At 39.0% G+C, this 64607-nt stretch overlaps 1 protein-coding gene and 1 pseudogene across 4 annotated transcripts; one reads left to right on the forward strand and one right to left on the reverse strand.

Moving 5' to 3' along the window:
* Window positions 1–5629: 5629 nt before the first annotated feature.
* Window positions 5630–58335, reverse strand: LOC143883631 (ABC transporter A family protein). Of its 4 annotated transcripts, none has more exons than XR_013252450.1 (3): window positions 58058–58330; window positions 31031–31181; window positions 30386–30954 (listed from the first exon to the last, which is right to left on the reverse strand). XR_013252450.1 is itself a non-coding variant. In XM_077386977.1 (2 exons), the coding sequence occupies exons 1-2, from the start codon at window positions 58178–58180 to the stop codon at window positions 5983–5985; spliced, it is 216 nt and encodes a 71-aa protein (XP_077243092.1). In that variant the 5' UTR covers window positions 58181–58314; the 3' UTR covers window positions 5630–5982. The 4 variants fall into 4 exon arrangements, 1 of the variants encoding a protein (XP_077243092.1); XR_013252449.1 differs by lacking the exon at window positions 30386–30954 and adding an exon at window positions 32338–32481 and having other exon boundaries at window positions 31044–31181; window positions 58058–58335; XR_013252448.1 differs by lacking the exon at window positions 30386–30954 and adding an exon at window positions 32105–32481 and having other exon boundaries at window positions 31046–31181; window positions 58058–58335.
* LOC143885583 (NADPH-dependent aldo-keto reductase, chloroplastic-like) lies at window positions 20975–23528 on the forward strand (annotated as a pseudogene).
* Window positions 58336–64607: the final 6272 nt, after the last annotated feature.

A 64607-nucleotide genomic window follows, 5' to 3' on the forward strand; every position in this document is an offset into this window, starting at 1 on the left:
CCATTCCTTTACCCACTTTATAACGTATTTCTTTTTCGAATTGTTCTTGGGTCGAACAAATCGATTTCCAGTTGCTTGATCCTTTTCCAGTTACCGGTGTTCTCACAGTAGCAGAATTCACAACTAATCTACTACTTTGTTGTTCTCTCAGTCAACATCACATGAAATTATTTTATTATTATTTAGAACAAGAAATCATAAATTGGGAATCACTACCAAGACATGATGAATATTCGATGATGGCTATTTAATTGTTGCTAAAAGTTAAGATATTAAATCACTGGCTTATGATGGTAACGAAGTGATCAATAAATCACTTGAAGTAATGATTGACGTGTCCTATAAAATCATGAATGAAGAACTAGAGAAATTGGATCTGACAGCATATTAGGTGAACTCATGTAGATAGAAAGGATGAGTAAATGAAGAAATATTACATCGCTTTTTTCTTCATTTTATTAGATCCTACATTGAAGACTACGGTGGATAATTATGAATTCATGCATGTTTAGGATCAAGACATTATCATGATCTTCCAGAGTTTCAATTGATGGTCGTTCTTGGATATTTCAAAACTCGAGGATTAGTTTTCTTGAACCACGGGAGAATAATCCAAGGAAAAACCACAAAGAACATGCAGCGTGAAACAAGTCCATTCTTCTTGAACTTCTATTTTCGTCATCTTATTTGTAACTTAATTTTTAGGCATCAAATCTTGTTCGGCCGTGATTTGAAAAAGTTCTGGATAAGATCACACAATTTGGATGTGATTTGAAGAAGTAATGATAATTTACCGACCTGGTACATGACTATTACGAGATTTCTATTTTAGGGGAATCTTAGCTAAGTTTTTACCTTTTATTTAAGGTACTTTAGATGGACAAATAAGATTAGTTGCTTAGATCTTAAGTTAACTTTTAGGGTTTATTTTTCTTATGAATAGATGTTATGAAAGCATTATAATGGACTTTTTTGAATTATTGAATGACAATTGACCTTTAAGCTTTTGAGTTATTTGACAACTTTTGGGTTGCTAGGATTAGCTCCTACAAAAGTATTTTCGAGTTTTGCTATGAAGAACTTGACTTTAAAAGGATCAAAGTAAATATCACCCCCTTCGACGTTGATCGAAGTATTTTATTCCTTATGAGTCGTGTTCGAAGGGCCATTTTCTTCTTTGTTAATCTATTTTGCCACAAATGCATCCCTCTTAGAGAGAGAGAGAGAGAGAGAGAGAGAGAGAGAGAGGAAGTGCTTCCGTATGAAGTAACTTCACCCTAAAACAATTAAGTGCATCCTCTATGAAATAGTGGGTCCAGCCTTTGATTGATGTGAGCCATTCACTCCATCTCATGTGGCGAAACCATGTTAATCATCCAATCCCAACCCTCGATAGTGTGATTTTTTTTTTGTGCAACATGGATGATAGCAATGCAACCATTAAAAATAAACATTATTGGGATGTTTTTGCATAAGATAGACAAAGCAAGGCCTAACAAATGGATGGTTTGGATCAAGGAAGGGTGGGACCCACTATACCATTGTTTGTGCCCTACTTAACTATTTCTCTTGACCCGCTGGATAAATGCAATGGTTTTTTAACGATAATGAATAATGAATAAAAAGAAAAAAGCACAAGACCGACCAAAGAGGTCAGCACATGGAAAAATAGATAAAAAGAGAAAAGAAAATAATGGAAAAACAGATTAAACGAGAAAGAAAACATATAGTACATGATAGAAAGAAACCCCTTAAGGGGGAGAAAGTCAAAAAGCCCTAGCTCCACTCCTCCTGCCAATCTATCTGCCTCCAAGTTTGCTAATCTATTAACATGTTGAAAAGATGGATCAAACCCCCAACCCGATTCATGATCTCATCAATCAAGTTAGAGAACCTCCATGGATGAGATCTACTCCCCTTCAACCAACTTATTACATTAAGGGTGCGTTTGGATTGTTGGAATGAAGAATTGGTATGGCGATTACATTCCAATCCGATTCCAATTCCCTCTTCAAACAGAATGGCAACTCCGATTCTATTGTTTGGGTAAAAATTGAAATTCACAAGGGAATGACATCAACATCTTCGTCTCCATCCAACAAACGCTAATCGAATCATGATTCGTGATATATGAAGTCCCCCTGTTTCAAGCTTGAATCCCCCCACCATGATAAATCAATGCTCTACCTCCTCGATTTCAACATGGACAAGGACTCTCAAATAGAATCTTCAAATAAGAAAAGGGAAAAACAGATCAAATACCAAAAAAAAAAAAAAAACAGATCAAATACAAAAAAAACCCACATTCAAGGTGAAAAGAAACTTCAAAGAAGAAGAGGCAAAAAGCAGATCAAATACAAAAAAACTCACATGCATGGAGTAAAGAAACTTCAAATAGTAGGAGGAGGAGAAAATAGATCTTCTCCGATACAAGAGCAACCCACATGCAAGGAGAAAAGAATGGGTATTTGGCCCCAGATTCAATGGGGTTAAGAGGGCGTCCACCAGAGAGAGAGAGAGAGAGTCGAGCCTTTTTTTTGTTCTTAATTTTTTTTTTTTAGAGAAGCTCCTCGAAGGAATCAGAATACCACCTACTTGGGTGGGTAACGGATGCCGCCATATATTCCAAGATTTTTTCCACCCGGAGTCTCCATTCCGTTACCAAGTACATAGCCAAACACATGAATTAGCGAAAAAGGAATCATGTTCCGATTCTTGTTTCCGAAACCCGCGATCCACACGCGCCCTAAGGGAATCCCCCTCCACTATAAACTTTGCCATGATAGAAGGCTCAATCAACCGAATGCCTCGAAGGATCACCAGGATTTCTGTTTCATTAGAGTTGGCAATCCCTAGAGGACCTGAGAAGGCCTATTTAGTAACACCCTCGCCATCTCTTAGAATACCACCCATACCGGCAGAACCAGGGTTCCGATGACTAGATCCCTCAAAGTTTAGCTTTAAAAAGCCTTGAGGGGGAGGGACGCACCTTTGGGCTGCTTGGTGCGAATGCTCCCCTCTTGAACAAAACAAATCTCTACCCATGCCATAAGTCAACAAAAGCCGACACAAATCTAAAGTTAGGGAGAACCATGACCCATGATATGGTCAAGACTATGATCTTAGTGAAAATGAAGTGTGGGCTTTTGACCAAACCTTTAAAAACTCTTGCATTTCTCGGTTTCCACAATATCCAGATCATGGCTAGCATAGACTCATTCTAAAGAATTTCTCGACCAATTATCTAGAAGGATTTCCAAGTTAAGAGGGAAAACCTAAGACATGCCAAATCTTTGAAGGATTCCACTCCATACATACCGAGCCGTCTTACAATGTAAAAAAGATCCACTGAAGCATGAGTACTCTCCGAAGACCCACGCACCCGTATCTAGTGCGTATTAGGTGAAACTGTGCCCGGGTACTCCCTGGGTGCGTACCTGGCTAAGAAGCACGGGTACTCTCTGTAGGCCCACGTACCCGTGTCGGGTGCGTACCGGGTACGCACCCGGGTTTGTGTACGCATCGGGTGCGCACCTAGTTCAAATTAAATCGAAAATTACAAATTTACAATAGCGGGGTTGTCCCAATTAACAAAAGAGGGGTTGAATATATCAAAATATCTATAATATATATCCCATAATTAAAAACCTAACAACTTAGAAGTAATATTAGATTTTGGTGAAGTAATATAAAATTTTGGTGATGTTATTGTTATTTTATTGTTCTCCAATTAAATTGCTTGAATTCTTTAACAAAATATTTATTTTTGTATTTTTATAAATATATAATAAAAATATATTATATTCAGCGTATCCCCAACGTACCCGTATCCTTTCTTTCTTTTTAATCACGTATCCACGTACCCGCACCCGTATATGTGCTTCATTGGTACCAGGTATGCACCCAAACAACAAACAATTCAAAACTATTTGGGGTTCCCATTTGGGCTCAAAATTACATTTAGGCCATGTTCATTTGACATTGTGACAGCCGATTGAGAGCCCAAAACTGATTATTGGAATCAAAATTGTGTTTAATTTTGAGTCAAATAATCTATTTGGGGCTCACATTTGGGCTCAAAATTACATTTACGCCCTATTCATTTGAGATTGTGACAATGACAACCGATTGAGAGCTCAAAACTGATTATTGGAGTCGAAATTATGTTTAATTTTGAGTCCAATAATCTGTTTGGGGCTCACATTTGGTTGGGAGTTGGGATAAATCCCAAACGAACAGGGCCTTCAATTTTTTAATTTTTATAAATATATACTAAAATATAAAAATATATTATATTCAGCGTACCCCCAAAAATCCTAGGAGCCGGGGTGCTCCACACTTTGGCTACCTATAGAGATATCATGTAAGGTGTTAGATGTTGGTAGAATGATTTGATATTGAATACCCCAGAAGTGCACCAGATCCAAACCCTCTTGTCTGAACAAGTTCTCTTGATCTACTGTGACTCCAGTACCACCAATAACTGAGCTACCGGATCTAGCTCCCTATTGAAAAGGTTTCTTCTTAAATTCAGATTCAAGGAAATGCCATTTTACCTTCTCTCCAAGCACTCCTGAAGCCAAGCCTCCTTCGACATTACCGCATATAGGTCGGGGAACATATGTTTTAGCGAAGCTTCGCCACACCACTTGCCTGTCTGGAATTTAATTCTCTCCTAAATAAACTCTGAACCGAATTCCTTCAATGAATTTGGGTCTCTGGTTTAAGATATCTCTCCGTATTGTTACACCTTGATGTCAAAAAATTTCAACCTCTCTCCGTATTGTTACACCTTGATGTCAAAAAATTCCAACCTCTCTCCGTATTGTTACACCTTGATGTCAAAAAATTTCAACCGACCGCCACTTCCCTAGCAATACTCCATATTTATCTTTGATAATCCTTACCCACAGACTTTGCCCCTCTTCCCCAAATCTCCATAACCATTTGCCCACAAGAGCTTTGTTCACCTCTTTCAGCCTCCTAATTCCCAAGCCCCCGACTTTATTGGCTTACATACCTCCTTCCATTTGACAAGATGCATTTTCCGCTTCTCGACCGTACCTCTCTCTCTCTCTCACACACACACACACACAAAAATAAGAATCTCCTTTGTATCTGTTGAATTCTTCTCCATAAATGTAGTGGTTATCATAAATGATTCACAGTTATGGACATCCGGCTACGGATTATTTCACACCCCACCATTTTAATTTTAATACCATTAAATATTAAAAAAATATTACCCACCATCAAATGCCTCCCAAGAGTTCCTATAAAGATCATGATCAACAATTACAGTCCTGATGCAACTGAACATTCAACATGTTAGTCAGTAGATAAATCGTTCCAATATCAACCTTGTATTTCTTTTTCCTTCATCTACCTAAGTACTGCTAAATCTTTGATAGTTACAATGCTGAATATAATCCATAGACAGGACACTTGTGCACAGTTGAAAATGAAATTTTTGGGGAATAATGGACTTGCCCTCTCAAATTATTTTGAAAGATGGGTACCCAATTTGGTAATGTTGATTATACTGCTTGGTGCTTCAAATCCAAGAGTTTCAACTTGCAGAAATTTGAAATTGGTGATGGAAACGCCAACCAATTTTAATTACGCTACAGCCACATAATAGTTCATTGCATACACAAAACTGAGTTTTCAAAGTGCAGACTTCAAGGAACAACGTACTTATACAGATTGAGATAGGCAAGCAAAATGTCAGTTTCCTGATTTCTTGTTGGCAACCTATTCTAGAGAAGCATTAGAATTATAACTATAAAAAATAAGAGCAAAGCATCAGATCATGTTACAATTTTTAGCCAACACATTTTTATCCAAGTTTTAGTGTGATGAACTGAATCATAACAGAGAGATCTGTATAGTTGTAGTTATTGCTAAACTAAACATGCACCTGATGAGAACAACATTATGGAGATGAAGAAACATCGTCAGAAGAAGGCATAATCTCACTCTCTATTCTGAGGCTTCCAACTGTACGGAAGGCTCTACTTTCAATTTTTCCAGTGCAGTGATGCGTCCATCAAGTGAATCATAGAGGTCTTTCACCTGGAGACATAAAAGTATGAAGTTCAGACATTGTAACTGATATGCTAACAAAATCAACCATCATTCAAATTATTCATGTTTAACTGAAAAAATGATACACATTAAAGCAGGCATTGTGGGCTGCTTTGATAACATCAACCATCAAGGCCTTCTTCAAGTTTGAATCCTTATATATAAGATGATAAGTTCTCTAATCTTATTCATGCTTTCCTTACTACTGATATTGGAGAAAAAGAAAGAGCTACTCAGCCCGCACTTTACTCATCTCTTTTATTTTTCCTTATAGACTCGCTCACTAAAAGCCCTTGCAGATCTGTGCTCCTCTTATTCTTATTGTGAACAGCCGATCTTGTGCCATCCTCAGCCGATCTTGGACCCCCTATGGTTTGTGAGCTCTGCTCATATAAGCTTTATCTAAGCAGCTGCTCAGAAACCATTTCCTCATATATATATATATATATATATATATATATATATATATATATATATATATATATATATATAGTAGTAGTAGTAAAAAACCCCGTGCGATGCATGGACCGACAAAGAACTGTACGGACCACGTCATAGGTTGATCCAAGCCGTCCATGTGATGGAACACAACATCAATAGGTTGTGCCCGTAAAATCATTTCCATAGGCTGATCCTAGCCCTCCAATCTATAGAGGTTTCCATAATTAAAAAAGCATAAAGGAGGGGGGTAGGATTGAAATTATGTGGCTTTAATGGGTGCCTTTGTTAAAAAGCATAAAGGAGGGGGTAGGATTGAAAATATGTGGGGTGAATGGGTGCCATTGTTAAAAAAAGTGATTTGTAATTCTCATAGAATTTTGGCAGAAATTCAAATAATTCTCTCCTTTTCTCTTCTGCTATATATATATATATATATAGAGAGAGAGAGAGAGAGAGAGAGAGAGAACTGTTAAGCGCACCATTTTTTTGGTTCCCGCTGGGTCCCGCTAAAGCGGACCAAAAAATGGTGCTATTAAGCGCACCAACACTTTTCTCACATATATATATATATATATATATATATATATATGAGGAAACAGTTTCTACACACAAGTAGAAACCGTTTTTCAAAAAATAGTGTGCTTAAGCGCACCAACACTTTTCTCATATATAAATATATATAAATATGAGAAAACAGTTTCTACACACAAGTAGAAACCGTTTTTCCTCTCTCTCTCTCTCTCTCTCTCTCTCTCTCTCTATATATATATATATATATATATATATATATATATATATATATATATATATATATGAGAAAACAGTTTCTACACACAAGTAGAAACCATTTTTCCTCTCTCTCTCTCTCTCTCTCTATATATATATATATATATATATATATATATATATATATATATATGGGACAAGTGAGCGTACTCAGTCGAGTAGATAAGCTTATCTACTCGGTCAGCTAAAAACAGTGGGCACCCACATTTTTTGGGTGATCCAAACCATTCATTTGAAAGGTCCTTACCTAGATAGGGTGTCCACAAAAAATCAGCTCCATACGATCATACTAACCCATCCAACAGTGGAGAGGAAAATGGGCTATATATATATATATATATACAGAGAGAGAGAGAGAGAGAGAGAGGAAAGTGTTTTTGAGCTTGAGCTCCGAAACTCTTGTGAGACCACATTTTTTGGGTGATCCAAAGCATTAATTCCAATGGTCCTTTCATAGATAGGATGTGTACAAAAAATCAGGTGGTTAGGATCATCCTAACCCTTCCATTTGTAGAGGGAAAAAATGGGCAGATCCGTGGAGAAACAGTATCTGTCCATTTTTTCCTCCACTTTTGGATGGGATAGGATGATCCTAACGACCAGATTTTTGGTACACACCCTATCCATGTAAGGGCCTTTCAAATGAATGCTTTGGATCACCCCAAAAATGTGCGCCCACATGAGTTTTTGAGCTCGACCTCAGATATTATATCTGAGCTCGAGCTCAGCAACAAATCCTAACGACCAGATTTTTGGTACACACCCTATCCATGTAAGGGCCTTTCAAATGAATGCTTTGGATCACCCATACAATCATCCTAACCATTCGATCTATAAAAGCCTACTTTCTAGCCGTCCATTCTAAAAATCCACAAATCAACACATACCATGATCCTATGGAAAGGATTTCTTAGGGACACCCTACCTATGTTAGGTCCTATAGAATGAACAGATTGGATGAGTCAGCAACATGGGAGATGGCATATATAGAGGACTGCACAGGCTGCGCGATACCTCAGTGTGTGTGTGTGTGTGTGTGTGTGTGTGTGAGAGAGAGAGAGAGAGAGAGAGAGAGAGAGAGAGAGAAAAGTGTAGCTAACTTAGCTACACCGACGCCTTAAAATACAGTGGGCCCCACATTGTTTCGGTGATGCAAACCATTCATTTGATGGGCCCTCACATAGATAGGGTGTGCCCAAAAAATCAGCTCCATAGGATCATCCCAACCCTACGATTTGATGAGGCAAAAATGGACGTGTAAAAACCTTTACAAATTTGTCCATTTTTGCCTCCACAGTTTGAAGGGTTTGGATCATCCAATGGAGCTGATTTTTTGGGCACACCTTATCAATGTGAGGGCCCATCAAATGAATGGTTTGGATCACCCAAACAATGTGGGCCCACTGTATTTTAAGCCGTCGGTGTAGCTAAGTTAGCTACATGTATGTGTAGCTTCACTTAACTATATATATATATATATATATATATATATATATATATATATATATAAGAGAACATTTCCTACACACTTGTGTAGGTAAGTTACCTACACACTACCTTAATATACAGTGGGGGCCCACATTGTTTGGGTGATCCAAACAATTCATTTGATTTGAATGGTCCTCACATAGATAGGGTGTCCACAAAAAATCAGATCCATAGGATCATCCTAACCATTCAAACTATGGAGGCAAAAAATGGACTAATTTGTGAAGGTTTATACACGTCCATTTTACCTCCACAAATCGTAGGGTTGGGATGATCCTATGGATCTGATTTTTTATGGACACCCTCTCTATGTGAGGACCATTCAAATGAATTGTTTGGATCACCCAAACAATGTGGGACCCCACTGAATTTTAAGGTAGTGTGTAGGTAACTTACCTACACAAGTGTGTGTAGGAAATGTTCTCTCTATATATATATATATGAGGAAAATGATTGTGAGCTTGAAGCTCATATAGCTTATATGAGCTTGAGGGCCTAAACACATGTGGGCCCACATTGTTAGGATGATCCAAAGCATTCATTTGAAAGGCCCTTACATAGATAGGATGTGTACAAAAAATCAGCTTCATAGGATCATCCTAACCCATCCAAATGTGGAGGGCAAAATGGACAGACATCGTTTGCCACAAATCTGCCCATTCTTTCCCTCCGCTTTTGGAAGGGTTAGGATTATCCAATGGATCTGATTTTTGGCACACACCCTATCTATGATGGGGCCTTGCAAATGAATGGTTTGGATCATCACAAAAAATGTGGGACCCATGTGTTTGGGCCCTCAAGCTCATATAAGCTATATGAGCTTCAAGCTCACAATCATTTTCCTCTCTCTCTCTCTCTCTCTCTCTCTCTATATATATATATATATATATATATATATATATATTAGGAAAAGCCTAAGCTAGAGCTTAGAAACCACTACTCCCATAGTTGGTTGAGTCATCCAACCCATTTAGTTTATAGGTTATGCTTAGGGTTATGGTTATGATTACGATTATGGGTTATGGTTAGGGTTATGATTTGTGGAGGTTTAGAATGAATGGCTAGTAATTATGGTCCTATAGATCGGATGGTTAGGATTATGGTATGGAGCTGGTTTGTTAGGAACACCCTATCTATGTGAGGTAGTATAAAATGAATGGGTTGGATGAGTCAAACTACTATGGGAGATGGTGTATTCTAAGGTCTAGCTCAACCTGAGCTACAGCTCAGAAACCTCGCCATTCATATATATATCTATATATATATATATATATATATATATTTATGGGGCCGAGGTTTCTGAGGTATCACGCAGGCTGAGCAAGCCTCTATATAACACACCATCTCCATGTTGAGTGACTCATCCTACCTCTTCAAACAATCATCCTAACCATTCGATCTGTAGAAGCCCACTTTGTAGATGTCCATTCTAAAACTCCACAAATCAACACATACCATGATCCTAGGGAGATGATTTCTTAGGGACATCCTACCTATGGTAGGTCCTATAGAATGAACAGGATGGATGAGTCAGACACCATGGGAGATCGTGTATATAGAGGGCTGCTCAGGCTGCGTGATACCTCAGAAACCTTTTCCCTTTCTATATATATATAGGGAAGTGATATATGCACCCCTTTTGATTACTAGGGATACCCAGCAGCAGTGTACGTGGCAATCAGCCCCATTAAATCCCTCTGACGTGAAGTACATCAGGCCTTCTGCAGTCATTGATACACTGCTGCTGTGTGTCCCAAGTGATGAAAAGGGGCGCATTTATCATTTCCCATATATATATATATATATATATATATAGAGGAATATGTTCGTGCGCTCAAGCTCTAATAAGGAATGGTGCGCTTGAGTGCACCAATCACATGGGTCCCACAATTTCTGTGAGGATCCAAACCATTCATTTGCAAGGGCCTATCATAGATAGGGTGTGTACCAAAAATCAGCTCCATTGAATCATCCTAACCCCTCCAAAAGTGGAGGGCAAAAATGGGCAGATTTGTGGTCTGTCCATTTTGACCTCCACAAATGGATGGGTTAGGATGATCCTATGGAGCTGATTTTTTGTACACACCCTATCTATGTAAGGCCCTTTCTAGTGAATGCTTTGGATCATCCTAACAATGTAGGCCTCATTGGTTTGAGAGCTCCAGCTCACGAATATGTTCCAACGCTCAAGCTCACAATCCTTTTCCTCATATATATATATATATATATATATATATATATATATATATATATATAGGGAAAGGTGTGCGTACTCGGTCGAGTAGATAAGCTTATCTACTCGGTCGGGTTAAAAACAGTGGGGGCCCACATTTTTGGGGTGATCCAAACCATTCATTTGAAAGGCCCTTACCTAGATAGGGTGTCCACAAAAAATCAGCCCCATAGGATCATCCTAACCCATGCAACAGTGGAGGGAAAAATGGGGAAAAATGGACAAACACAGCTTGTCCACAAATCTGCCCATTTTTCCCTCCGCTGTTGGATGGGTTAGGATGATCCTATGGGGCTGATTTTTTGTGGACACCCTATCTAGGTAAGGGCCTTTCAAATGAATGGTTTGGATCACCCCAAAAATGTGGGCCCCCACTGTTTTTAACCCGACCGAGTAGATAAGCTTATCTACTCGACCGAGTACACACACCTTTCCCATATATATATATATATATATATGTGTGTGTGTGTGTGTGTGTGTGTGTGTGTGTGTGAGAAAAGGGTTCCTAAGGTTAACCTCATATAGCTTATTAGGATGATCCAAAGCATAAGGGGCCCACATTGTTAGGATGATCCAAAGCATTCATTGGCCCCATCATAGATAGGGTGTGTACAAAAAATCAGCTCCATTGGATCATCCTAACCCATCCAAAAGTGGAGGGCAAAATGGATAGACACTTTTTGCCCACAAATCTGCCCATTTTTTCCTCCACTTTTGTAGGGGTTAGGATGATCCAATGGAGCTGACTTTTGGTACACACTTATCTATGATGGGGCCTTGTAAATGAATGGTTTGGATATCCAAACAATGTGGGCGCCTTATATTTTGCGAGCGCCACCTCATATAAGCTTATATGAGGTTAACCTCAGGAACTCTATTCTCTCTCTCTCTCTCTCTCTCTCTCTCTCTATATATATATATATATATATATATATATATATATATATATATAGAGGAATAAGAGTGTGCGGTCGAGGGCCTAAACACATGGGTCCCACACTTTTTGTAGTGATCAAAACCATTCATTTGCAAGGCCCCATCATAGATAGGGTGTGCACAAAAAATCAGCTCCATTGGATCATCCTAACCCCTCCAAAAGTGGAGGGCAAAAATGGGAAAATTTGTGGCAAACGGCGTCTGTCCATTTTGCCCTCCACTTTTGGATGGGTTAGGATGATCCTATGGAGCTGATTTTTTGTACACACCCTATCTATGATGGGGTCTTGCAAATGAATGCTTTGGGCCATCCTAACAATGTGGGCTCACATGAGTTTTTGGCCCTCGACCACACCTAAGCTTGGTGCGGTCGAGCGCACACTCTTATTCCTCATAAATATATATATATATATATATATATATATATATATATATGAGTAAACAGTTCCTTATATGAGGTGGCGCTCACAAAACATAAGGGGCCCACTTTGTTTGGATGATCCAAAGCATTCATTTGATAGGCCCTCACATAGATAGGGTGCCCACAAAAAATCAGGTCCAGAGGATCATTCGAACCCTTCCATTTGTGGAGGTTTAGATTTATGGAGGTTTATACCCATCCATTTTCACCTCCACAAATGGAAGGGTTAGGATGATCCTATGAAGTTGATTTTTTGTGGGCACCCTATCTAGGTGAGGGCCTATCAAATGAATGCTTTGGATCATCCAAACAAAGTGGGCCTCCTATGTTTTGTGAGCGCCACCTCATATAAGGTAGCGCTAGCGCCACCTTAGCTAGTATATATATATATACTAGTAAAAAACCCCGTGCGATGCACAGGCCGACAAAGAACTGTACGGACCACGTCATAGGTTGATCCAAACCGTCCATGTGATGGAACACAACATAAATAGGTTGTGCCCCAAAAATCATTTCCATAGGCTGATCCTAGCCGTCCAATCTATAGAGGTTTCCATAATTCCTCTTAAATCAGATGGTTAAGATCACTCTATAGATTTATAGATTTTTTATTAAAAAACCATAAAGGAGGGGGGTAAGATTGAAATTATGTGGCTTTAATGGGTGCATTTGTTAAAAAGCATAAAGGAGGGGGTAGGATTGAAAATATGTGAGTTGAATGGGTACATTTGTTGAAAAAAGTCAAAAAAAGTGATGTGTAATTCTCATAGAATTTTCCAAAAATTCAAAAAATTCTCTTCTTTTCTCTTCTCCTATATAGTATATAGATATCTACTACTATATAGCATAAAAGAAAATGAGAGAATTTTGTCCATTTAACACATCAATGTGGATGATTTTTACCGTTTTTTGCCCTCCCCACATATCTGTACATACTAGCTATGTGAGGGTAAAAAAGGTATGAATGTTCGAAATTATTTGCAAAATCTGTGGCATTAACACATGGCTGGTAATTTTGATCTTGATTTGCTAGCCACCTTCTCCAAACGCTACGTCTCGCCCATCCTTTGCAATTGTATGTATTCAGAGATTTGTCTTATTAGATGTGATGAAAAACTGCACCGAAATACTATTTCTTGAAAGGTTGCTAGCAATAATACGTAAAGAAAGAAGCTAGCAATAATAATCATTACATAGTAAAGTTTATGAGAGAAATTACGGATAACGGGTACCTCGGGCACCTGGATATGACAATTACGGAAAAAAACTACAAAGAAGAGGTATCAAAATATGATAATTACGAAAAAACTACTTTTCCTTATTATTTTTTGAGGATATTACGAATTCTGCACCCCTTTAAAAATATTTACAAATTCTGGGCACCTTCAGAGGAACAACAGATTATGGAAACCTCTATCGATAGGACGGCTAGGATCAACCTATGGAAATGATTTACGAGCACAACCTATTGATGTTGTATTCCATCACATGGACGGTTTGGATCAACCTATGATGTGGTCCGTACAGTTCTTTGTCGGCCCGTGCATCGCACGGGGTTTTTACTAGTATATATATGAGCAATGATAGATGCAAGGGAGCCCTTGCATGAAGAGCTGGAAAAGGGCCCTTGATTGGTTCCACATCATCAAGTGTAACCGTTTCAAATCAGTTGAAAAAGTAAATTCAGTTACACTTAATGACGTGGAACCAATCAAGGGCCCTTTCAGGCTCTTTATGCAAGGGCTCCCTTCATCTATCATCCCTCATATATATATATATATATATATATATATATAAATAAATATATATATATAGAGAGAGAGAGAGAGAGAAAAGTGTAGCTACACATACGTGTAGCTAACTTAGCTACACTGACGGCTTAAAATACAGTGGGCCCCACATTGTTTGGGTGACGCAAACCATTTTTTGGATGGGCCCTCACATAGATAGGGTGTGCCCAAAAAATTAGCTGCATAGGATCATCCCAACCCTACGATTTGTGGAGGCAAAAATGGACGTGTAAAAACCTTCAAAAATCTGTCCATTTTTGCCTCCAAAGTTTGAAGGGTTGGGATGATCCTATGGAGCTGATTTTTTGGGCACACCCTATCAATGTGAGGGCCTATCAAATGAATGGTTTGGATCACCCAGACGATGTGGGCCCACTGTATTTTATGCCGTCGGTGTAGCTAACTTAGCTACACGTCGGTGTAGCTAAGTTCGAAATTTCGGACCGAAATTACTGAAATTCCAAAATTTGGAATTTCGCTAAATTTCCAATTTCGGTTTCGGTCCCCACCAAAATCCGAAATTTCGGATTTCGGTCGAAATTAAAACCATGCTCATAACACAGCTATAACTTATGTTCCCAGAAAACCTGAAAATCAGCTCATAGTTTAGCACCCGCAGATCAAGTATTCTGATGCAATTTTTTCGTGAGGGCATCTGTCCCCAATAGAAGCAGTTTGTTTAAAAGATGGCATTTCTAATGTGGAAATATATGATACAACTGAGTTTCCCGCAATGATGTATGCACTTATAATAAAAGCGTACATGAAAATGCGCATATCATTTGGAAACATCACAATGTGTGACCAATTGCCGAAGTCTTCTATGATTGATTTTATCCACTTTGTGACCATTTGATGTATGGGTTGTTTTCTTTTTTGTAAGAAGTTTAACCTTTAAAGGTCCCATGGTTTTTCTTACTAAAGAAATTAATTGATGAAATTGTTTTGATTGATATTTTGAGGGAGTTAGAAATGGAGTTCGGGTTAGAGAGGGGAAGAAGAAGAGGAATGGAGAGATGGAGAGTCTCCACTAGGGAGCTCCTCATGTATATATGATGCATATATAGGCCCCAAACATGGCAACCGTGTACAAAGAGTCTCCACTAGAGAGCTCCTCATGTATATGATGTATATATAGGCCCCAAATAAGGCAACAGTGTACAAAGACTACAATACTCTTTTGCGCAGGTTCGAATCCTGCTGTCGACGTTTCTTTTTTATCGTTTAAAAAAAAAGACTACAATACTCTCTAAACTACAAGTAATACCCAAACTACCCTTACATGTTATTCAACACTCCGACTCAAGCTGGAGTGTATATACTATGGAACTCCAACTTGCTACAAAGAAACTACAATAAACAACTAAAAAACCAAAAAGTACAATAAGCTCATACACATATCCAGCTTGGTAACACTCCTCAAGCTGGTGTGGTGAATACATAATAAAAAACGTAACAATAAAAGACAACGGCCACCATGAGTACAATCATCGAGATCAGCGGCCACCAAAAAAGAAAAACTCCCTCTGAATGAGAGCCCGGTGAATAAATATGCAAACCACGAAAGATCAAACTAGGGCACCTCGTCAGGGAAATAACAACGATCCATCGGCAAAACGAGCACACCAAAGGTGCGTACACGAGCAACAACAAAGCACCACGAGCGGGAACACCAGCTAAGCAGCACCACGCCAATAGAAGAAGATAACCAACGATGTGGAAACCATCAGAGACAAGGCTGACGGGGAAATCATCGCCTGGAGAGAAAAATCAATGATGGGGAAACCATCGTCTGGAGAAAAGGTTGACGGCATGAACATCGTTGCCTAGAGATAACCATCCCACGATGGGGAAACTATCGTCTTGAGAGAAAGTCGACAGGGAAACCGTCGCCTAAAGAGAAGCAACCAACGATAGGAAAACCATCATCTGGAAACAAGGTCGACGGCATGAACATCATCGCCTGAAGAGAACCAACCAACGATGGGAAAACCATCGTCTGGGGACAAGGTCGACAGGGAAACCGTCGCCTAAAGAAAACCAACCAACGATGGGGAAACCATCGTCTGATGACAAGGTCGATGGCATGAACATTGTTGCCTGAAGGAAACACCGACCAACGACGGTGGAAAGCACGTCGCCAGGGGCAGAGAACCGATCAACGATGGGGATACCGTCGTCTGGTGAGACAAAGTCTATGGGGACACCGTCGTCTGGTGAGACAAAGTCTATGGGGACACCGTCGCCTAGAGAGAACAATGTAAAGAAGAATTGATAATGCCATGAGGCAACTAACAATGCGAAGGAGAACTAATAACCAAGAATGGTGAAATACATCAAAGAAGTACTAATTACCAAGAATGGTGAAATACATCAAAGAGAAGAAATGACAGTGCAAAGAGGAGACAACATGAAGAAGGATGCAGCATAGAATCACTACCAACACTCCCCCTTGGGCGAGACTACATGAGCCTAGAGACAACAAGAGAAGCAAACAAGACAACACTCCCTCTCAAGTTGAAGGTAAATTACCTTCAACTTGCAATGAAAAAAAGACAATCAAGGCACCACAACTCTCTCGGACATTTCATCGAACACTTGGTGGGCACCTTGGATAGGAAGACAAAGGCCATGGAAGACAAAACAATATAGAAAAGAGAAAATAAAGGGATAGGGTGGAGTTTAGATGCCAAAAAGGGATTTTGTGAAGAAGTTTTCTTCTCAAATGGGATGGTAGTGAGAAAATACGGAGAAAGAAGAGTTAGGAGGACGAGAATTGAGATTTGGGATTTGGGATTTAAGAAAGAGAAAGGGAGGAATAGATTGTGGAGAGACCCAACAATGGGCGTATGAGAAAATAGAGAGAGATCTTTTCTTTTCTTTTTCTTTTTTTTTTTACTTGGATTTTCTGATTTATGGCTTTGAGTTTCGTCGTAGAGAGATCAAAGGAAAATGCGCATATGCACTGGGGAGAGATTTCCAATAAAGGAAATGCCAAAAAATGGGTTGTCTGAAAAAGATGGGTTGCGTGATTGAAAGTAAGATGGAAATCTTGAAAAAGAACCCAAAAAAAGGGCTTGTGCCAGTGCGCTGAGAGAGAGAGAGAGAGAGAGAGATTAAGGAGTGATTTGCGAGAGATTTGAGGGGGATTGAAAAAATATTTTCGAAAGAGAGGCGGTTGTTATTTACAGCAAACCCATTTCAAAACAGATAAAAGAGAGAGACGTTGAAGAAAGAATATCTAGGGGAGATTGAGAGAGAGATTTTAGGGATTTTGTAAAAGGAGAAAAACCAGTGCAAACGGCTCGGGGAAAAAAAGAGAAAAAGAAAACGAGGGATGAGAGAGAGAGAGTGGCGTGGGAGTCTTGAGATGGCTCTTCTTCTTTTCTTCTTCCTTTTCCATGGATCTTTGCTCTGATATCATGTTAGAAATGGACTTAGGGTTAGAGAGAGGAAAGAAGAGGAATGGAGAGTCTTCACTAGTGAGCTCCTCATGTATATGATGTATATATAGGCCCAGAATAGGGCAACAATGTACAAAGACTACAATACCCTCTAAACTACAACTAACACCTAAACTACCCTTACATGTTATTCAACAAAGGGTATAGGAATTGGGAAAATTTTGCAAACGGATTATGTAACGTTGGATTCTTATATATATATATATATATATATATATATAGAGAGAGAGAGAGAGAGAGAAGGGTTGCTGCCTCGAGCGCTTAGCTTAGCTGCGCTCGAGCACAGAAACAGGGGGGTGGGGTCATTGGGAGGTGATCCTAACCACTCATTTGGAAGGCCCCATCATGGATGGGGGGCCTACCCAAAATCAACTCCATTGGATCACCAATGGGTGTCCATTTGTGGGGCCAAAAATGGACAGATACTGTTTGTCCACTAATATGTCCATTTTTAGCCCCACAAATGGACACCTTAAGGTAGACCTGGCAAATGCGACCCGTGCCCGCGGGTCAACCTGGCCCACCCGCAAATTTGCTGGCACGGGTTGGCTTTTTAGTGACCCATCAAAAACTAACCCGCGGGTCACCCAACCTGCAAAAACACGGGTCGGGTCGGGTCAACCCACGGGTTTTTAGCTTTTTTTTTAACATTTTTTATTTTAAAAGAAAAAATGTGATCAAGGGCTCAGATCATAGCTAGGGTTTTAAAAGAGTAAAACATAAAAGAGAGGCCATTCTATTTTCTCATTCTCTCTTTTGTTTAGACTGCTTTAGGGTTTGAAGGGGGGCTCTCTCATTTTCATTGGACGGATCCGAGCATCTTCTCCGATCGGTTCCCTCCCGCCAGCGCTCCTTTTCCCCTTTCCGACCACCTTCTCCATCATCTTACCGCTTTGAAACCCACCACCACTACAATCAAACCCATTTCTTTTTTCCCCATAACCATCATCAGCTCAACACCATTTCTATCAAACCCATTCCAAAAATCATCTTCTTCTCCACCAGATCCGCTCGAGTAGCATTCCAGGTCTGATTTCTAGAAATTCCTCTCTCTTCTTTAATTTCATTTTTTGGATTTCTCATATGATCTATCTTTTATAATTTACTTTTGTTCGTATGAGAATCTCTATTTTCTAGTGAAATTTCCAGAAATCCTCCGTTATTTATAGATCTGCCAATCAATTTAAGAAAGAAATTCGTGAAGATCAGTTGTAATCTAGAATCTGAATTCCTAAATTTTGATCTTTATGGCGGTTTATGTGCTTTTTTCTAGGGCAGAATATCTAGATCTCTTAGGTGTTATATTTTTCTTTCGTTTTTTTCATATTACGAGTTAGAGTTCTGAAAATAATTAAATTGGATTTGTTAGAGATCGTGATGAATTTTATGTGAGCTCGAATAGTTTAACTTTTTTAACGCATGATATTCAAATTTCTAGTAAATTCAGAACACCAAATCACTAATTTTGAAGGCACTGAACTCAAATTCTTATAAATTCAAACACAAAAATGTGGAAGATGAGTCATTCTTTGCCAATGGACTTTAAGTGCACACAATTCACCTTTTAGATGAAACGTTGTTTCATCTCATAGATGAAGTTGAATTCTGAATTACCTGTTGAAGCATAACTGATCGAATAACACCAACTCTAAAAGCTTAAGTTTTTGGAGTTATTGGTTGTTTTCACAGTACCTAAGTTTCATTTCTCATTTTCTTTCTTTTTGTTTTAGGATCTGAGGAGACTTGAGTTTTTGAGAAGAAACGAACGTAACTATTTCAAAAATTCTACTTGAGTTGGTAGCCTTATCTTTCCTTCAAGCATTCAAGGTATGATCCTTCACTCCTTATGTTGCGATGATAATCTAGTCTTCTGGAAACTCTTTTTAAGCATGTATTTTGAATGTTATTTAAAAGGCCTTATGGAGTCTATGAACACCAACTCTCCTATGAATGAGGAAAGTGATGGCGAAGGTCCTTCTCAAGATCTAAGTATTGCTACTACCGGTAAAAATTCTAAACGCAAAACTAGAATTTGGGATGACTTTGAAATCTATGAAGATGAGAATGGAAAAGAGAGAGCAAAGTGCAAGGTATGCCCAAAAAGTTTTGCCATAGGTAGTAATACTCATGGGACTTCAAATTTTAAAAAACCATGTTGAAATGGTTGGAAAATGTATAGGGCGCACCAATAAGGATGTAAATCAGATGCATATAGGCTATGCTACATCCTTACGTGCCAAAAAAATTTCTCAAGAAACTTATCGTGAGAAGGTAGCAATTTCTATTATGAAACATAATTATCCATTTTCATTAGTTGAACATGAAGGTACAAGGGATCTTCACAACTATTTGAATCAAGATGTAAAACCCTATTGTAGGAACACCGCTAAATCTGATTGCTTGAAAATATATAAGAGAGAGAAAGAAAGGCTTAAGCTTGATTTGGGAAGAGTTACAAGTAGGATATGTCTCACTTCAGATGTATGGTCATCCATCACAACCGAGGGGTACATTTATCTTACCGCACATTATATAGATGAGAATTGGATATTGCATAGTAAAATTCTCAATTTTGTCACTTTCCCCCTCCACACAACGGTGTACTTTTGGCAGATAAAGTGTTTCAATTCTTGAAGGATTGGAGAATTGAGAAGAAAATTGTTCTCTTACTTTAGACAATGCATCTAGCAATGATAGCATGCAAGAAATCTTGAAAAACCAACTTAGTGTGCAAGATGCTTTGTTATGTAAGGGTAATTATTTTCATGTTAGATGTTCTGCACATATCTTGAACTTAATTGTTCAAGATGGTTTGAAGATCGCTAATGTAGCTATACACAAGATTAGAGAAAGTGTCAAGTATGTCAAAAGTTTTGAGGGTAGGATAATAAAGTTTGCTAAGTATTGTGAACAAGTTGATGTGAGACACTCAATGGGTTTGAGCATGGATGTACCGACTAGGTGGAATGCCACTTTTTTTATGCTTGAAAGTGCCATCAAATATCGTCTTGCATTTCAACGTTATGCTTTGATAGAACCAGGATACAATTATTGTCCATCAATTGATGAATGGAAAAGGGGGGAGGAAATTTGTAAAATGTTGAAGCCGTTTTATGACATTACGATGCTTTTTTCGGGTTCCGATTACCCAACGGCAAACTTATATTTTCAATGTCTGAAAATTCAAATCCGTTTACTTGAAGAGAAGGAAAGTGCAGATGATGTAATTAGTAGCATGGCAAATCAAATGATCCCAAAGTTTGAGAAATATTGGGAGTCTTACAGTGTTGTGCTAGCTATGGCTGCCGTTCTAGATCCTTAATACAAGATGAATATGGTGGAATTTTGCTATAAGAAGATTCATGACAACACACACAAGGAAAAGGTGGCATGTGTCCGAGTGGCTCTGAGTTCACTTTTTGAAGAATATGTTTCCCAATTCTCCGTGGATACCTCGAATCATGCTTCAGCTATGACTAGTGGCGACATTTGTATTGATGATGGCTTTAGTGTAAGTTACACTTTTTTAATATTCTTATTATATTTAATCTTTTAAGAAGTTGAATATCTAATTATCTATTCCCCTTAAATATATTTGATATTTCTCTCATGTAGGAATTTGATTACTATGAGAGTGAATTTTGTACCACTAAGAAGTCAGAATTAGACCTCTACTTGGAGGAGACAAAGTTTGATCATAAACAACATTTGAATGTTTTAGAGTATTGGAAAGACAACGCTGGTAGATATCCTATTCTCTCTAGGATAGTACGTGATCTCATGAGTGTACCAATAACTACCGTTGCTTCGGAATCGGCTTTTAGCATTGGAGCTAAAGTTCTCACCAAATATCGAAGCTCGCTAAGACCAGAAAATGCCGAAGCCGTAATTTGCACTAGCAATTGGATGTTTGGTTATGAAGTTCAATGTAAGTTTTAATATTTAGTTTACCTACCATAGTCCATAGCACTACTAATATTTTTTGAAATATTTACGACTGCTAATAATTACTAGATGAAGATCTTATGGTATTTAATTACTTACATTTGTTAAATGTAGGTGAAGATCCTACTGATGAACAACTCGTAGTACCATTATCCAAGATTTCTCTTTCGGAATCAAGAGGATCAACTACCACCGATGTCATTTGATTTGGTATAGTTTCTATGCATTGATTTGGTATAGTTTTTATTCGTTGTTTCCCAATAGCTTTTATTCATCAATTTGCTATAGTTTCTATTAATTATTTTGGTATAGTTTCTATTCATTGATTTGGTATATTTTATATTCATTGCAGGAGCCTTCTTCATCGTACCGGCAGTGGGAGACGACTGTCACAACTCTAAAGCATAGACTCTATGATTAATTTAAATATTTCTATGATGTTTCACTTGTGGATTTGATGGGGACTATGTTTCTATGATGTTTCTACGATGTTTTTATGGATTCAGTTTGCTCGTGATATTTTGTTAATGGGGATTATGTTTCTATGATGTTTTTATGGATTCAGTTTGCTCGTGATATTTTGGTAATGGGGATTATGTTTCTATGATGTTTCTAAGATTATATTTTGCTCGTGATGTTTTTTTACATTCGAGTTTGCAGAAGCTTGGCCTGGTGAATGGTGTGCTCTTGACTAAGGTATCTTCTCCATCTCACAATTTTGCTTCATTTAATCTAGTTTTTGTTGTAATTGTAGATTGGTAAGGCTTTGAAGAAGCTGTTTGAAGATGGTGTAGTGAATGTGAGGATTTGTGGATTACCTCCAAACTCTGGTTGGCTTCTTTGATTGAGTAGTAAATTAGAGGCACTTGTAGTTGCTGGTAGCAGTTTGGATTAATTTTTTTTAATACATCCATCCATTTTTTTTCCATATAAACAACGAAAAGTGAATTTCACAGGTGTAGCCATCCTGAAGATGTGCCTGTAGTAGTGGACATAACTTTGCAAGAGCTGTAGCTTGATTACATAGACTTGTACCTTGTATGTGCTTCTTGTTTCAATGTTAAATTGTGTACTTGGCAGGTTATCTTTTAGTTAATTGTGTTTAGTAGTATACTTGTAGGTTTATATAGGCTTTGTAGTATTGTGTGCCCTCGTGCTGCGAACCAGGTGGAATGCCATCCTGTTTGGCAGCAGAGCAAACTCTTCCAATTTTGACAATCTAAGGGAATTCACCTGTCTGTAAGCTTTCAAATCATTAGATTGTTCATTTTCTATTTCATATCAATTTATGATTTCTACTTGAATAATTACATACATGTTATGATTCATGCAATGGGTTTTTTGTAGGCTTATTCCCCATTAGGTTCTTCCGGCAGGACATGGATCAGATAAAGTGTGATAAAGTGTTCTGAATATGGTTGCAGAGAAATTGGGAAAGACATAGGGAAAAGTTGCTCTTCGTTGGGGGCCTTCAAATTGGTCAGAGTGTAGTGCCTAAGAGCACAAATGAAGGGAGGATAAAGGAAAATTTTGATATATTTGATTGGTCTATCCCTGAGGACTTGCTCACAAAGTTCTCTAAAATCAACCAGGCAAGTACATATTTTCTTCAACATCAATACCTTTACTTCTAACCCAACATAAATATTTTTCTTCCTTAGACCACTTATCATTGCTGATTAATTTGGTTTCCTTGGCTAGTTATCTAGTTGATTTAAGTCTAGGTTGGTTGTTGAAATTAGTTACTGAGCATATATGGATACAACACTTACAGTTGAATGTAGGCAAAGGCGCTTTTGTATCTGCTCTCTTCAACACATTTAATAATCTTTTTATGTTATCTAATGATGCAGAGATGGCTAATTGATGGTCAGTTTCTTATTCATGAGCTTGGTCCTTACAAAAATGTCAAAGAACTATGGGATGGTGAAATTTAAGGGACCAATCTATTCTGTTGTATTGATAAGTTTAGATTTCTCATGCTTGCTTGACAATCTCAGAAGAGGTGTGAATTTGCCCGAACACACATGTTCAATGTTATTGTTTTACATTTGAACTACTGTAGCTTCTGAAATCTGTTTTTAGCACACAAGTTCAGTGTCATTGTTCTATATTTGAATTAATAAAGCTTATTTGAAGTTTTGTCATTAGATTGGGGCTAGAATAGTGCACTTGTGTCTGGAAATCAGCCCTTGTTTTTGTTAATATCGGAAAAGAAAATAGTCATATGATGAAGGGCCGTAGAAACACATATTGATCATCCCACCCTTGATAATTTTGATCCAACAGCATCTCACTTTCTGAGGACTCCCAACTTCCAGAGTTCCAGTAGCTCATGGGGTGGGCACTACTAATTTACTATGCATGAATACACTCCATATTGTTGTGCCCAAAAAATCATTAGCATAGGATGATTCTACCCCTCCAATCTAAAGAGGGACTGACAATATGGAAACTTCTATAGATCGAACGGTTGAGATCATCCTATGGCAAAGTTTTTTGCGGCACGATTTGTTTATGTTGTGGCCCATCAAATGGTCGGTTTGGATCATCCTATGGTGTAGGCTATACCATCCATTTTGAAAATTAGGGGGTGCAAGGGGTGAATTTATCACCACCCAATAAAAACTCATATTTGGAAAAACATGCGGGTAACCCGCGGGTCGACCCGACCCACCCGCACTGGGCACGAGTCACGTGTTTGCTGACCCGCAATCCGCGTGACCCGCACCCGCATGACCCGCGGGTCGACCCGACCCACCCGCACTGGGCACGAGTCACGTGTTTGCTGACCCGCAATCCGCGTGACCCGCACCCGCATGACCCGCGGGTCGACCCGACCCGACCCACCCGTTTGCCAGGTCTACCCTAAGGTGATCCAATAGAGCTGATTTTTTGTGGACACCCTACCCATGAAAGGGCCCATCAAATGAATGCTTTGAATCCCACCCAAAAATGTGGCCCACCCCTGTTTCTATGCTCGAGCGCAGCAACTCTATCCTCATATATATATATATATATATATATATATAGGGAAAAGTGTTTGTACTCGGTCGAGTACCTAAGGTTATTAACGCAGGAAGAGGGAGAACCGTGGATCGGATCTAATCACAGCCGTCCAAGTCTTTACACAGAATGAAAGTGCGATGCTCCCTCCCCTGTTACGATTCGCGCTGCTGGATAGGAGAAACCCTAGAGGAGAAAAACCGAAGAAGAAATAGAGGTTTGTAGTCCCTCACGCCGCTCCTCTCCAAAAACTCTCTCCCTCACGCCGCGCGTCTCTCTCTCTCTCTCCCAACACTCGTTTATTTTCAACCATTTTGCGCATTTCTCCCTCTCCCTGTTTCGATTCTCGCTGGAGAGGAGAAACCCTAGATGAGAAAAGAAGAAGAAACCTAAGGTCCGCGCGTCTCTCTCTCTCTCTCTCCCAACACTCGTTTATTTTCAGGTAACGAATCTTTCTTCTTCTCTATTTTTCAAACCCTTTTTCTCTACAGATTTGTTAAACCTTTTTTCTCTACAGATTTGTTAAAGTTTTGTTACAGTTTTTGTTACAGATTTTGGGTAAAATCATTTAACACTACAGATTTGTTAAACCCTTTTTCTCTACAGATTTGTTAAGGTTTTGTTACAGATTTTGGGTAAAATCATTTAACACTACAGATTTGTTAAACCCTTTTTCTCTACAGATTTGTTAAAGTTTTGTTACAGTTTTTGTTACAGATTTTGGGTAAAATCATTTAACACTACAGATTTGTTACAGTTTTTTAAAACTACAGATTTTTAACACTACAGATTTGCAATTGTTTAAGATTTTTAACACTACAGATTTTTTAACACTACAGATTTGCACAGAATGAAAGTGCGATGCTCCCTCTCCCTGTTGCAATTTTTAACCCACTCAAAACCCCTCTCTGCTCTCATTTCTCATTTCCTTTAAGATTATGATGAGCAATTCTGAGTGTCAAACCGATTATTGGTTTAATTCTTAATCCAATAATCGGTTTGGCAGTCAGAATCAGTTGTTATAATCTGAAAAGAAGAAGGCCTTAATTTAATTTTTGTGGTTTATTTGCTGAAGAAACTCTTTACTGTTGTGTTTGGAATGATTGGTTGGAATCGCAGGTAGAACTTCTGAGTGGGTTTAAGCTCTATTTGAAAGGGATTGGTTAAGTTTTATTGAGCTAATGGATGATACAATGTCCGAAGGTTTTGGGTTATCAATTGATGATATAGATGCTAATAGATTGATTGTGGTTGATGACATGGCATCCGAAGCCGGTGGCTTACAAAATGATGGACAAAATGTCAATGAATTTGTTATGGTTGAGGAGGAGGAAAATCTGAATGAGGGTTGTTTACAATCTGAAGATAACGGTGAGGGTTGTAGCGGTACATTTAGCAAGCCTACTAAGGATGTTAATGAGGGGGATTTAGTTTCCAAACCGTTTAAGGACCAGATGTTTGATACCGATATCGCTGCATATGAGTTTTATAATTTATATGCGTTGGGTATGGGATTTGGAATTCGAAAAGACACAACTTATAAGTCAAAGAAAAATGGGGAAGTGATTTTTAGGAGATTTGTATGTGATAAAGCGGGGTTCAAAAAAATGAAAGATAACAAAGAGAGTGATAAAGTAGTGAAGCGTCGTCATAGTGTAAGAGAGGGCTGCCAAGCCAAGATGGATATCTCTTTGATAGATGAGAAGTGGCACGTGAGAGCTTTTGAAGATGATCATTGCCACGAGCTTACCTCTCCACCTAGAAGGCTAATGCATCGTTCTCACAATAGATTTTTTAAGAATGAAGCATGTAAGATTTTGATAGATGACCTAAGTAAGATAGGGATGAAGCCTGCTGGTGTTAAAAGGGCTATTAACGTCAAATGTAAAGGAACAAATGCTGCTTTGACAACAGATCAGGTGGTGTCCCATTTGAGGAAAAAGCGGGGTAACAATATGGGTAAGGAAGGTGTCTTGGTAGCAGAATATTTCCAAAAGAAACGATTAGAAGACCCTAACTTTCAATTTGCTATGGAGTTGGACATTAATGGGAACTTGCGATCGATGTTTTGGGCCGATTCATGGGCGCGAGAGGCATACCTAAAGTTTAGTGATGTCATTGTTTTTTATGTCACGTACAGGACAAATATGTTTAAGATGCCATTTGCTCCATTTACCGGAGTTAATCACCATCGTCAGTCTACACTATTTGGATGCGCATTGTTAGCCGATGAGAAAGATGAGACATTTACATGGCTATTTCAGCAGTGGTTGCAGTGCATGTTTGGGAAGGCGCCAGGTTGTATAATAACAGATATGGACGGGGCGATGAGAAATGCTATTCAAACTGTTTTCCCAGACACCCGCCATAGGTTTTGCTCCTGGCACATACACAAGCATTTAGTTGAGCATGTTCCAGCGATGAGAGAAACTGATAGTGAGTTTTGCAAGAATTACAAGAAATGGTTTTATACAAGACAAATACATGATAGCGAGTTGAAATGGAAAGAATTAGTAGAGAAATATAAAATTAATGAAAATGGATGGCTAGCGAAAATGTGGGAGCTACGTAGTCACTGGGTACCAGCCTATTTTAGAGATACATTGACAGCTGGAATGACTTCTAGTGGCCGTAGTGAGAGCATCAATGCTTTCTTTGATGGGTATGTTAATATGAACACCACTTTAAGAGAATTCGTAGATCAATATGATAGGGCACTTGAGTTTTGTCGTAAAGCAGAGTCCCAAGAAGATTTCAGATCTAAAACTACGAAGGCCGTGTTGATTTCAAGGTTCAAATTAGAAGAAGAAGCAAGCAAATGTTATACCAGGACAATGTTTGATAGATTCCAAGTAGAGTTTAAGGATATCCTTGACTGTTGGCATGAGAAAACGGATAAGAATGGCAACACAACTGAATACGTTGTGGGACTAAGTGTAGACGAGAAGTGGAAATGGTGCAAGGTCTTGTATGATGAGTCTGAAGAAGGTGTGAAGGCTACATGTGAGTGTGCAAAATTCGAGATTGAAGGGATTTTGTGCAAGCATATACTTCGTATTATGACCAAGAAGCAATTGAGTAGAATTCCAGAGCGATATATTTTAAACAGATGGACAACCGGGGCTAGATTTGTACTTGGTGGTGGGGTGTCTTTAGGCGAAGAAAATAGTAATGAAGTTACTCCTTATGAAACATGGTGTGTAATAGCAAGGTGTCAAAGGCTAGTACATGAATTTAAGGGTAATAGGAGTCTTTTAAGAAGGTGTATGAAACACTTGATGTATGGTTGGCAGAATGTGAACAAGCGAAGAGAGAGACACAACTTATTCTTGCAAACACTACTTGTAGCCAAGTACAATCCAATTTTGTGCGTGAATCTGCAGGGATATATATTCATGACCCACAAGTCGTGAAAACCAAGGGCCGCCCGAAGGTTGGTACACGTTTTAAATCGCCGATAGAGACCTCTCAAGCGAAAACAAAGAAACGAAAGTGTAAAAGATGTGGAGAATTAGGCCATAATATAAGAACGTGTAAAAAAGAACTCGAGGTTCGGGTTTTTCTCACTTTGTATTTGTAGAATTTCTCATTTTCTATGTTGTAATTATTATTCATGTGAAGCAACATTTTCTATGTGCAAATAGATGACATTAAGGGATGAAGATGAAGAGGAAGAGGAAGAGAGTGAAGAAATCAATGTATTTGAATAGGTACTTTATAGCTTCTTAATGTTACAACTTTGCAAATATTTCTGGATAAGTACTTGGTAGTTTTTTATCATCTTTTATTTTTCTTGCTCTTCATCTTGTATTCTTAATTATTTCTTCTGTCATTTGATGCTTACCTCCAAGTTCTAATATTCCTCTGATTGCATGCAGGTGAGTCACTATTTCATGGCAGCCCGTTCACACTGGAAGATGAGTTCAGAGTGAAGAGAGCAATGGGTTGAATTGTAGAGCTACATGTTGACCACCATGTGTTTTTTCTTTTGGTTTCTGTATGGGATGGGATTCTATTAACATTATGTATGGGATGGTTTCTGTATGGCATGGTTTTTGTATTAACATTCTTCAAGTGAATGGGATTGTGTCAAAATTCTGCCTTGGTCTAGAAGGTCTAAAAGGCAGAGAGAGAGGCCCTAAAAAGGAGGGGGCTTTGTTTGTATATTTCATAGATGTGAAAATATTTACAGGTATAAAAAAGTGTTTACGGCGTGCTTGGCAACCATGAAAATTTATTTTGGACCTGTTTCTTTTGATGTAAAATGGGAGTAAAACAAATTTTTGCACCCATTTTAAGTGGAAAATTAAAAATGGATGCAACATTTATTTTACGAGCATTTTATGTCAAGAGAAACAGAACTTTGCTAAATTATTTGGGGGCTCAACTGTGAAAGAGGATCTGAGAAGGAAGGAAGGGGACAGACTTGAGAGGGCAAAGTGGAGAGAGGAAGAGAAATCCGTAAAAAGTGTTAGGGAAGCACTTGTATGTTGTACTGGGAGTAAACAAAATCAACAGGTGTGGAATTGGATTTTTCACTCACAGAAAAAAATTGCAAGGCCACATTTGAAACCCAATAAGTCTTGATCAATTTCCTTTAATATCTTATTAGAAAGGTCATCAGAACAGAGTTGTGAAAGCAAAATGAGTTGCAGAACAAGAACCAACACATAGATAATATAGATTATGCATGTTCAAAAACTCGTGGATCAACTCGGGTCCTAGTCAGGCAGGTAGTGCATATACAATTCCAATTTTGAAACAGAATTCACTCAGGTGATCCTATGAATTTTTCATTGACTTCCAAGCATATTAAGAAAAACAAAAAATATAACCATGTCGTAAGGAAATGCCTAACAGAAATTGAAGAAAAGAAAAGGAAAATTTTCTAGTAAAGAAGTTAATTGTAATTTTTAACTCACAGAGAAAACTTGAAAGCTCCTAACGCTTAAATGTATTTTGGATTTAGGACTCAAGAAAGAACGTCTCACTGATTGATAGTGGCTATCTGTAGAAAAGCTGAAGAACCATGTGCAATCAAGAACAAAAGCATGCTCCATATGCAGTAAACAGGTACCAGAATCTAAGGGCTAAATAAAGTTAAATGATCCTAAATGATGTTACTCAAACCAAAACCATACGACAGAACTCAAAAATTTAAGGTTGAAAGCAATACACAGGAGGCCAAACCAAACCAAACCAAACCAGAATGGTGCATAGCCATACAAATTAACATTTAGAGAATATCAATATCATTTAGATTGCCCTCATTCATTTACTGTGTGCCTGAGGTATTATTTAATCGTCCAAGTACGTCTTTTAATAGTCTTTTAGCAAATGCAAACCTTTTGGCACTTTCATTCTGTGCAAAGACTTGGAGATGAATTCAAATAATTGTAACTTGAGACTCACAACATGAGCCAGATTCTTCAGGAGCTCAACAAGCATGTTGGCATCATTGTCATCAGAAAAGTAACATTGTGTATAGAAAACATTCTCCAGGCATGGAGCAACCTTCAAAAGAAATGAGAATGTCATCTGAAAGATAACTGATTTGATCGTCACAAATTTGTTGTTTCTCTTCTCTTTTCCCCTTTCTTGGTTGCATCTTTCTACTAATTTTACTTCTAGCCCTCAATCCTCTGTTCCCCTGTTCCCCCTCACTAATTTCTATTTTCAATGCAGAAAAATTCTAGATTTAAGCACAACCCCAAGAGGCAGGCCTATTACCTCAACACAATTAAGCCACATGCATCCTATTTCCATTACCTCAAGAAGAAGAAAAACGAAAAGAAAAAGATGACTTGCATCCACATGCATCCCGTTTCCATATAAACATAAACAAACCAAAAAGTTACATAAAACATGGATGCCATGTACTGATTACAGAACTGTCAAGAACAAAAAAGAACAGCACAATATTAAAAAGCAAGTCATTGCTTCCTAACTTACTTAGTGATACATTGGAAAAAGAAAACAATTATGAAAAAAAAAACAACCCCAATCGCTTTAATCCACCCGTTTTCATTCTCCACTAATTTAACGGCTTCACGCCCTTGTTGCACGACCAACTTCAATTCGGCAACCTCTTGCCTCAGCCTTTCAGTGTCTTTAATGTCTTGACGTGCCTGTTGCCCCCAACAACTTCAATTCAGCAACCTCGTGCTCCAACCTTTCAATGTCTTTAATGTGTTGACGCGCATGTTGCACCAACAACTTCAATTCGCCAACCTCGGCCTCCAACCTGTGCGGACATTGACTACCACTTATGCTGTCCCTCCTCGAACCAAATTCCCTATTGTATTCAGCATTGTCGCACCATTCAAAAAACTCGCACTTCTTCTTTCCACCTCCTTCCTGTGTGTTGTATATAATCTTTAGTAATTTGAACTTTTGCTCAAAAGTAAAAAAACACTATTCAATGGTTACTCACACTAAATCCACAAGTGTAGTAGGGCCGGCCTCGGTTGCCATTCACATCTGACTGAGTTATTTTAATAGCCGCTTTTATTCCACATTTACATGGTAATTCTCCAAGTGAACCGGAATCGCTACGGTTAGAGGAGGCCATTAATCTTCACTATCTGCACAATATTGAACAAAAAGAATCGCATTACCACAATCATGGCTTTGACTAGCTATTTCTATGCTTTCCAAGATATGAAATTCAATGGAAAATTACAATATGCTGTTTTAAAGCCCTTTTCGTTTTAAGGAGAAATGAGATATTTCCAGAGGGGGGGGGGGAAGCATACTCTCGAGTCCCACATCAAAATTTAAATAGATTTGAACATTCAATGCCATTTTATGCACCAACTAAATATATGAAGAATGTAAACAGCTCTTTGGAATCGAATTAAATATGAATAATCAACAAAAATACATGAGCTTTCACACGTTGAGAAAAATATAGTAAATGCCAAACCGATTATTGGATTAAGAATTAAACCAATAATCGGTTTGACACTCAGAATTGCTCATCATAATCTTAAAGGAAATGAGAAATGAGAGCAGAGAGGGGTTTTGAGTGGGTTAAAAATTGCAACAAGGAGAGGGAGCATCACACTTTCATTCTGTGCAAATCTGTAGTGTTAAAAAATCTGTAGTGTTAAAAATCTTAAACAATTGCAAATCTGTAGTGTTAAAAATCTGTAGTGTTAAAAATATGTAGTTTTAAAAAACTGTAACAATCTGTAGTGTTAAATGATTTTACCCAAAATCTGTAACAAAAACTGTAACAAAACTTTAACAAATCTGTAGAGAAAAAGGGTTTAACAAATCTGTAGTGTTAAATGATTTTACCCAAAATCTGTAACAAAAACTGTAACAAAACTTTAACAAATCTGTAGAGAAAAAGGGTTTAACAAATCTGTAGTGTTAAATGATTTTACCCAAAATCTGTAACAAAAACTGTAACAAAACTTTAACAAATCTGTAGAGAAAAAGGGTTTAACAAATCTGTAGAGAAAAAGGGTTTGAAAAATAGAGAAGAAGAAAGATTCGTTACCTGAAAATAAACGAGTGTTGGGAGAGAGAGAGAGAGAGACGCGCGGACCTTAGGTTTCTTCTTCTTTTCTCATCTAGGGTTTCTCCTCTCCAGCGAGAATCGAAACAGGGAGAGGGAGAAATGCGCAAAATGGTTGAAAATAAACGACTGTTGGGAGAGAGAGAGAGAGAGAGAGAGACGCGCGGCGTGAGGGAGAGAGTTTTTGGAGAGAAGCGGCGTGAGGGACTACAAACCTCTATTTCTTCTTCGGTTTTTCTCCTCTAGGGTTTCTCCTATCCAGCAGCGCGAATCGTAACAGGGGAGGGAACATCGCACTTTCATTCTGTGTAAAGACTTGGACGGCTGTGATTAGATCCGATCCACGGTTCTCCCTCTTCCTGCGTTAAATTAGAGGGACTGCGTTAATAACCTTAGGTACTCGACCGAGTACAAACACTTTTCCCTATATATATATATATATATATGAGGAAAGTGAAGCTACACACTAGTGTAGCTAACTTAGCTACACCGACGACTTAAAATACAGTGGGCCCACATTGTTTGGATGATCCAAACCATTCATTTGATAGGCCCTCACATTGATAGGGTGTGCCCAAAAAATCAGCTCCATAGGATCATCCCAACCCTTCAAACTGTGGAGGCAAAAATGGACAGATTTGTGAAGGTTTTTCCACGTCCATTTTTGGCTCCACAAATCGTAGGGTTGGGATGATCCTATGGAGCTGATTTTTTGGGCACAACCTATCTATGTGAGGGCCCCTCAAATGAATGGTTTGCATCACCCAAACAATGTGGGGCCCACTGTATTTTAAGCCGTCGGTGTAGCTAAGTGTGTAGCTACACCTCTCTCTCTCTCTCTCTCTCTCTCTCTCTCTCTCTCTCTCTCTCTCTCTCTCTATATATATATATATATATATATATATATATATATATATATATATATATATATATATATATATATATATATATATATATATATATATGTTAAAGTATAAAAGATAAATAACGCCTTTCTCCAACAGCTTAAGCTTTTGGAGAAGTTGGTTAGTTAACATGGTATCAAAGCCAAAGGTCTCGAGTTCAAACCTCCGGGATAGCAAAAATCCACATGCGATGGTCAGCCCAAAGTGGGGCCACATGTGCCACGTGTTTGCCAAGTGGGCCACACGTGCGGGGGAGTGTTAAAGTATAAAAGATAAATAACGCCTTTCTCCAACAGCTTAAGCTTTTGGCGAAGTTGGTTAGTTAACAATATATATATATATATATATATATATATATATATATATATGTTGCACAGCTAGGAGCCAAAACCTTTACACTAGCAGGTTTTCAATTTGTCTGAACATATAGCGCTTACTTTCTTTGGTTTTAGAAGTCTTCATAAAAGAGCAATTTTGTAAATCTTCTTTTCCACTTGTTGTTATTGGAACGTTTAGCCTTCCATTGCTTTTGAACAAAAAGGTGAGCATATAAGTCTCTCTCGCGCTTGAGCTTCCAGCCTTCCGCGTATGTGGGAGTGTAGGAACCCTGGTTTAGGCAATGGTTCGAGAGCACAGAAGCCCAGTTGTGTGTCCAAAGACTCCAAACTCTTATTTCAGCCTTTTATTAGATTTAGAGTTGGAAAGGGAGAGCGATTTTTGGGTAGATTTCTGGTCAAGTGAATCCATATTATGCCATGCTTTCCTGGGCCTATACCTGTTAGAGACCGATAGGAGAGGCCAGCGTGTGTGACTAAATGGAGAGAATGGGAAATCTTAAGGATAGTGAGGTTTACAGATTTTCCTCATATCTAGGTCTCCTTTCGTCCCATTATCATTCACCTTCTTATTCAGACCATAGAGTTTGGGCCCCTGACGTTTCCAGTGCTTTTTCTATTCACTCTTTCTTTAATAGGCTATCTAGTGATGAGAGAAGTAGATCAAACTATACTACCATTTGGCGATCGGCAGTTCCGCCATAGGTGACGCTGCCTTTCAATGGATGGTGGAGAAAAAAAGATTAACACATGTGAGGGCCTCAAAAGAAGAAAATTTCATATGGCTAGACATTGCCCATATGAAATCGTGGAAGGTGATTTCCTCTACAATCCAGGGCGGGCCCTCTAATCGTGGAAGGTGATTTTTCTAATGCTCTAGCATTTGCCACGAACATATCTCTGGGGCCTTGGATGCTAGCCGATGTTATAACGGAGATTTGCGATACGTGTGCAATTATTCTACCATCCTTCAATCATATAAAGAGGTTACCAAACACTTTTGGAGACGATTAGGCAAAAGATGGGGTTGATAAGGAGATCATCTCATTTTCAGGACCAGCAGTGGAGAAGGATTGTAGCGTGGCAGGTTGGAGTAGCCCTTGTTTTAGCCTTGGGCTGTAACAGTTGTTCACATTTGGTGGGACATCTTGTCCCCTTGCTGTAAGCTGGTTGCTGCAATTAATAAATTTTGTATCTTTCAAAAAAAAAGTGGTATGCTCTTGGTGAGGTGCTCCGCATTGAGTCCCAAGCGGAATGGGCGCTCCATAGTGCAAGGGTGCTTGAGGAGAACTTTGCAGCCCGCGAGTCATGGTTGAGCATTATCTTTTTCTCTCACACCCTATTGGCTAAAAAACCAAGGAGCAAACAAGTAAATGGCCCCCCAAGGAGCACACAAGCCAGTGCATATCCTTCGGTAATGTGTCACCGATCCAATATACAGTCGTCGACATAAACAGATTACCACACCCACTAAGACCAGAGGAGGAAAGAGCTGCTGTTCAAGGGCCGGACTGAGTTGATGGTCAAGCCCTACGACCGAACAGAGGAATCCAGACTGATGCAGGAGCATCCCCTTATACACATCATTTCCTGCGTAGTTCTTAGTCTAGGTGTCTTTTTCTTGTTCATGTGATGTCTCATTTAGTCATTTTACTTGTAGTAATTGTCCTTAATGGTCCTTTTGTGTCATTAGGGATAGTTTAGGGATTTTATATTGTATTAGGGGCTGCCTATATAAGGCCCTTCTCTTCTCATTTGTAAGAAGTTTTTTTCAATTGAAATTTTTGGAAAGATTCTCTTTGAAGAGAAATTTGAGATAGAGCTTGGCTCTTCTCCTTATCCTACATCTTTTCTCTTGGGACTACGGATTTGAAGATTAGTGTGCTAATCTTTCTTTCATGTCTCTCATCTTGTATCATTTCCTGTTGAATGTAAGAATCATCAGACGATTCCACGCTTGATCGATCTCGTGCGTCCCCTCGCTCGTAGCCTTGATCGAAGCATCCGACGATTCTGCCCTTGATCGAGCTCGTGCGTCCCCTCACTCGTGGTGTAGATCGAGATTTATCATTCTACACAAAAAAATATTAAAAAAAAGAGAAAAAATTTCAGATCTATCCGATCTTCGAGATCGTCCAATAACGCTTCTGGATCCACCTGCGTCAATTGGTATCAAAGCTAGGGATGCGAGATTTCTCAATTTCGCAGTCCTCGGGAGAGAAAAAGAGAAGAATTCGGAGTTGATCTCTCTCATTATAAATTGTAGCTGGACCACTCTTACAGGAGGAGGAAGCAGGAATTACAAGGAATGATTATACATGTTTGTCGATTGCTATCTCGATCATTAAAAGGAGCCGTGTTCAACAAGATGAAAATTCTAAGCAGTTCGTTTCTTTGATCTGAAGAACTGCAAAGTTTCACATCTCAAGTGCATTTCGATCATTAAAAGAAGGGGATGTGTTCTATCACTCGGATCTGACCTTCGTCTTCTAAGTTCTACTCCTATTTGTGTCTCTGATCCTGTCTAGATTTGCAAGCAATGTTGGAATCCATGGAATTTTCATGAACTCCTTGACTTGAGCCGTGGAAATCCTTTCCGAGGTAAGTGTCTTCTTCTATCCTCAATGGTAATTTAGTCCGGTGAAGATCCTGCAAGAGTTATGGAAAGAAATCAAATTGCTAGGTCAAAAACCTGAGTTTCAGGTTGTTGAACTCTTATCCTGTTTAAAGATTTTTGGTGAAAAGACCTTAGAATTGGATGAATTTTAACCAGGTAAGTTTCAGCCAACCTATCTTCTAGTGGACAGTTCAACTCTGCTTTCAATTTTTCCTCGATATAGTCCTTTTATACAGGAAAATGGAATACACTTGCTTGTTTAAAGCTGGGTTATTGAACCATATTAGATGGCCAATAGCTGACAAGGTACCGTTCTTTTGTAAACGAGGTGCCTGAGCAATGCATTACGTTTGATGGATCTAATGAAGAGATCGCCAAAACGTGATCTAAGCACAGTCGTGTTAATTTGGGTTTTCTACTATTGCAAACAGATAGCCTATATGCTATAAGAATCTTTCATTAAAAGAAAAGGAACCGAGCTTATAGAGACCACTTCAAATGATCTCTATTGGAAGCCTATAGTTTGGTATGCCTAATGTTTGTTGAAATGCATGTGAGGCAATGAAAATTTCATTGCTCAGATCCATATGGCTGATGACCTTTGTATGCTGAACTGAAGTGGTTTGTTATAGCTGCTGTTGGTTAAAATCAGCTCATGAATACTTTGAGATAAACTCATATTAGAATTGTAAAGGACATGCAAATTGAACTCCTATACTGCAGATTTGAGTCAAAACTTGATTTCCATCAACTGATTTTTGTGGTTGACATTAAAGGGATTCAAGGCTTCTTTCCAATATTTTGCTACTGAGGGACATACATGCACTCCTAAGTAAACCAGTTACTACTTTGGGTGGAACGTGCTTAATTGCTTGCAGATTCCAAGAGTACTAGTATGTAGTTCCTAGCTGAAGGTTGTGATTGACCTATGAGCTGGACTTATATTGGGTAGAGCTCTTTAAAAGTGGCTTGGTAGTGAAAAGTTCAGTACCTTGATTTGCTTAGGAACTCCTTGTGCTCTTGAATGCTTAGTCTTTTCTGCTCAACTTTCCTTTGCTAGCACTTGTGTTCTATTAATTGACCTGTAGCTGGGATTCGACATCTCTACTCATTGTCATGGGCATTAGTGCTGCAACTTATATTACATTGGTAGCCGAGTTACCCTCCAAGCCCGGTTACCTAGTTGGCTCTAAAGCTGGCTCTAAAGCTTCCTGGATTGAAAGGACCAAAGGAATTCAGCCACTCTAAAACAATTCTACATATGTTCAGTTAGCAGCCTAAGAGTGTATTCTTGAATAGTTGTAATTGCACCACCTACATACAGGTTTTTGTGTGCTCAGACTCTGCCTGGGAAGTTACTGTATGTTGTTTGGTGGTTTCTTTCAAAGGGACTATTCCAGCATACGAATATAGTGGATCAATGTGCGATTATCTGTTGAAATTTTAGTAACAACAGCAACTCTCAGACCAACTTCTTGATCTACATCTTGAGTTTGAGTTCTTACTTATACCTTATGGTCTAAAAGAACCAGTACTCTTGAAGTTTAGTCAGCTTTGCTTGCTTGCATTGCCAACTACACTTGAAAAGGAAAGTTAAGGACAGATCCATATATATATATATATATATATATATATATATATATATATATATATATATATATATATATATATATATATATATATATATATGCGACTGGATTATTAATGACCTTTGATTTAAGACATATTTCACTTTTGCAATCCATGTCTTCTTATACCAGATATTGTCTGAGCTTGCTGTTTGGGAAGGAATATTTTTTCCTGTTGAGAAACAATTCAATGCCTCAGCAAAGTTTGTTTGGACATTAACTGCTTGCCAAATTTCAGGAAGATGCTTACAGAGTTTGGGACTGCTACGAAGCAGAAATTTCAGTTTGCAGTAGTGACTTCAATCCACTGCTATGTTGAATTCTCACCAATTATTGGACAGAGGTCAGTCACGTACAAATTGTTTGTATACACGAGATGAAAGGGATATGGATAACAGCAATTTACGGTTGCAAGCGGCAGCAGGTGTTCTTGCTAAATCCAAGACAGGACGGTGTTGTTAGCACTTCGATCCCTTGCATTGAAGAAGATCCGAGATTGAGGACAAGCTCTTTTCAAGAAGGGGAGTTTGATGCAGGAGCATCCCCATATACACATCATTTCCTGCATATTTCTTAGTCTAGGTGTCTTTTTCTTGTTCATGTGATGTCTCATTTAGTCATTTTACTTGTAGTAATTGTCCTTAATGGTCCTTTTGTGTCATTAGGGATAGTTTAGGGATTTTATATTGTATTAGGGGCTGCCAATATAAGGCCCTTCTCTTCTCATTTGTAAGAAGTTTTTTTCAATTGAAATTTTTGGAAAGATTCTCTTCGAAGAGAAATTTGAGATAGAGCTTGGCTCTTCTCCTTATCCTTCATCTTTTCTCTTGGGATTATGGATTTGAAGATTAGTATGCTAATCTTTCTTCCATGTCTCTCATCTTTTATCATTTCTTGTTGCATGCAAGAATCATCAGACGATTCCGTGCGTCCCCTCGCTCGTAGCATTGATCGAAGCATTGATCGATCTCGTGCGTCCCCTCGCTCGTAGCATTGATCGAAGCATCCGACGATTCTGCGCTTGATCGAGCTCGTGCGTCCCCTCGCTCGAGGCGTAGATCGAGATCTATCATTCTACACACAAAAATATTAAAAAAAAAAGAACAAAATTTCAGATCTATCCGATCTTCGAGATTGTCGAATAACGCTTCCGGATCCACCTGCGTCACAGGCCAAGCAAGGTCAAGCCCATTTGAGTTTGAACTGGCAGAAATCTAAACCAAGCCAAGCATCAAACCATCTGTTAGTGTGTCCAGTCTGACAGAGCTAACATTTTAACGAATTCGGAGATTAGAACTAAATTTAATTTGTTCTTCAATAGATTTCTTGGCGTTCATTTTATGTTCTAACACATTAATCTATTTTTCACCCATTATTGGCACAATATTTATCTGTTTTTCTTCCCTCTTTAGGGCCAACTTAGACAATCTTGTCTCCCTGGTTATGACTGTTAAAAACAGTTTTTCGGTAAGTCTATTGGCATCCATTTGGGTTTGTCTTAAATCAGTTCTTTACGATCTATAGCCTCTCATTAAAAGTTTGCCTTATTGATTGGTTTTCCTAAATAGGATTCAGAATAACAGTTTAATTGAGTTTTATTGCAGACTCATTGTCACTTTCTGATAGTCATAAGACCTCAAAAGATTTTGGTTATTGCTGAAAATGGAGGAGATAATGTTGAATAAGGAGATAATGTTGCCAAAATACTTCTGCAAAAACGAAGCTGCTGTGGAGCCCTCTGAGCCACAACTCAGTTAATATATAGCATAATCAGCAAAAAGATCCTAACAACTATATCCAAATGCCGGGTGGGGACATCCTACGTCATCAAAAAAAAAAAAAAAACTATATCCAAATGCCAATGGAAAAGAATCTTTCCCTAAGGCCCTATTTGGATTGCAAGAAAAACATTTCTAACAGAAAATATTTTCTTAGATATTTTTCCCTTTTGACGATGTTGGGAAAGTTGCCTTATTTCCCACCACTCGAAGGAAATATAGAAAGATAGATTTATATTTAGGTGATTGAAAACCTAAGGTATAAAAAGACCCAGAACGTGGGTTTCTTGTGCGGAATGGCAAGAGGTTGAGCGTGAGGTCGGCTGCCCCAAACCTAAGAGAGAGTGAGACAGAGACAGAGACAGAGACAGAGAGTTTCTTCTTCGAGTTTTCTTCTCGAATTCCTCTTCGGGTATTTTCTTGGGCTTTTCTCGGTGTTCTCTTGTACGGTCTTGGGTTGAGAAGCAAGGAAAGGGTTGCGGATTGTGGGTTTTGTGTTTAATCCATTACAATCCTTGAATATTGTTTTCTCATAGTGGAAGATCGTGTTTCTCGCCCGTGGAGTAGGCTTGGCGGAACCACGTAAAATCTTGGTGTTAATCTTGTGGCTTGTTTGTTACCATTTTCGTTTAAATTTGTGCACGATCTGATTGATTTGCCCAGCGGATTTTTCTCAACAAGTGGTATCATAGCCGTGGTTGGAGCGATCGTCGAGGTCAGGTGGAGCGATCGTGGGTGTTGTGGTTAGATCATGGTTAAAGTGATCTTTGGGAGTAGAAAGATTGTCCAAGAAAGATTCTCGTTCGAGGTGGAGCGCTACACCGTGAAGTGCGGAGTAATCTGAGATGGTGGTAAAATCAAGTTCTACTCAGTTCAACATTGACAAATTTGACGAAAAGTGCAGTTTCACCCTATGGCAGATGAGGGTGAAGGACATCCTAGTTCAATAGGGAATGGCTAAGGCTTTGAACGAAAAGGATGGCAAGCCGACGAAAATGACGGATGCTGAATGGGAAGACATTGAGTCGAAGGCGGTCAGAACGTTTCGGCTAAGTCTGGCAGATAGCATTATGTTTAACATTATAGAAGAAGAAGATGTACCTAAATTATAGGAGAACTTGGAAAAGCTTTACATGTCAAAAAGCTTGGCCAACCAGTTGTATCTAAAGCGACAGTTGTATGGGCTGAAGATGCAGGAAGGCGAAAATCTTCTGGAACACATTACGGTGTTCAACGGGCTTGTGGATCAGCTCCACAAGGTTGACAAAAAGTTGAGGAAGAAGACAGGGCCCTTTTTGCTTCGTACTTCGCTTCCTGATTCGTATGACAACTTAGTAACGACTTTATTGTATGGTAAGGATACGATAAAGCTGGAGGAAGTCACGGCTCGCTCTTATCAAATTAGAGGCGGAAGAAACCTGTTCTTGGTGGAAGTGAAGAGCATGTGTTGGTTGTTCATGGTGGGAATCAAAGAGGAAGGTCGTCTGACAGGGGATCAAGAAAAGACAGGTCAAGATCCAGAGTCGGCAGAAAGGGCATGCAATGTTACCGCTGCAAGGAATATGACCACATCAAGCGGGACTGTCCAAAGCGAGCTGACCAGGCGGACAATGGTGCTAAGAATACAGCAGTGGCGGTAACGGATCAGTAGGATGAAGAGTTTAGAGATGTTCTCACAGTCTCCATAGGTAATCACACTTCTTCTCATGATGAGTGGATTTTAGATTCAGGGTGCTCTGTTCATGTACGCTCTAGGAGGGAACATTTTGATACGTTCTAGGAGCTAAGGGTGGGTGTAGTCTCCTTGGGTGACGCGTCTACTTGTGTGTCACGGGAGTTGGGACGATGAAGATCAAGATGTTTAATGGAGTGGTTCGTACTTTGGGTGGTGTGGTATATGTCCCAAAGATGCGAAGGAATCTAATATCTCTTGGCCGGTTGGACTCCAAGGGTTGCAGGCACTCAACTGCAGGTGGAGCCATGAAATTCACATGCGGCTGTATGGTTCTGATGAAGGCGAGAAGTGTGGCGGATTATATCGTCTGGTCGGGGACACGGTGACTAGTGTTCCTAAGATTTCGATGGCTAGTTGGAAACATGGTAATTCTATGCGCATACGTAGGGTCTCTTTCGCAGTTGGTGCAGAGACATGTTTCCAGGTGGCAGGCGATGGTGAGAGGATGACAATACCTGCGTTTGGGAGGATGGATCGGGACCACCTCCAGGGTTGACAAGGTGACTCAATGGGTTGACAGCTACACATGTGCATTGGCCGTGTTGATCGAATCGGAAAGAGTCAGGACCAAAGTGATTCGAGAGTGTGTAGCCGGTACTTGAGAAAGCCAATGGTGGTTTGCAGCGATAGCGAACCGGTGGCCACATCAAAAGAAAATCTTCACGTGGCTGGGAAAGTTGCCTTATTTCCCACCACTCGATGGGAAGGCAAGAAGGAAATATTGAAAGATAGATTTCTATTTAAGTGTTTGAAAACCGAAGGTATAAAAAGACTCAGAACGTGGGTTTCTTGTGCGGAACGAGAAGAGGTTGGGCGTGAGGTGTGTCGGCTCCCTCAAACCTAAGAGAAAGAGTGAGAGAGGGAGAGGGAGAGGGAGAAAGAGAGATAAAATTTCTTCTTTGGGTTTTCTTCTCGAGTTTCTCTTCGGGTATTTTCTCGGGTTATTTTCTCGGGCTTTTCTCGGTGTTCTCTTGTATGGTCTTGGGATGAGAAGCAAGGAAAGAGTTGCGGGTTGTGGGTTTTGTGTTTAATCCTTGTATATTGTTTTCTTATGGTGGAAGATCGTATTTCTCGCCAGTGGAGTAGGCTTGGCGGGACCACGTAAAATCTTGGTGTTCATCCTGTGGCTTGTTTTTTACTTTCACGTGTTTTCGTTTAAATTTGTGCACGATCAGATTGATTTGCCCTGCGGATTTTTCTCAATAGATGATTTAGAGGGAAATAATATAATGATTGTTAATTTAAAGGGTTATTATCATAAATTGAGGGCCCCTAAAGATTAAATAGGGCGGGTTCAACTCATTTGTTCGCATGTGTAAAAAAAGTAAGAACTTCTAGAAATATTTTTCCCTTCCAAACTTTTCCACAAAATTCTTGCAATCCAAACAGGGCCTAAGTTACAATGCAACTAGAGCAGGATCACATATACAGGGGTGTTTCATTTGCAGAGGACAATTATGCACCAAGCACAACAACTTGGGTAGTGATTATACATTAGAGAGACCCAACAACAAAAAAAGAGTTACATGTCTTAGTAGCTCACAACAAAATGTATGACTTACTTCAACTAAGCATTTCTAAAGTAATGCTCCATTTAACATGGTTTTAAATTTTGGCCGAAACGTTTCGTTTCGGCCGAAATATTTCGATTTCGTTGGAAAACGAAACGAAATCCACATTGAGTCGGAAAAGTACCAAACTTCGCCGAAATGTTTTGGAAATTTCGGCCGAAACATTTCGTTTCGGTGAAATTTCCGAGAAACGTTTTGGAAATTTCGGTGAAGTACAAAATTTCGGAAATAAACGTTTCGGAAATTTCGGTGAAATTTTGCAAGATTTCGTCCGAAATTTCTTACTAAAACCAAAACGTTTTGGTTTCGCTGATGACCGAAACCGAAACCGAAACCGAGATTTAAAACCTTGCCATTTAGAGAAACCCACAAGCCCAATAGGATTGGTAATTAAATTATAGCCACAAACTCGCAATTAATCTTATGGTTCATTAAATTATTTTTTTATAAATTTTCTGAATTTTAATTTATTTTAGATCAGGATCTGCCCCCAAAAGTTCATAGATACCATAGGATCTGCCCCCAAAAGTTCATAAATACCAAAAATTTATCAATCCCTCTATAGATCGGAGGATTAGGATCAACCTATGGAAATGATTTTTGGGGTACAACCTATTTAGGCTGTGGCCCATCTAATGGACGGTTTGGATCATCCTATGGTCAGGGCCATACCGTACTTTTTAATGATGTGAGGAGTGCGATCATCAAAATACAGTAGTGGTGATATCATTTTTATGATTAATTAAGTTAATTGGAGGTAAAATTCTGAATTTTGACTTATTTCAGTTTAAGATCTGTCCTTGAAAGTCTATAAATACCAGACATTGATAATTTAGTCTTTCCAATAGAATCTGATTTAACAACTTCAACACTTGGTCCATCAATCTAGTCTTAGATTTGAAGACTTCCTCTAAAATTGAGACCTACATATTATATCATAGATCAGAAATTTTAAACACACAAACTATTGCCAAAAAGGAAGAGACAAAAATGATGAGAACCTTATCAATAGGGAGTGTAGAGAAAATAACCTGAAGAAGAGACGAAAATACCCAGAAGAATAGACGAATTTAGGGAGAGAAGAGAAGAAATCAGAAGAGAGAAGAAGAAAACCAGAATTACAGGGAGAAGAATCTTTATTCAATATCAATAATCATCAAAAAGTTACAAAATAAGCTGTAAAGAGGCCTATAAATAGGCAAATAACAACCTAAAAGATAGAAACCTGCTAAAATAAGCATTCCTAAAAGACTAAACTTCATAATTCTAAATAACATGGAAAATAAAAGCCTAAAAACAAAATAACATGGAAAATAAATGCCTAGAAATTTAAAGAGCAAATGTGCCTCTTATTTAGGCCTAAAATCTGCATCATTCTCCCCCGGTTGAAAAAGAACTCGCCCTCGAGTTCTAGTCCACCTGGGTCAAAGATGTGAACAATCCACTGAAGTAGTAGAACGCATAATCCGGCGGAAGCAATCATAATGTCTAACACTCGAGACAATCGGGAGAAGCATCTGCAAGGTCGGTGGAAGAAGAGGGAAGAAAGTGCCCATGTAGACTCATGCGAACAGAATCTGTGCTGGAGAAGTAAACTAGCTTGGAAGATCGCTATGTACTCCTCCTGGATCGGCAAAACAGCTATGGGCAGTATCAATCCATGATCAGCATCAAGATGGTCATCTTATGCACTGAAATCGGCGGGTTCGACCTCCATAATCATCTCGATCGGGGCATCTACTGGAAAAGCATACACAGCATGAGCTGATCATTGGAATCGGCATCCTCAATGATTAGCTCATGATGTGTATGCTCTGGTAATGCCTCAATGATCTGGTCACTCAGCTCGGACTCAGGCAATGGATCAGTCTCACGTGGACCTGCCACAATATCTGCCTTAGAAGAGTGAAGCTCACTCTCTAGATGATCGGCAATCGGTGCGGCAGAAATCTCAGAAGCATCATGCGCAACGATGTCGATAACAACAATCAACTGAGTCTCTAACTCTGGATCGTCCATCTCAAAGTCTGAATCTGATGGAATCAAAGGCTCAACATCAATGATCTCATCAATACTAGCATCTGGACCCGTGAGAATATCAGCAAGGTGTAAGACGGATGAAGTAGTGGAGCGGCTCTGCAAATCTGACTCACGCATGCGACGCTCTAAATTCTCAGCTTCAATTTTAGCTTCGCGTGCACGACGGGTTGTTGCTTCTTGTTCACGGCGAGCTGCTTCTTCTCGTCGAGCGCTTCTTCACGCTTCAATCTCCGTAGATAGTGGAGCGTATAAAGAGCCATAAAAAATCACGAACATCCTTCCAACGTCAGATTGGAGGCTCGTTTCTTCTACGACGGTTCGTTTCCATGTGGTCCCATGAGCATCGGGCTTGTCGTCGCACAATTTCTTTAGCCCAGTAGATAGTCGCTTGGTGATCATGGCCATTGTACTTGTTAGAAATGAGATTAGGATTTGAGGAGAGGAAGAAGAAGAGGAGTGAAGGATGGAGAGTCTCCACTAGGGAGCTCCTCATGGATATGTTGTATATAAACCCATATAGGGCAAGTGATGTACAATAACAACAATACCCTCTAACATACACCTAATGATTAAACTACCCTAACACATATTATTCAACACACCCCCCTCAAGCTGGAGTGTATATACTATGGAACTCCAGCTTGCTACAAAGGAGACTTCAACCAACTATAAATAACAAAAAGTACAATAAGCTTATACACACATCCAGCTTGGTATAACACTCATCAAGCTGGTGTGGTGAATACATAATGAAAAGCATAATAAAAAGCAGTAACGGCCATAGTGAATAGCATCGAGATCAACAGCCATCAAAAGAAGCAGCTCCCCTGAAGTAGCACAACAGCGAGAGCGATCAAACAAGGCCGCCCCCTTAATGAGAGCATAGCGAACAGATCAGCATATCACGAGCAATGGAGACGCCATGGCAGGAACAATAACGGTCTAACGAGCAAGAAAATGGCACACCAAATGTGCGCACAGCGAACATCGGCGAAGCAGCACAACGCCAAGAGAAGATAACCACCGATTGTGAAACCATCGGAGACAAGGTTGACGGGGACACCGTCGCCTGAAGAGAAGAAGGAAGAGAAAAGAGGATAACTAACCAACGATGGGAAAAACCATCATGTGGTGACAACGTTGAAGGCATGAACATCGTCGCCTGAAAATAGGAAGAAAAGGAAGGAGAAGATAACCAACCAACGATGGGGACACCATCGCCCAGAAAAGAGAGGTCGACGGGAAAAGACCATCGCCTATAAGAGAGTCAACCAACGATGGGAATGGAAACCATCGCCCGGAAAAGAGAGGATATGGCATAAAGCCGAAAAGAGAGGATAAGGCATAAAGGCGGACAAGACTAAGAAAAGACACATGACGAAGGAGACGAAGAACATAATCACCAACAATACTCCCCCTCGGGGGAGACTACATGAGCCAGGACATGACAAGGCAAGTAGGACAATATCAAAACAACACGAAGAGATAAGGCAATACTCCCACAAGAAGACGATACTAAGACAACACTGCCCCTAAAGAAAAGACAACAAAGATGACAACACTCCCTCAAGAAAAGACAACTAAGAAGACAAAATCAAGAAGAAAAAAAAGAACTCTCCCTAAAGAGAAGACACAGAGAACTACATGAGAACACTCCCGCTCAAGTTGAAGGTGCAACGAAACGAAGACAACTAAGGCACCACACCTCTCTCGGACATTCCATCGAACACTTGGTGTGCGCCTTGAAGAAGAAGACAAAGGAACGAAGACAAATAAGGCACTCCACCTCTCTTAGACATTTTATCAAACACTTAGTGTGCACCTTTGAAGAACAACATAAAAACATAAGAAAACATAGAAGACAACACTAGACAATACAAAGGAATAGATGACATCAACACAAAAGACATACAAAACAAAGGAAAGAAAGAGATGAATACACTAGACAACACTACCCCTCAACTTGAAGCCAAAGGCCTTCAACTTGAAACGAAAAGAAGACTTCCAAGGGACCAAATCTCTTTCGGACATTTCACCTAACACTTGGTGGGCACCTTGAAGAAAAATACAAAAGACATAAAAGACAACGAATCTAGAGGAGAAAGGACAAAAATTAGGATGGAGAAGGTAGGGGAAGAGACTCAAAACATGAAAGAAAGAATTTAAAACATAAAGAGGGGTGAAAGAAACTAGAAAGAACCCAACAAGGTTATGGACTTAGAGAAGAATGAGATTTTGGGATGGAGAACCAAAAAAAAGGGAAAGAGACATACACCTAATGACTAAACTACCCTAATACATGTTATTCAACAGTACTCACAATATCCATCTAGAGCATCAATCCACTGTAAACATGCATCCTCATAATACCTAAAGGGAGTGCTTCCATTCCAATAGCTTTCGTCGTACCCATCAAAATATGGAATAAATGGTGGAGGCATAGGGAACGATGTCGAAAACTGAAATTAACTGTCTGATCTGTCTGGGATGTCGAAAGAAGCACAACGTCTATCGCGGATCTCAGATCGGACTTCTGGATAGCTCGAATCAATGGTCGGACCAAAACGGACGGACGCCCAAAGTTGCTAAAAGTAGTGGTTGCACTCACTGTTGACTACGGAAAATGTGTTGAATATACTTTAAAAGTTGTCACGAATAACTTTCGTGTGGATGGCGAAACCCAATTTTGAGCGGAAGTAGCCCGAATGAAGAGAGAGAAAATAGTTGGGGTATAGAGAGAATAAAAGTTTTATTTTCCTATTTTTTTTCTCTGATTTTTTTTTTTTTTTGGGGGTGCCTTGGGGTAAAATAGGGGAGCCTAATTGGTCTTTGCTAAATGGAAAAAGGTCACCAAGGTAAAATAAGGGGGTGGGGTTTATAGGTCTCTATATTTATTTTTTTCCACTAGTCTGCTCACATGACTTTTTTTAACCAAGTAAATAACTTAAGAAAAGTAGTGGAGGGGGTGCCCAAGGAGGAAAGAGTGGGGGGGAGAATGTACCCTTGCCTTTTGCTGTGACCAACTTGCCTTTATGCAAAAGACACATGACTTAGTTGGAAAGAATAAAATATGCCTTTTTTTCTCTAACTTCTCTACCAAGTTACCCCTTTTGTGCAGGCCACACGTCAGAATGATGCCTTTTTGAATTATACTACTAGCAAGGAAAATAAAGGTAACTTACCAAAAAAATATCTTCACCCAAAAGTAACTCTTCCAAAAAGTAACTTACTCCCCCCCCCCCCTTTTTCCAACTTAACTTGCAGGTACGTTTCTCAAAGCAAAGAAACCTACACTGTGTTGGGTACCTTTCTCACCAAGATTAGAAGGAAAGAAATTTCAGAATCTGTGCTAGCTTCTTCTTCTCAACCTACAGGGTGGCAAATCTGTAATTTCCTACAACTATGCCCCTATTAATAACCCTATACCTCCCTTTATGGAAACCTTTAAGCTCCTCACGGGAACACAGTAACGAGGCTCTCTTCTTTCACTTGAGTTACTCTCATCTGAGATATGTTGCGCGGCTAGGCTTCGTGGGCAACTAGCACCTCAAAATTTCTGGGCAACAAGGTATTGGCTGATATGCTAAGGGACTGATTTGGCTGATGTAAATAGGGTTTGAATGGAAGAGGTGGAGATCGGCTGCAATGGGGATTGGGCTGAAAGTAGGGAGCTGGTTTTTTTTTGTGGATGGGCTGAGATGAAAGGGATGGTACGGCTGGTTTTTGGTGGGGATAAATAGAGGGGAATAGGTTGTAGGTTTCAAAGGGGGACAAGGGGTGAATACAAGGAGGAAGCAGATGAAGGTGAGAATTTGGTTTAGGCTAGGGTTTATGGATATGTGTGGCTGGTTGGGAAGGCTATGGCTGGGTGTTGGTGCTGCAACGAATTGAACCCCAAAAAAAATCTGGTTTTCTGCAGGGACGTTGAATGGCTGATTAGTGAAGTTACGCTTCGATCTTCGCGGTGAAAATGCAGGTTTTCGCTGTAAACACTTGGATATTTTGGCTCTGATACCAAATTGATGCAGCACCGTGAAGAAAAATTGAGGAAAGGGTAGAAAAATAGACGAAATGGGATAGAATTAGAAGCATAGGGGAAGAAGAGACGAAAATAACCTAAAGAAGAGACGAAATAACCAGAAGAATAGACGAATTTAGGGAGAGAAGAGAAGAAATCAGAAGAGAGAAGAAGAAAATCAGAATTAGAGGGAGATGAATCTTTATTCAATATCAATAATCGTCAAAAAGTTACAAAATAAGCTGTAAAGAGGCCTATAAATGGGCAAATAACAACCTAAAAGATAGAAACCTACTAAAATAAGCATTCCTAAAAGACTAAACTTCCTAATTCTAAATAAAATGAAAAATAAAAGCCTAAAAACTAAATAACATGGAAAATAAATGCCTATAAATCTATAGGGCAAATATCCCTCTTATTTGAGCCTAAAATCTGCATCAGTATTGGCAAAAGTGGTTGCCAAAAGGTTCAAGAAGGTTCTACTCGAGTTGATTTCGTCCTGTCAATCTGCTTTTGTAGGGGGCAGGCAGATAGCAGAATGCACCTTAATCGCAAATGAGGTATTGGATTGCTATTTGAAAAAAGCAAAGTGCGGGTTAGTTTGCAAACTTGACATGGAGAAAGCGTATGATAGAGTAGAATGGGATTGTCTATCGAATCTCAAGGCTAGAATGGGATTTGGTCGGAGATGGAGTAACAAGATTCTCAGTTGTATTTCTTCTGGTTGGTTCTCTATTTTAGTGAATGGATCTCCCAAGGGCTTCTTTAGATCCTCCAGAGGCCTCAGACAAGGGGACCCTCTTTCCCCTTTCTCTTCGTAATTGTTGCCGAGCTGCTTAATAAACTGTTGGACAGAGGAAATGAATTGAGGTTAATCGAAGGATTTAAGCTTAGTGAAACCGGAGCTCAAATCTCTCATTTACAGTTTGCCGATGATACCCTTCTGTTTAGCATACCTAATGAGGAAAAGTTTACTAAGCTCAAAGCGATTCTAAGATGTTATGAGGTGATTTCAAGGCAGAGTTCAGACTTTTCTAAGTCCAAGATCTTTGGGATTCTTATGAAGCAAGAGGATCTGGAAGGCATGGCGAGTATCCTTGGCTGCAGCATTGATATTCTCCCTTCTACCTACTTGGGCCTTCCTCTAGCAGGGGGAAGACCAAAAAAGGAGCAATGGGACCCTATAGTGGAGAGGGTGGAAAAAAGGCTAGATACTTGGAAACGTAATTTGGTTTCTTTGAGAGGTAGAATAACCCTTATTGAGGCGGTTTTGGCTAATCTCCCCTTATACCAGCTATCGATGTTCAAATGTCCTATTAGCATCATTAAAAGGATTGAATTTATCCAAAGAAGACTTTTGTGGAGGAGTGTTTGGATGAGAAGAGGAAAATGCACCTTGTGATATGGCAGGAAGTGTGCAAACCTGGGTATTCGAAGATTAAAGGAAGTGAATTTGGCTTTATTGGGAAAATGGCTATCGAGATTTGGCGAGGAAAGTCAGCTTCTGTGGGTAAGATTCATTGGAGATAAGTACGGTTCTTTGCCTGGCGGGTGGTCTTCTGATGATAAGTTTAGTAAAATGGGGTTGGCTGTCTGGAGAGACATTCTGAATCAAAGGTCTTAGTTTAACGAGGGGGTCCGTTTCAAAGTTTATTCAGGGGACAGGATCAGGTTTTGGTTGGACAAGTGGTATGGAGAGTCCTATTTTCCCAATTGTTTCCCGGATCTGTTTGCTATTGGTGTAAATAAGGAGGCGTGGGTTTTGGATTACATGGTTCACGGGGAGATGGGGATAGCTTGGAATTTTAATTTCAGGAGACAATTTTTTGATAGGGAACTCAAGAGGATAGCTCTAATTTTAGAGTTGCTCGAAGCCCGGTACATTAGTAGTTCAGGGGTGGATACGAGGGTATGGATTTGGTGCACATCTAGGGAATTTAGTGTCAATTCGTTTTATTAGTAGCTCATTCCTTGCACAGGATCTCTGCAGGCGGCCAAAGTTTGGACCATTCCAGCTCCTCCTAGGGAATGTGCTTTCGCTTGGACTGCGGTTCTGGACAAGATCCTTACCATTAATCATCTTAGGAGTCAGAATATGTTGATAGTGGATCATTGTGCCCTTTGCATTGAGGCAGGGGAGAGACAATGGACCATCTCCTTCTACATTGTAAGTTTGCTCAACGGGTTTGGTGTAGAATCTCTCAAAGATATGGGATCGAATGGGTGTTCCATGCTCACTTGTCAGAGGTTGTTAGTAGTTGGGACTTTTCCCCTAGGAGAAAGAAAGGAGGTGCTTTGGAAGTTATCTTTGCTGGCTACGATCTGCACGATTTGGAATGAAAGAAATCCACGAGTGTTTAAAGGGGTGGAAAGAAACCCTCATCATATCTTCACAATGGGGATTGCAATGACCATATCTTGGGTTAGATCCTTGCCTAGCTTTATGTTCGTCTCGGCCTATGATCTATAGCATGGATGGAGAGAGGTCTGCTCTAGTAACGATCGAGTAAATCAGAGTGGCCCTCAATGGACCCCTCTGCCTGTCGGTTTTCTAAAAATCAATTTCGATGGATCTAGCTTCAGTAATCCTGGACTTTCTGGGGTTGGTGACCTCCTTAGAGACGAGGTAGGAGCCTCAATGTGGGCTTTTCGGTTTCGCGGACTCTAATGAGGCGGAAATCAGGGCGGCTTTAACGAGCTTTAGGCTTGCAGGGTCTATTGACTTGGATAAACTTATAATGGAGGGAGACTCGCTCAACATCATTGGGTGGCTTCAAAGAGAAAAGTCAGTCTCATGGAGATTTGAAAGCTGGATGGATGAGACAAGAGACCGCATTGCCAATGTAATCTTCCGGCAAGTAAAAAGGTCTACAAATGAGGAGGCACACCTAGGGAAGGTGCAGGGAAACAAGAGCTCGAGTTATTCGATTTTCTCCCTCCTTGATGTTTTTTTCTCTTGCCTCTATTTTTTTCTTGTATTTTAGTCGTCCTTCTCGGTTGGCTTTGTATATTCTTCTCCTCTATCAATGATATCTAGCCATTCAAAAAAAAAAAGGATCATCCCAGGTTCTCTATATTTCTCGGGGTCTCAGGGTGTCAATGTCATTTGTTGGCATCATGATTGATGAAGCGTCATTATAACTAACAACCCCAACCCATTAGACACTAATGACATAATGTGACCAAGGTTTTAAATCTCGGTTTCGGTTTTGGTCATCAGCGAAACCGAAACATTTTGGTTTCAGTACGAAATTTTGGACAAAATCTAGTAAAAATTTCACCGGAATTTCAGAAATTTCACCGAAATTTCCGAAACGTTTCACCGAAATTTCCAAAATTTCGGGTGAAATTTTATACTTCACCGAAACGCTTCACCGAAATTTCTGAAATTTCACCGAAACGTTTTTCGGCCGAAATTTAAAACCATGAATGTGACATCATGTTGCTTAAGTCACAAAGGGCCCACTCTTTGATAAGAAAGAATTATACTGGTAAACGGGGTTTATTTTAATTGTTATTAGTAGCAGAATATTAAAGAGTCCATGTAATATTAGATTTGGAGTTTATTTTAGTAAGTTGATTAAGTCAAGTGATAGGTGTCAAAACACTATTATGCAGGTTGGATGAGGATTAGATTTGCCAACCATTCAAAAAGAAAAAAAAGGAGTAGAATAGCCACTACGATTAGGAATCATACTTGTTAATTTCGTGGGGTTGATTTTCCTATATATGTAATGGCTTAAGGCCTTATTTTTCATGAATAAAAGATTATAAAATTTAAGAATATGCTCCGAAGTTGTGATGATACATCAAGCTTAGGAGAAGATACTGGTTAGTATTTTTCATCGCTTTCTTTCTTGCTTCTTCCCCATCTTTTATTTGTTTTACAAACCTGCAACCTTTCTTTTCATATAGCTCTTTCAACTCTAAAGCCTTCCATTAGTACCACCACCATCATCCGTCAATCTACCCCTTCCCATCTTTGGCCCTTTACCCTTAACCTTATACCATTAAAGCCTAGCACCTTTCCATGCCTTCAACCTAATAACAGCCCTACCCTAACATCAAAACCTTTGAACACCTTTCCCTTTGGCTTTGCCATGCGTTGACCTTAACATTGTTGTTAAAATCGTACGATTGAAATCAAAGGGAAGAATTGTTTTCCATAAAAATCGCATGATTGAAATGATTTTTAAAATTCTTAGTACGATTTTTACTATTTTTTACATTGTTTTTGTTCACTTATTTTTCTATGGTAGGCCCTTCATGATTAGAAATTTTTTAGAGAAGAGGGGAGAATGAGAGAAAAGATTGAGTTAGGGAATAGCTCCCCCTCAATTATGTATTTATAAAAATGAGAAAGAGTATAAAGACCAAAGTGCCCTTAGACACTTCCAACAAAAATAAATCGTATATAACCCCTCCCCCACTCCAACTTATAACCTAAAAAAAGGTAAAGAAAACTCTAAATCCCATAAATCGTGTTTACCCTGCACATGCTCACGATTTCTGTTGCACTGCTCGCGGTTTCTACACAATTTTCTGCCGGCGGTTTGTTCTGCTAGTAGGAGGAGGAAAATCATTGTTAATATAAAATAAGCTCATTAAGAAATGACACTTTTGAAGAAGGAAAATTGATGTTATTTTCAATGATTCAGGTTTTGTTTGTTTTGGATTTTGAGAACTAATTGTGATTTCAATGATTTAGGCCCGTTTCTTTTGGATTTTGAGAGTTGTTTGTGATTTCAATATACTTTGTTTATTACTGACACTTTTTTTTTAAAAGATGACAATTGAATTCATACTAGCAAAATTACAAGGGGACCAGTAGTCCCACAGAATATACATAGTATGAGCCACCCAGGAACATTCTCCTCGGAAGAAATAAATCCCTTACTCCCGGAATTGAACCAATAGCTTTACATTTTCCTTTACAATTTTCGAAACACTAGGCAAGAAATTAGCATAGGAGCTTCCCATGGCATATAGGACCCTTATGTCACAGGGACTGCAATTCCTTTCGCCAAAAAGTGTCTTCCTCTAAACATTCCAAAAAACAACCAGTTGAGAGGCAAAAATGCTCTATTGATAGCAGGCAAAGGATCCCAAAATTTCTTCTAATTTTTTAGAGCCTTAAGTTCTCTTCTACCTCTACCCGGGGTTTTTCCTTTTCTTAGTCTGGAATCCCTTTTTTCTATATCAAGGAACATTTTCTTTGTTTCTTCGATATTTTCTCGAAAGCCTAATTCCAATTGATCTCCCAGTTTAGACATTTTCTCAAACTCCTCCGAGGACATTCTTTCCTCCGAATTGGTTGAATTTCCTCTTTCCTCTTCTGAAGATTCATTCCCAGAAGATTCCAACCTTCTTTCTTTTGACGGTTGCTCCCCATTCTCAAAAAACGTTTTAATTCTCCTTCCCAGCTCCACATCCATTGAGTCTCACACTATCTTGGAACATTCATTCGGGGGTGATATCTCCTTTTCCTTTCCCCTATTTCCTGCCTGATTTGACTCCGGGCCCTCCTTAATTTCCTTCCCGTTCAATTCAATGGGCAGAAGGGCACAGTCTAAATCTGCTTGAATCTAACGTACCGAAGGTTCCTCAGCAAAGGCCACTACTTTCGGCCTTAGTTTTGATAGGTGGTATTTCTTGAATTCTCTTGCTATCTCACTTCTCGATGGAGACCCGTCATGAGGTCTACCATACCTTTGATACCGATTTCTTTTTTGGTGTTCCTTTGCTCTTGTACCGTTTACTCCTTCCTTCATCATCATCTGAGAGCCATGCAACTCCTGACTGCTCATATTCATCTATCATTTTGATACTGTTTGATACAAAGTGTTTCTTTTTTTGGATTTTTTTGTCCAAAGAACTTCTCCTCCATCGATTTCTGTGGGATTGGTATCCGACTTTCCAACCTTCTCTTGGAGGGTACGGAATTTTGTATTTATCGGAAACTTTGTGCTCACGATATTTCCGTACTTTTTCACCTCTCCCGATGTGACATCTCTCTACAGGGGTCCTGAAGACTCGATTACGCAAAGTCTTTTTTATTAACTGACACTTCTTTGCATGATGATTAATTGTATGATGATTATTATAGATTTGAGTATGTACTTTGTTTACAGTTGTGATAAATTATATGATGATTTATTGCATGATTAATATAAGGGAAGTGATATATCCGCCCCTTTTCATTACTTGGGACACCCAGCTGCAGTGTGTAAAGGGGTTGTTGTACTTCACATGGGAAGGATTCAACGGATTTGATTGCCACATACACTGCAGTCAGTTGTCCCAAGTAATGAAAAGGGGCGGATTTATCACTTCCCTTAATATAATTTGTGCTTTGTTCAGTGATTTAATGTATGACGAATATAGTTTGTGTGCTTACTAATCATAAAATTTTATATTTAATTTAATGGTTTTGAATGAACAATAGATAATTACTCATTTTATTCTTATTTTTTTCTTTTTATATTTTTTCTCATTTTAATATATAAATCTAAAAAAATTTACGATTTGCAATCCGATTTACGATTCAAACCCACCTAAATGATTTACGTTCGATTTTGACTTTCAGTACCTTGGACCTTAAATCCAATCCCAAGCCCTCTGAATATGGTTATAGCCCAGATCTGTCCTGTGATCTACCTAGATCTCATATCAGACTTCAATCATAGTTTTAAATTTCCACTGAAATTGAAACGAAAATTTAAAACCTTGACTAAATTTTTTTTTAACATTTTGACTAATTTACCTGAAGCCTTTGCCTTTCAACCCTGCAATTAAATCCAGAACACTTCACCATAGGTTTAGCCCATTATCGGTCCGTGAAACCATCAAGGACCATTAGGGCCATTCTCTATGTAGTTACAGGCCTGAAACTTTGTTTTTAAATCTAAACCTTACCTGAAGGAAACCTATGTGCCAACTGTGTGATAACAGTGCACTTTCTTGGACTGTTCAACCATTAAACCTTATCATCAGTCCACCAAAAACTTGTTATAACTTCACCGTGAGGCTTGAAGTGTTAGTCTTAAAACCCTAGCAGCTTTCTCTATTGAATGTTTTTAAATTCCTGTGTGCTCAATCTAGAACAGACCACTTTTTCAACTAGTAGTCTTATTAAAAGCCTGAAACACCTGTTTTTCATACCCTATTCACCCCACATTATCCAGAACTAATAAAAAAAAATTGATGGCTTTCTTGGTTATGTGATGGTTTTCAAGTATGTATTTGTGCTTATTCTAGCTGTTCCCAAAGTTTCATCATAAAAAAATTCATCATTTGCATGTGCTTTCATACGTTTCCGTGATTTTACAAGATTTCCACCGAAATTTCCACTAAAACCGAAATGCTTATGTTTCCACGCTGACCGAAACTGAAATTTAAAACCTTGAAAAAGATATTTGCCCCATATTTAATTCAAAGTGGACCTAACTCTGGAACACTTAAGCTCAATGATTTTCATCTCCTCCCCAACATAAATATTTCTCATTGCATGTAGAGCCCTACAGTCCACGTTCAAGGCATTCACTATATTACACCTACCACTGTGTTGCTCCAAGTATATCATTATGTATGCCTATGGCCTCCTAGAGTTGATCTTGTCAGGCGTCACTTAGCCTCATACCAACTTCCATTAAGGTGATTTAATTCTTTCAATGCTATCATGGTCCTATAGGCTCTACCAATGTTTTCATGATTTGGTTTCTAGGCGTAGTAAGTATTCAAGCAAAGAATTTGATACATCACAGACCAATGGAAATATAGTTCTCAAACAGTTCCTTTAACAACCATTTCAAAAACCAGTTCCTTTAACATTGTTAGGCTATAAAGGAGATACCATATAAAAATTGTCATTTTTTAAGATAAAAATTTTTATTATTGAAATGGTAATAACTTGATAACATCATCGGGGATGAGGCATCCCACACATGCAAAACAAAAGCTACACCAAACCCAGATTTGTGAACCCCATTTATGCTCTCACACAGCCCAAGGAACTCAAAACACATGACACTTTCCCGTTACCGTACCCTATCCCCTCTCAGTCAAAAAACATAATGAAATCCTTCAGCTCATCCAACCTCAGCGAACAGCCGCCTTCTTGATGCTAGAATGGTCTCTCTTGAAAAGAGGGAGGCAGTAATCTTGTCGCACTAAGAAGCCGGGTGGACCCCACACTATTGAGTTCCAGCAACCAATAAAGTCAGCCTATTCCAGAGAGCTGTGAATACAGCATTATCAATGGCAGATTCCAAATTGACTCCCAAAAACAGGATCTTTCTGGAAGGCTACCATACAAAAATTGTCTTTCCAGGCCAACCTAAATTAATAAGAACTCTAATAAAATCGGTTGTATGTGTTTTTGTTCTGTGCCAATAAATAGCACTACCTAGAACTACATATTTGTGTGGCTTGCTAATAGGGAACATGGCCACAATAGGGATCGACTAGCAAAGAACAGGGCAGTCAACTGTTAATTGTAACCTCTCTATTTTGCTCTTGTAGTGTATTCCCTCAAGAGATTTGTCCTCTCTTTTGTAAAGTTTCGCCCCATTTGGTTGTGGTCATGGATTCATGATTGCTTCGTTTTCTATGAAATCCCAAACATTTCCTATAAGAAAATGTTTACCCACACAATTTTGAAAAGTTTCAATCAGTAATCTTTAGACGTGCAGCACGATCAAATTTAAGCATTTTCCATTCATGCTTGGCTTGATCAAACCCATTTTTAATATGGCACAACACATAAACACAGCATTATCAAGAAAAAAATCCAATAACAAAAAAGCAAGCATATATTCAATTAGGGGGAAACATGAGAAATAATACCCAAAACTGAATATTAAAAAGTTAAAACCTCCTTGAGCATGTAATGCAACATCGCGTTCCCTCTTATTCCTGTTTAGGCCCTCTTTCCATTTTTCTCACAGGAAGCATATCATAAATTAGCCTTTCCAAGAAAATTTCACAATCAAATTGAAAGTCAGACAATACAGGACCTAAATCCCTAGAATCAGAGCCTATGTACTTCATCCTATCATGAATGCCACGCTCCTGAAAGTGGGTTTTCTACCAATTCCAATAATTACCCTTATACCCAGGTTTCAATGGCATTTACAATAGCAAATGGCATTGTGAGCATTTCACACATACTCTGAAATGCACGAAAAATGCTCAGAAGCAGAAAGGGTTTTTATAGTACTCGAGATCAAATCATGGAATTCATATAATAGATGATTCTAGATCTGTTTGTTGCAGAAAATGACATACAGAGACGGGGGGAAAATATTAACCTGTTGGGAGATGGATTGGTGGGCAACTTTGTAATCCCTGTGTAGAACGTAGAGGCCCAACGCCGAGGCCGTTGCAGCGCCGGCAAAGAAGGACGGTAACCGAACCCTCAACATGTAACCCATCTTCCTCAAATTTCTACGGGACGATCTTAAAACCAAAGAAAATCCAATTCCTAAGCTTATTTCTTTACGGACGATTCAGTCTTCTACAAAGCTTTGTGTCAATGGCCCCTTTTAATACTCCCATGCTTGTAAAAGTGTAAAACGATCCCCGTTGCCCAATAAAAAATTAAAAAAAAACGATCCACGTTAGGTCCTGGCAGACGATTATTACTGGGCCCGCGTGTGATGCGTTGATGGTATATCTAGCGTCCGACTATGCGGACGATCACCGTTGGAATCAATCCTAACCATCATTTTGTGGGTCCTACACAAGAAAATTAATATGTGGAGTCGATATTGATGGTGATCTTGTGTTGTGAACCATTATGAGACATACCAATGAGGACATCTGATCATGATCAGGTCTATGTTTTAGACCATTGACTAAAGGGATTTGCTAGCGTCCATCGCATAAGGGATTTCACGGATGTTCTGTTGCATCTCACAGCAGCCACAGAGCTCACTTTTCAGTAGCTTTTGTCTTCATTTACGAGGTGGCTGCTGTCAGATGCAACAGAACATCCGCGAAATGCCTTGGATGGACACTAGCAAATCCCTTGTAATTGCAATTACCTAAAATTATATATATATATATATATATATATATATATATAGAGAGAGAGAGAGAGAGAGAGAGAAAAAAAAAACGGTTTCTACACACAAGTGTAGATAAGTTATCTTCACACTAGCTTAAAATACATTGGAGGGCATTTTGTTTGGCTGATCCAAACCATTCATTTGATTGGCCTCACATAGATAGGGTGTCCACAAAAAATCAGCTCCATAGGATCATCCCAACCCTACGATTTGTGGAGGTAAAATGGACGTGTATAAACCTTCACAAATCTGTTCATTTTTTTGCCTCCACGGTTCGAAGGGTTAGGATGATCCTATGGAGCTGATTTTTTGTGGACACCCTATCTATGTGAGGGTGAATCAAATGAATGGTTTGGATCACCCAAACAATGTGGGCCTCCACTGTATTTTAAGCTAGTGTGTAGATAACTTATCTACACTCGTGTGTAGAAACCGTTTTCTTATATATATATATATATATATATATATATATATATATATATATATATATATATATATATAATACTATAAAGAGGAAGGGAGGTTTTACTGTTCATGCCACATGTCAGCCTCCCCTTCCTCCTCAGGGCTATTTTGTAATTTCCAAAATTCAAAGAAACAACGGAAAAAAGGAGAAAAAAACTCATAAAAGCTGAAAAAAGGCTAAAACCCTGTAAAGAGAAAATCTCGGTTAGAAAAAACTTTCCCTAGCTATATTTTCATTCTCGCGAAATCCACACTATCGTCGTATCAATAGAGAGTGAGAGTTTCTCGCCGTTCCATTTGAAAGAAAATCTCAGTTGGGGAAAATCTCGTGCACAACCTAAAACTTCTCAAGGCAAAAATCTCATGCCCGCGTGCCCTATTGATCTCATTGCATTAATTCCTTTCTCAATCACTGTCAGCCCTACACCTTACCACCTCAGCTCAAACGTTGGTTCTTGCCATCTCCAACTCTAGGGTCAGAAGAAGAAGAAGGCAATTCTTCGTTTCTACAGGTAATTTGGCGCTTCGGATTTTCCGCCTCTCTTCGTTCTGTTGGGTTTTTTGTGTTCCGTTGATGTAACCTGTTGCAGAATGTGCTGCAGGCACTTCTCTTCCCTTGCTATTGTTATGAACCATAGGTCTGATGTCTTTGAATTTATTTATTGTATAGCTTAACAACTTACACTACCAACAGTCCTGCTTCTGGATTGTTTGGAGTTATGTGATTTATTGGTTCTTTTTTGTCTAATATTTGGGTGGTTATCTGGGCTTTTTTTTAATATCTTGGCTCAATCCTAAGATTTCTGGTCTGGTCTTCCTCTTTTTATATAGCTCGATACAAAAAAAAAAAAATTTGTTTAAAATCAAAGAACTTTGTTATTTTTTCCCCATATCTCGGCTCAAGTATGAGATCTCTGTTAATTTTTTTTTCTTCCTTTCCAAGCTTATCCATAAAAGCCCTACAATCCAAATAGGGGTTAGGGATTAAGGTTGACTTTGCAACGCTACCTTTAGGAACCTTCGATGAAAATACAAATTGCTTTTAAAATCTATTTATCTCTGTGTCAACGCATCTTCCTGCATTTCTATTTGGCATTGGGCATGAGCAGCAGGCTTGATTTTATTATTCTCATTCAATTTTACAGCAGACACCTTCTATTTATATTGTGCAGAAGTTCACTCTATTTTTGACTTTTCAATGCACTAATTGTCTTGGATTGAAAGTTTTATGAGGTTACACGTATGATTAAAAGCTTTAATAAAATACAAACAATTTTCAACTTTTGAAAATTTTATGGGGTTACACATATGATTAAGAGCTTTAGTAAAATGCAGACCATTTTCAGCTTTATTCATGAACTAATTAAAAAATTTATGAGGTTACACATATGGTTAAAAGCTTTAATAAAATGCAGACCATTTTCAGCTTTATTCGTCAACTACATATTTCTAGGATTGGAGCTAAAATTATGTTGCATTTTCTTTTAATTCCTATTCTTTCTTGCTGGATGGACAGAAATCTATAGATATTATCTGATATCAACACTCTCTTAATTTTTTATGTCGGAAATACAGCTATTTTTTTAAAGAACTCAAGTTTTTCTCATAAGCTGCATTTTTAGCTTGCATTTTTTCAACTTGCAATTTTTGTTTAAAACAAGTTTGAATCATTCCCTTTTAGCGCCCTCCATCTGAGACTAAGGTATTGCACAGGTCTCTTCTAACTTTACCATTCTCATCGGACTCAAGAAAGTTCCTGTCCAATGAATTGACTGGAAAATTGTCCTTGCTTCCATTTCCAGGGGGGAAAAGGAAGAAAAAAAACTTGCTTTCCTGATCGATTTGGAATGTTCATTATTTCGAGTTCTTTTAATTTATCTACCCATGCATGAAAAGAAATGATTCATAGATGTTGTTTTACATAAACTAAGTTACGATATTTCTTTAGAAATACGTTATGTCTCCAATATTTCATGAGACTCATCTCATTATGAATCATTTACTTTTATTTTATTTCTCAAGCCCTGCATCACACGCCAATTGAAATAAACAAGAGGGGGGGGTGAATTGATTTTAACACTAAATTAGCCCTTTTGAAAATTAATTATGAACCCTATTTTGAATTTTTCTTCTCTAGATTAAATTTTTGGTTAGTGCAAATATGATTAAACACAAAATGAAATGCCAAACCAAAAACAATAATGAAAGTGCAAGAACAAGAAAGAACACACCGATGTATAGTGGTTCGGGCAAAGCCCTACTCCACTCTTCTTAAGATCGTCCTTAAGGATTTCCACTATGCGAGACCCCACGATGCCCGGCTCCGAGGCGGTTACACTTCCAAGGGGTATTAAATAAGGATGCCCTTACACCTTTACAATGACTCTCCTTCTTCGCCGAGTTCTAAGCGATTGCTCTCTAGGGAATTAAGATAGGATGCCCTTACACCTTTACAAGAAATGGAAGAGAGATAGCTTGGCTTCTTCTTGAAAGCTTGATGCTCTTTGTAGTCCCTTGATTGCTCTTCAATGATGGTTGTAAGTGAAAGCTCTAAACCCAAACTCAATAGATTTGCAAGTGCAAGGCAAGTTTGGAAAAATCAAAATCTTAAGCTTGAAAAGGGTTGCAAGTTTGCTTGAATGCTTAAGGGAGTTTTTCAAATGATCAAGAGAGAGGAAAATAATCCTCTTGATGTTGTATATATAGCACTTGACAAAATATGACCGTTTGGGGGTGTAGATATCAAAAACCACAAATTAATTTAAATCCCAACGGCTATATTTTGGTCTGTCGCGAGGTTCTCGAAGCTCCGAGAAATATTCTCGGAGTTTCGAGAGAACGGCCAAAAGATAGAATTTTTCTACTGGACCATTTCTCGGAGTTCCGAGAAAATGGCCAGAAGCTACTGGACCATTTCTCGGAGTTCTGAGGGAACTCTCGGAGTTCCGAGAAGCCTACAAATCAACAGATTTTTATTTTTATTGCTTGTTTGATTTTTGGCTTTTCGAACTCAACTCCTATGATAATTTTGGAATATTTATGAGGGTCCCAACATGTTGGTCCACCACATAACCATTCACTAAACCTTTAAAGTTCTTAAGTGTGTTTGAAAAACTCTTTTAAAATCCTTTACCTTGTCTTGGAAATCTAAAGAGAGAGGATGTACAATGATACCTATGTAACCTTCAACTTCTCTTTAGTCTTGGTCTTCAATTGATCTTCCATCTTGTGAATGCTTGCTTGAGAGATGATGTGAGCTCCACTTAGCTCATTTGACTCTTGTTGGGTACATCTTCAAGCATGGCCGTGTAGTGTGTTGGTTTCCTCAATGATCAATCATATCTTAAACACAACACTTCAAGGCAAATTGATTAGTATTCAATAACACAATCAATTATGTTTAGAATCATCAAAACAAGATAGGAGAGTAGACCCTTGGGCTTACACCAATATTATTCACTGGTTGAGGATAAGTTCACCCCGTTTAATGTTTTTCTTTGCCTTTGAGCCTTAACGAATAAGGTTAAATGGTATTTTGTGACATATCTGATTGTTGTGCCAAATTCAGGTTAGTAATCATGAATGATTCTGGTTGGTGTTTTGGTTTTTGTTTTCTTTATGATTTCTTGGCCTCCTTCTCTCTTCTTTTCCCACTTTTCGGAGGGATGTTCTGGAAGATGTTGTTACAAATTATGCTAGTTATGTAAATTATCCGTTTGCGGTCCTACGTGTCTTATATATTCAATTAGAAGGACGCTGGAATGGCGCTCCCTGATCATGAGTGTAAGTGAAAATTTCGGTAGCGTAGGACTTTCGTTACGTTATTTACACTTAGTTTGTATGATTGGTGCTTCCTATAACGAGATATCTTGCTCTATGCGTCCTAATAGCATTGATATGCCAAGCGAAAGTTTCAAAATTAGCACGATATCATAGAATCCAACGCTTGCGTGCGAAGAGAAATTCTTGGTCGGGCAGTCCTTATCTCTCATCTGCATGCTCGGGGCCATTCGAGCCACATGGGCTCAATCTAGATCTTCAACCATCAAGGGGATCATCTCAGTTTGAACTTCTACACAGGGTCTGTATGCCTCCTGCCCTATCTCAGCCTCATTTCAAAAACGGTGTGTAATTGTGCCCTCGTATAACACGTTGTAGGTGCTCATTTTCCTGCTTCATCGAACTTACTTTACCTCCCTTCTCTGTACGAATAGTAGATCCACAACCATCATGCTCACAGCCTTCTAGGGGATCATCTCGGCTTACGCTTGTGGACATGGGCCGTATGCCCCCAGTTCAAACTGACCCTCTGATCAGAAATGGTATGTAATCGTGCCATCCTATACATACCATTTCTATATTGATGGCTATTTAATTTGCATATGGTTATTAGATCCTGCTAACTTTGTTGCTTACTTTTTATATCGTGGCCCAGAATCCGACCAAACTATTGGAGTTAGTTGTCTAATTTGAAATGAGTTCCCATCCTCCGATGACGTTACTATTGATGCATGTACTGTGGAAGCAGATGAGCAGCCCACTATGGAGGGTGTAGGCAACCGATGCGTTGACTTAGGTGAGGGTTTTATTCCTTTCCGGACCTCAAAAAAAGGGGGTTACTAAATAGTTGTTGCGTATGTTAGATAATTCCTAATTGTCTATGTGTCCTAGATCGCTGTGCAGAATCTTTCCAAAGGCAAAATCGGCACTTCAATGGATTTAAGGAAATGTGGAATTTTGGGCCCCCAAATAAAATTTGCCAAATCTGTGGTGCTTTCATGTGGTATAAGGAGAGGGTCAGTGCGACACGTGGTTCATTGCCAAAATTCAATTTGTGCTGTAAGGCTGGCCAGATTAAGCTGTCATTACTTCCTGAAACACCAAGCTATTTGCAAGAGCTGCATGACGGGAAGCACAACACTGAGTGTACCTGCTTCAAGGCACTTATCCGTGCATATAATTCGATGTTCAGCTTTACTTCAATGGGTGGTAAAGTTGATTATAGTATCGTTGATGGCCGTAGCCCATATTCTTTCCGGATTTCCGGGTCAATTTATCATAGCAATCGATAGTTGTTGCCCCATCCTAATTGCAAACCTACATTTGCGCAGCTATACATGTATGACACAGAAGCCGAGACACAAAATAGGATGACTGTTATACATGGGAGTGATGGCCGGTTTGCCATTGATGAGAATGTTGTGCTCGGTATAGAGCAGATGCTGGACAGCATCAACCCTTATGTGCAAGCCTTCAGATGTGAGAGGGATTTCTTATCAAGGAATGGAGTTGTTGACCTATGCTTTCGAACATTACATCAAAGATC

Source organism: Tasmannia lanceolata, unplaced genomic scaffold (assembly GCF_043159265.1).
Source record: "Tasmannia lanceolata isolate RefF3 unplaced genomic scaffold, GAP_Taslan_0.1 ptg000008l, whole genome shotgun sequence".
In the NCBI taxonomy this organism is placed as follows: domain Eukaryota; kingdom Viridiplantae; phylum Streptophyta; class Magnoliopsida; order Canellales; family Winteraceae; genus Tasmannia; species Tasmannia lanceolata.

Excerpts from the sequence above, each read along its gene's own strand:
- LOC143883631 (XM_077386977.1), bottom strand. The coding sequence starts at position 58,180 with ATGGGTTACATGTTGAGGGTTCGGTTACCGTCCTTCTTTGCCGGCGCT. Across the intron at positions 6,076-58,057 it reads ACCAATCCATCTCCCAACAG|GTGAAAGACCTCTATGATTC; the intron begins GTTAATATTTTC and ends TTATGTCTCCAG.